Below are 72,089 nucleotides of genomic sequence, written 5' to 3'. Positions count from 1 at the left end.
TAGTACTATAGGGCATTAGTGATATAAATATTGAAATGGGAAACATTCTTAATACAAAAAATTTCAAAATGTGATTTTTATACCCATTTTATAGGCTCCTTGATTTATACTTCAGAAAAAAACCCAATTGGATTTAAAAATTAATTTAGTTAATTTTAACCAAAGTGCTCTATTTAAAAGGTTTAGACAGTTATCTTTTCTTTTCAACCCAAATGTTTATTTATTTATTTTTCTGTTGGCAGCCAAACACACACACACACACACACACACACACACACACACACACACACGTATTAGAGGGAGAAAGAGACAGGAAGGACAGAGGAGAGAGAAAACTTATCAATGATATTTCTTCATATAATACCTTCATATTCATTGTCAAACATACTAATAGTCTACCTTTAATACCTCTCCGCAAAGCTACCAATTCTTTTCTTCCATCTCTACACACACATGCGCGCGCACACACACACACACACACACCCCTTTATTGCTTTATTCTACATTGTAAGTATGCTTTTCTGCACTGCACAAAATACATAGACAAGATACATATAAAGGTACCTCTGTATTTCCACAGATGAAAATAGATTCACGAATGCACTGTATGTATAAGAAGGCTAATATTAATTTCCTTAAATATTGTACTCTGCTTATATACATATTTTTCTATAAATATGTGGATTTAAAATGAAGAGATTATGAAATAATTAGTTATCTGGTTTCATTCTTTTTAGTTAGATGAAATTTTATTAAGTTCGGATAGATGTATATGTTAGTTGGTATTTTAAATTATTTCCACCTTATAAAAATTAATAATGACAATATTTACAATGTATTGTTAAAATAGATCAAATTAGGATTAAACGAAATGTTTACATATTTTAAAAGCCACATAATTACGTAGATGAAAATGTAATAATTATCTTAATGGGTTCATTTTCGGTTTACTTTAACAATAAAAACAATCTCCTGACAAAAGCGCACGTGCGCGCGCGCATGCGCTAAGTTTGATCAACTTTACACTCTTAAAAAGAATAATATGCCATAGATTTCAATATTATTACTATTAAAGTTAATTTTTGGTGTAAAATATTCTTTCTGACTAGTCAGAATATTTATGGAAAAGAGATTTGTTTGAAATATCTAGGCTCAGTGTAGCACTTCTTTGCTACTGAAACTAATTCAATGAAATGATATGTATAATTTTTGGCATCATCTTGGTAATCTATGCAGGTGGTCACTATAGGTCTTAAATATTAATCTTCGATATTCATCATAAATATGAGTTTCATAGGCTCGTAAAAATTACAGCTCTAGCATTATGTTTTCTTCTATAGGTGGGTCTTAATAAATCAAAAATAATAATTTTACTGTTTATTTTAGAAATTTAATCAAAAGCACTTTAACAAATCAGTCTCTCTAAAGGTTACTATGAAACGTCATTGTTTGAGAATTTTACATTTCGACATAATGTGAAAACAACCTTCACTCACATTTAAAGCCTTATGGTTGATTCAGAATGTTTCTTGTGGGGGGAAAAATCAGCATTTTTATTTACGTGAAACGTTTATCAGACTACTTTGTTGCCATTTTACAAACTCCTCTTATCCGTGTGCATTGTTTGTGCTTGCATTTGCTTCATTGAGAATGTTCTTATGTCTAAGTGAATATATAAAGCATAGATTTTATGTAATATAAGACTATCACGTGATAAAAATGCACTAGTATGAAACTTTTATAATTTAGCTGGCAGAGATATACTTAATATAGAAATATATACCCACCAAAGAATATCATAAACTAAAAAGGAATAATATCAGTGCATTTCAGTTTGGGCTGAAATTTATTTTTGTGCATTCCATGTAATATATATATTATATATATCTATAAAATGTATATATGTACATATATACATATATGTACATGCATACGTGTATATGATTACACCAAAATATTATCATATTTAGATGATTGACTCTTTTAAATGGTAAAATGCTCTCTCACACAATAATTGCAATTATCCTTGCCATGCCTACATTTACGCAGCCTAAATATGCAGTTATTGGCATTTCTCTCTCTTCTGGGGTATGATTTTCCCTTGGTACTAGAATTGTTCTTTGTTGAATCTTTGTGATAGAAAAAAAAAAGCTGTTATATGAGTGTCAGTTTGCAATAAATGTGTGAGAAGATGTACGGTCTGGACAGACTAGCCATCTTTTAATGTGTCTTTTCTACCTGTATTCAGAGCTCCAGCTTCCAATGAGTGATATTTAAAAAAAATAAATAAATGAAAGCAAAGGTCATACAAAAATCACCTTTAACATTTTATAGCAAACAAGAGAAAATATTGAAATATTTACAATAATGTGTTATGTGGTTTTATTTTAATTGCTTTCCTATATGATTTTTCAAAATACTGCTATTATTTAATATCACTGATTTGAACTTGTCATTTTGTTCAGCTCTCGCTTTCCTTACCAAAAAAAAAGATATGCAATCCTTAAAAATCTTTAAAACTGAAATTATTGTTTTCTCCACCATTCACATTCCCCAAATCTTTTTGCCCCTCAGCCACTGGAGCTAGTGGGTGCATTTTATAACAAATAGACTATTTTGATCACTATGCTTTATTATTACCTATTTCAGTTTACAAAGAAATATGCAAATAGATTTAATGGCAACTTTTCTGAACGCACTCAAGTTATGTTTTCAAGTAAAAAATTCAGGATCATGTGATATAAAGATCCCCTCTTCTGATAGCTAAAGTTTCTATATGTAAACTTTCACTGATGTCTTACACAACCACTGAAGAATTTTAATGTATTGCAGTTCATTTTGCAATATTTGCACACACATTCAGAGTGGTATTATGTTGCTTAGTTATTTCATTATATTATATTTCACATTTAGAGTTCATTTGAATTTTCCTGTTTTCAACATTCGGATGTCATCTCATTAACTCTCATAAACCAGTAGTTTTGGGAGGGGTAATTCTGAGATGTAAACACTCCTTCTAGAATTTTACAGCACTGCCATGGAAGAGAAAATGGGAACGAGCGTTACTTTCCCCTAAACATCTCCCTGTTATGATTCTAAGAAAAGATCAGATGCTGTGGCAATTTTTTTCATATGTGATCTTTCTCGAGAATTATTTTCAAAGTCAACTGTCCTCAGACCTTATTTTCATTTCTAAAAGCATCAAGTTTTGCTTCTTTGTAAAATATTTCTTTAGAACATATTTTAGTTTCATTCACTTTTAGCAAAAGAAACACCCCAGCTCAATCTGGATACCTCCTTCCAACATAATTTAGCTGGACCTTTTCTTAGTCAAGGTTTTCTGGTTTTCATTTTCACTTCATATTCTCAAATAAAAGATCCTTTGTTGTCTACCATTTGATTGGACTTAATGAAAACCACTCCATTTTAACTTAACAGTATTTCCTTTTGAATTTATTATATTTAAGAACACTGTCAAAAATCAAACATTTAATCTCAGGTTTTTATATTTCAAAATATATTACTATCACATGGCTCGGCGAGGTGATGTAAAAAGTAAGCGGAAAAGATTTCAAAAAGCAATGCGAGGGTGCAAAAACCCGGCTTCATTTGAATATGAAACCAAATACGATGGCTAACGTGCAGGTTGGGGACAGCAGCTGACTGTCAGGACTAACATGTGACAGGGTGCCAACAGCAGAATTGTGCAGTATTGACTAAATGAGGTTCACTGATTTGTATTGAGGCTAATATCTTCTTTAAACAATTCCGTGTAAATTGTGCGTAGAAAGTCATTGGAAGCTATTTCTCAGGATAGCCTCGCCGGCTAGCTACCTGCTGGAGTGAGGAAGATAATCAATAGGAAGAAATAGAGCTGAGCACAGGCCTGGGAAGCTTCAGAGCAGTTAATGCTGATAAAAGTAGATGATGTCAATATTTGGGCATCGCACAACTCTAAGATAATAGACAAAAGAGGAGAGCATACGTTGCAGGCTGTTCCAACAGGGGCAAAATTAAAGCCTAAGTGGCAGATGATGCCCCCGGCTGCAAAAGACATTATTTATTACAGGTATTGTTACATTTCTACTGAAATTCAAGCCGAGCAAGAGGTTATATGAAAAAGGTACCTGACTTTTATCAGAGGCTTAAATACCATTTCCATTTCGATGGTCAGTGGGTCTCTGCGGATGATTAATATACGAAAGCTTGCCCCAAAACATTTGGCAGGCATGTATTTTTACATATGTCTCATTATGGAGACATATTACATGTCTCATTAAAACATTTTTTAAATTTTCTAAGTTGCTTCCAAGATATATGAAAAAAAAAAAACCATATAAAATAAAAGGAAAATAGGCTGTCAGTCAAAGAGCGACACCATAGATAGAAACAAAGCTGATGGCTTCTGCATATACTTGTGATTACAGAGGATACCTTATTTTCTGAAGGTAGTAGACTTATTGGAAGTGAGGTAATGGTATAGTTTTACTAATTTAATACTGAAAATCAGTTTTCCTCTCGCTGTCAGGCGATGAAATTTTGTTCTTCTGTGCTGATCTTTCTGTTGATGTATTATGACATAGTCTGTCAACATGAACAGATATGTGAAAGGAGATTGGGTGACTGAGATGTACAACCTGCATCAAACTCTTCTTGAATTTTAAGCGTGTTACCACGTTTGGATATGAGAAGTAAGGCTGTGCTTGCTTTAAAACGCTATATTTTTATATCATTTAAGCCATAGCAAACCAGGTAGATCATCACCAGGCTCTAAAACTGAATGAGTGAGCCAAATCCAAAATGTGTTATTTCTGAGTATCTTTTAAAAAGCTTTCATATCATAAGTCGATTCCTTAAAAAAAAAAAGGCACCATTTGCAAAATATAAAAGTTTCTTGACAAAGAGAAGAAATCAATTCACGCACATGTGATTATCAGACATAGCCATTTTCTCCCAAATTAAACAATTCCACAACCGTTACATGCTTTTATTGTCACAGATGTTTTTATTGTTTGGTGTTAGATATCTGGATTATATCAAACACATGATTTTGAGGTTCGGTCAAACAGCCCAGCCTGATAGTTTTTTTTTTTACTTGAAACCAAGCTAAAAAATGTTATTAGAAAAGTAAGGGTATTTATTTAGGATCTAACATATTAAACATTATTTTTTCCCATAAAATGCAGAAATAAATAAATTTTACCTGTGCTTTTCATTTTATGCTTTTATTTTGGGAGTAACTAGCTACTTATTTTGAAAAGATTTTTTCATCTTTACCTGATCACACATTGGAGGTATTAACCCAAGATGCTAGATTACAACGAAAATAATTTTATATTCCAAATATCTAATCTTTAAGCTTTCCTACAAGTAACAAAATTTGCTCTTAAGGAATTGTTACTATGTTGTCATACACTGCATCTCTTCATCTTCGATGCAGAGAAATAAAAGACTCTTAGTCATTACTGAATTCTAAAGAAGGCTTCATTTCAAATAAAGTATGAATTTTGATTTAGAGACATAGAAAAAAATCTTTTAAGATCTATACTTCAACTAATTTGTTAAACTTGTGCCACTTTCAGCATTTGTCACACATATAGACCAGGAAATTGGCTCCATCTCATTCTAGCTCTGTATTGAATTAAAAACCTCTACTGCAAAGAAGAGCGTGATGTGGGGAAAGAATAAATTTACTTCTTTCTTTAGTAATGCACATATATTTCCATACATTTCACATCCTAAGGGAGCCTATGAATGCATTCAATAAATACAAGACTATAAAGTATAATTCCAGAAAAGGGAAAGGTTTACATTTTTTCCCCTGATTTTAATATACCACTTTAAGTTGAAGACTGAAAATTAAAACATTTTATTCGTTTTCTTTTACTTTTTCTTTTTTTTGTAGCAGACATCCTCAGTATTATACAGAAATGTTAAATAATGAATCTTAGTTGCTCTTTCCAGTTGGATAATGTTAGCAGGTTTAGATCAAAGCAAATTAAATATCAGCGGTAGCAAATTGAGAAAAAATGTTTTATGCCATTTGAATCTGCGTTTGCATCCGATTCACCAAAGTCCACCTTGGTTAATTTAGCAAACGTCGTATGCAAACCACATGGTGTGTACATTAAATGGAGTGTCCATTCCTATTTCACGATTCTAGCCTAACAGAAAAGGTGGCTTTCAATAACAGGGTAGCTTTTAAGCATGATGGGTGCATTTCTATTAAGATTTTGTTAAAATGAAATATGCCCCCCAGTGAAGGAGATTATTAACTGTGATAGAGACTTGCTGTGTGTACAGTCCACTGTACTTTCAAGTATTCGAATCTCTGACTATCTTCTGCAAAGACAGTGCAGTGTGGGAGATTTATGATGGCCTCATGGAAACAGAGCTGGCAAAGATTATGGCATACTTGTTTAGAAAAACGGTGAACTGAAGGTTCCTGATTTACACTGACATATGTCTAGGTGAAGCCATAGTTTGCAAATTGCCTTGAGGAGTCATCTTTTATTAAGTGTTTGATAGGTGCCCAGATGTGCATATCTATTTTAAAACATATCGAGAATGCTGATATTATATTTGTATGGATGCTCTTTCACACCTTTAGGTTAAAACTATGCTTACTTATATAATATTCAGTAGAAATCACGTCAAGAAATACCTTTCATAATATTTTAAAACTAAAACGTCCAATAATGTGAAGAATTTTGAAAAATTTCACAGCAAAACTGCATGGTAAGAGGTTCAAAGTCTTTAAGGTTTTCGTTTTCAAAATTTAGATTTTTACTCAAAGATAGAGAAATAACCTTAAAGACTGTGCCTAAATTGGGCAACTTAAAATGTGTGACTCCTTCCCACTTTACATATTTAATCAACGTGGTCTTCATCTGAAGCCTATGGCTGTTTCTCTCTTATTTTATGAGGCCATTGAAAATAGTCCCTGACTAAATTCAGGACTGAAATTGTGAGCAAATACGCTTATAGACTTTTTGCCCCCATGGGAAGTCATATCTGTGTATGTATGATCAGAAATGACGGAATGCATGACACAAACTTGTAATCAGCCTGCTATGCATTTCCAATTTCCGCCACCGTTATTCCTTGCTACCCCCTTTTAATTTTTATAATAGCTCATCGTGGCAACATTTATACTTAAGAGAGAGACCCACAAATTGTTTTTCCAACCCGCATGATAACCATTTATATGTTCCTACTGAATCCAAGAAATAAATGTTTGGGAACAAAGACGAGAGAGTGTTATACAATTAAATGACAGCTTTGAAATGGCTGGAATCACAGCCCCTTTAAAATCCTGTCTCTTGGTTCGATTATCATTGTATGTCCCAGCTTAGGAGTTCGGATGCTTAATACTGGTATTGTGTAAAGTGGGTGTTCCTGGAAGTCACACTTATGAATTATTGTGTGCCCCAACTGCTTCGAGGCATAAAATTTCTCTAACAGACAGCAGCTGACAGATTGAGAGAATCTGGCTCAAAGTGTCAGATAACTTTTAACTCTAATGTAAGTATTGAAAGTATCTTCTGGGTCTCTTTTCCTACGGATTTGGTAAAAACAACTGAAATGGACAGGAAGCATATATTTCCACTGTTGGCCTAGCAACTTCATCACCGCTCAGGATGCTTTTTTTCTTTAATTGTATGAAAAACACACGTGAGATCTACCTCTTCACACATTTTTAAGTACACGGTACAGTACTGTTTGCCGCAGGCATTATATCGTCCCGCAGATCTAGAAGATTTTTATTTTACATAAATGCAAATTTATACGCATCGAACAGCAATTCTTCATGCACCCTCCCCGCCCCCCACCCCTGATTCTCCTCACTGTTCCTATGAGTTTGGCCATTTAAGTATCTCATGTCAGTGGAATCATGCAGGATTTGTCCTTCTGGGGCTGCCTTACTTCACCTACCATCATGTCCTCAGGGCACCTCACGACACCTTTCTGCGTCTAGTCACTCCCCTCCCCTTCCGTGGAAGGTCACAGAAAAAAGAATGTTTATACGAAATAAACAGGTCATTTACTAGGAGACGGCGGGAGTGTGAGAGGCAGGGACAGAAAGAACGACTGATTCTTCAGGAAACAGGTATCGTGAGGCCCTTAGCCACCATTTTCATCATCGCTGACAGTTGGAAGCAAAGCGAACGTCCACCGGGTGCCAGGCATGGTGATGAGGGCTTCGGTCACATTGTCACATTCATCCAAGCAGCTCCCCGCTGAGGTGGGCACTGTTACTGTCCCCACTCTCCAGATGCAAGAAATTGAAGCACAAGAGGGTAAGTGACGTGCCCGCGTTCACAGAGCAGACGAGCACAGGAGACGGGATTTAGCTCTGTCCCTGAGCGCTGCCGCCCCCTTGCTTCCCTGTCACTCGGCAAAAATGTCTTTTTCTTTGAATCCAAGGGAGTAGCAATGAGGAGAAAGTCCCCCGTTCTCTTCGTCTAGCTAAGAAGTAAGGAGAGAGCACCTCTGGCCAAAGTCCTCTGACTTTGGCTGGCTATTTTGTTCTGAAGATGGGTAAATGGATCGGGGTTGGGTAGACAGCCCAGGCAGATGTCACAATGCTGGAGGCGGCAGGGTTAATCCTTGAGGTGATGTGCTGTGTAGACCCCACCACTCTCGATGATGTGGATTTATCGATAGGCTTATAAAAGGTGAACAGATTTTATGAAATCCAAGAATTCCACATGAAAGTATCTGTTTCGAATCACCTGTTTCTGTGACATTAATGAATGGTATGTTCCTTTCCAAGATTGGGTTTAGTCCTGGTTGGTGCACTTCAGTGGGGTCGTGTGAGATCGGGTATAAAGCTATGTTACTGTGGGGCAACTTCTTGTTTTTGTTTTGTTTTGTTTTTTTTTTGCTCCCTACATAGGATTTAGTGCCCAGCTTTCTATATCCTCATCAATGATTGCTTTTATTTTTCTGTTACCTTCATTTTTACTCAAAAAGACATTTACTAAAAATTGCTTGTTTAATTTACTCACAAGAATTGAAGATTATGTGAAAACCAACCACATCTATGAACAATCAATCTTATTACAGGTGTATACTCTGTTGAGATAATATAAATATTTTGCTTCATTAAAAAATGGTGAAATTTACTTATATATAGAGAACGCTTTACAAATAGTAGGGACTCAATGTGTTAACCAAATAAATACATATTTGCTTTGATTAAAATCTGATTTCAAGGGGCCATAAGTCTTTGATCCCAGCATTGCTCATTCAGATTTATAAGTTAAAATTATCTTTTTTTTTTTTTTCCCTTAGGCTGCCATAAAGTCAAGGATATAGGCAAATGTAGTTTGCTGGCACCTACAGTGGTGGAAATGGACACTGTAGAGTGGAGCACAGTTATTATCAAGCAAACAACAGAGCCAAGTACATATGAGTGGAAGCATTAGAACCAGTGAAAAGAGGGTTAGATTTCTTACTCCAATTAATATGGCGATGTGGCACTAGATCATTTCTTAACCTCTTCATATCTACTTTTCCTTTCTATAAAGTGGGCATTATCATGTCAGGGGGAGATACCTCGAGAAATAGTTTTTAAATATTCTGTGAAATAGCACAGGGCCAGGCACTGTGCAGATACTCAGTAAACATTACCTAGTACCGTTATGAATTAATAGAGCCTCTTGGGCTCTGAGTATATATTATTTTATTATTTGGAAATTTCTGTTTCTGATATGTTACATGAATGACTGATATTTTAAACCAAAAACTATTTTATTTTGAGGATTCTCTTAAGAATCAAAGTAGATTCAAATATGAAAGGAAAAATCTTTAAAAACAGACAAAATTCAGAATATTATGGTTATATAAACTTGTTGAGTGCATAAATGTTAAACTTTAATAATTTGGTTTTCTACATGGTAGAAATAATCTATAAATAAAACTTAGAATTAAGTCGAATATTCTTTTTCATAGCTGGCATGGGTTTCAGATTTTTGAACCGTGTCGTGGCTACAACAGTGAATGAGATGCCGTCTCTACATGTAAGCAACTTATAGTCCAATGGATATTTAGTGACCAAAATTATGATGTAGGAACACGAGGGGGAACAGTAATTCGATGAAACTAACTTGAGAGTGTAAAGCCAGGCATTTAATTTATATCGTGGACTGCTGAGAAGTCGTGCTTGTTTCGAGCCTTTTTAAGCTCTGCATCTGTCACTACTGTGTGTATGTGTGCGTGTGTGTACGGGGGGATCATGAACTGAGAAAATTTAAAAAAAGTCCTCTTTTATTCCAGCTCTCATTGCCTTGTCTGTAGGAAGAGAAATAGTGCTTTCCTCTCTCATCCTTAAGTAAGGATACCATTCCCCTGAAGCAGCAATTATGTGCGTGCATAAACCGACATGCAAGGCTCACAGAACGCAGTCATGTAAATAGTGAATCATGTATAAATAGCAAAATCTCAACAGAAGGAGTAATATTTATGATAAGGTTTTCACACATTTCCATTTTTGAGTTTCTGCTTTCTTTCAAAGTCTGCTGGGCAGTGCCATACACAATTTTAGAAAAAGAAGGGTAAAAATCTTTGCCTTAACACTGACAGGGACAACAGATATTCCATCTCTTCCTTATCCCTTGACTTGGGTGACTCGTGCCCTCGTGTGTGACCAGAAGGCACCCTTTCTGTTGACAGTTATGAACAAAGTATGGATGCCTCGATGGACTGTATGGAACAGCCTAGATAAGCCAGGATGTTCAGGATGATGTGGCCAGCAAAAATGTAGCTGTGCAAGGCACAGTACAAACATCCTGCTGGTCACATGGACGAAGCTGATTAAAGGACAGACAATGAGTACGTCTAAATCTCCTACCGTATTTCATTCAGGAACAAAATAAATGAATTAGATGAAAAATCAGTTTAGTCTTCCCATCTCCCTTCACCTTATATACACCATTATGTAGGACTTTGGAACTGCTAGAGATATAACTATCTCGTTTCTCATATTGGATTATTATTGTTGAAATTAAGCCGAATTTGCATAGCCTATAAGCTGTTATATAGTAAATTCTCTTCGTTTTCAAGAGAAGAATTAGGCATTATTTTACCTTCTGATTTGGTATTAATGTTAAAAGCCTATCTGACTGCCATCTGCTCTCACAGGTGTCATCTGATGGAAATGCTGGGTCTTGGGCCAAGGCGACTAGGAACAGGATAAGTGTATGGATGGCCCTGACTTCCTCACACCGAACTGTAGAATGGTTCTCTAAATGTAGCCTCATGATAGAATTAGCATGGTACGTTTTCCAAATCTTTTGAAAAGCCCAAAAGTATGCCTAGCGAAGGAAAACCACTAACTAGAAGCTAAAGACATGAAGAACACGGGCAAAGCTTTGTTGACCTTACTTAGCCTTCTCATTGGCAAATCTACTCAGTCAATCATAAAATTAACATTTCCTGGGTGCCCATGGGAAAAAGAGGCACTGCTGGAGTGGACCATTTAACCTTGGTGCGATGTGGTACACCAGGCGAAACTCCTTAGAAGAGCTAAACTCTGATTTGATGGATAGATATCGTGCCATAAGCATATTTCCAGCATACTGCAAAAGTGTTATTAAATTTTATAGCCAGATAGATTCTAACCATTCATGCCATCGAATTCTTAGATTGTTTCTGAACTTTTGCTATAATAGAGAGCATTGTTATTTAAATAGAAACTTGAAGATCGCCTCAAAGTCCAATAATAAAAAAAAATAGCAAAATAAATCATGGCATGGAGGTATCTTAGAGGATTATATAACACTAAAACGATTCTTGCCAAAAGTAAAGCAAAAACTGTGTTACATACACATTTACATATCATGAGCGCAACAACATAACATTTTGTGTACACATGAAAATATCAAGATATTTTACCCAAATTTATCTGTGGTTATAGAAGGTTACTAATGATTTTTTCCTCTTATTCTTTGCTCTTTAAAGTTTTTCTCTAAAGATCGTATCATATTTTACAATCAGAATATATGCCTAAAGTTTCAAGAAGTTTGATTTTTGGATCAAAAAATAAATATCTTTTAAAAATTATTTCTAGGTTTTTTTTTTCCCCCTCCGGATGATTTTTATCAATTTAAACAGGTACCAAGAATATTACTAATACTAGCACTGAGTCAAAAAAAAAAAAAGAGAGAGAGAAAATAATATTAGCCTGATTCAGTAAATAAGAATACCTTTGTGCTACTTTAATTTGTATTTCTTTGACTAGAAGATTCCATGGTTACTTTTCCCTGATTGATTTCCAATTTTTAGAAGGTATTTCTTTTTGTCTGAATTGTATATATATATATATATACATGTCTTTTGACTGTATTTCTATTTTCTTCCCTTTCTAAGAATTCTTTATATAACATTAATGTTTGAGGCAAATATTCTCCTTTTGCCGATTCTTTTTATGTTGTTTACTCTTCAGCAGATTTAAATGGCCAAAATTGTTAATGTTTTCCTTTGTGAATTTATTTATAATTTCAAATTTGCAAGTATTTAGCCCTCTAGAGTTTTATAAGTATTAAATTATTTTTGGTAGTTTTGCAATTAGTTGCCTAGTTTCCTGTAGTTCTCAATCAAATATTTTAAATGAACATTTACAGGGTATTGTTTGCTGTATGGGCCTACAATTTTTTAAATGCTAACAAATAGATGGTCCCAACACTAATTATTTAAATGTTTTATGATGCTTCCTTTAAATTTATATATATATATATATATATATATATATATATATATATATATATATATGTCTATATATTCACAGACACATAAACATAACATATAAAATATTTTTGTAAAGATATGTGTGTATGGTGTTATTCTTGAATTTATTATTTCATTCTTTAATTTATACATCTGTCTAGAAGTTTGTACATCTGTCTAAAATACACACTATTTTAATTAGCCTTGCTATAATCTTCACGAATCATAATAGTTTATATGTTTTACACACTCATACTTCCCCCTTTCATGCATATTTAAATATTCTTGCCTCTTCACTTTTCTAGATTAATTTTATTACCAATTTCTGTCATCCTGAAACCCATTTGGAGTTATTTAAGATTGAAAACTATATTAAATGTACAAATTAATTTAGAAAAATTGAGTAACTTAAATAATCTTGAAAAACTTAATAATTTACTTAAATGTAACTGAATTTTCTGAGTCCTTCTACCAAGAGAGATTGATAAACTGCATAGGCATGGATGGAAACATAACTTCCAAAACTCCTGTATCTTTGCCTTTTCTCTCATAAGGCTCTAAGAAGTTACGGCCCTCCGCAGACACACCAAAACTTACCTTCTCTGTGCTGCTAATGATTACGCCTAAAAGTTCCACAGCTCATGGGAGTGGGGCCCCAAAACATTAAAACATTTAACCAGGTAAAGGTTGCCGAGGTTAATAAACATCTTGAGGAGACATTAAACCTAAAAGTACTTCTTATGACGAATTATGACTTCAGATTTCCTAATACCTGAAATTTCGAAATGAGGGTGTTGACTAGAAAAGAACAGTTAATTCTGGGCCACAGGTCAGTTGTGGGAAAAATAGATCTTAACTGTGGCATAAACTGAGAACTCTGAATCGGCAGAGGGGATCAGGGGATCTGTGGAAGGGTTGTTAGCAGGATTCTTTTTCTGCTGTGATTTTGTGTGGGGCCCAGGTGTCTGTAGGGTAGGTGTTTATAGCTGAGCCATGATATCAGTTCATGCCTTCATTCCCAATTTTCTTTTTATCCCAGTTAAGATCTCTGCCCTATATCTTAGACCCAACCCATACCTTGAGTCCATCATAGGAGAGGCATAAGTATCAGCAGCTTTGTCCAGATCATTTGTTAGACCATACATATACATTATGCCAAGCACTGGGCTGCATATTTTACATATATTATTTTATTTACTCTCCCAGCACAAATCTGAAGAGCACATATTACTCTAGCTTCTCACCTGATTTTTACTAGTACTCTTGTTCCCTGTATCCTTCAGAACTCGCACTTCTGGTGAACATGGACCCCTTTTCAGGTGACCCCTACAGCTCCAAGGAAGCCCAGAACCTACATTCCTTCACTGGATCCCATCTGCTGAATTGTCCACTGACTGATGCAGTGAGCTTTGGGTGAACTGGTTTCCTCTTCACGGTCAGCATCTGGGTCTTAGGTCAGATGTCCCTTATCCCCCTCAGGTCTGTTAATAGTCTGCTGTCTTGTCTCATCCTGCTTTGTCTTGTCTGCCCATCCATTTATCCATCCTATTATTTAATATGTTGTCAAGGATAAGCAAAAGGGATCCTAATTCCACTGCTTTCAGAGGCCCATAAAGAGAGAGTCCTTAAATTCAGCGTTGATACTAATATGAAAAATGTGAGCTCTTCCTAGCACTCATAGTTAGAGATCCTTGGCTGAAATGATAGCTAGTCAGGTGCATGTCTGTTATTCCTATAACCCTAGGAATTATCTGGATGCAGTTTCATCATATTACAATGCGCTGTAGGTTCTCTGTAAACAATCAGTGATGGACGTTACCAGGGGAAAGCCGTCGAGGAAGGGGTAGGGGAAACTGAACAGCCAGAAAAAGAGTACGAGACTTTGAGTCGGAGGTCGTGGTTCAAATTTTGGCTACCCTGTCTGTTAGCTGCACGTCTGGGAAAGTTCATTAAACGTTCTGAGCCTTTCTGCCTTTATGTATAAAATATGGATCATGTTATCAACTTGTCCATAAGATTTAACAGCACAATATATAGCAAAGACTGCATGAACTTGGGCACAGAGCAGGAGATTTGACCTATCAGGGAATAGATGGCACGTGCAATGGGTCAGATTTATTGAAGAATTTATTTACAAGGCATGGATGGGTTAAGAGAAACCAACAAGGAGGGAGCTGTTACTTAGCCCAGAAGGAGCAAGAGGAGCCAGGAGTTACAGGACCACAGGCAAAGAAAATCTACCTGTAGGAGACCTGGCTTAGGCAGAGTAAGCAGCATTGGAAAACTCCACCTTCATGCGGTGCCATTACAGAAGCCCAATCACAGGATGGAGGGATTGGAGCCCAATTGATCCGGTCCATAAAGGCCAGCTTCCCAAGGCAACGAGAGAGGAGAGAAGAATGGGAATTGGATCTGGAAGGACAAAAAGATTACCTAATAGAATGCTCAAGAAATATTCGTTAAATAATGAAAAAAAGAAAAGGTTGAATCTGAATCCCTAAATCATTCCAAAGACAAAACAGTATGCCACAGACTGACAATGTGAGGGTAAAATGAGGGAAAAAATGATGGAAGACGGTAATTAAGGAAAGACACTCAAGTTGAAAAGGATGGATAAATTAAAAAGCAGTGAAAAAAATTCAAAAAGAAAAAAGGCCAAATGAAGGGATTTTGAGTAAAAGCAAGTATATGACTATAATAATAAAAATAAATTGAATGTGGACCTTAAAATCAACATATTATCCCATCCCATCCTATCCTATTATATCCTATTCACCCTGTTTTTGAGACTAGTGAAGGATGAAAGCTTAAAATAATTCATGTTAGAATGTTGTTTCTTGTGCCCTTGGCTGGAAAGCATAGTCTACATTCTCTATCTATAGAGCCTTCAAAAGTAGAGCAACATTTTGAGCGAGAATGTAGAAGCCAAATTCAGTTTTGCCTTCGGTGCAGACGTACCTGGGGTGGCACCTGCACAAGGCCGGTACCTACGTTGCTGCGAAACAGAAGTTGAGGTAGCTCAGCGTTCTAGGATTGTTCCAAAACCACATTTCCTCAATCAGCGAAGGAAGGATTGTACTAACTGAATTGCTTTGTATCTCTTTCTAAAAGAGAGCTTATAAAGTCCATTTAATTCACCTGTTTTCTGCCTGTGTATTTGGCTAAAGACATACCAGTGTCTAACTGGTTGTTTTCACAGGCATATTCGCAATCCTGGTAGCATGCCGGGCCTGTGGTCCTGGCTGTGGACTACACGAGGCTAAGATGCAGGAGTCCTTGCCCTCGCCTGGCTTCCAGTTCAGCTGAGAATGGGAGGAGGGAGAAAATGCATTGGAGATACCATGCAGATGCAAAGGCAGAGCTGGGAAGAAGCCAATGACATATTTCAGAAAAGTTCTATCAAAGGTTAGTAATCACTTTGATCGGAGGGCAGTTCCCTGAAGAATGTGGTGTTTGTGTTGCTGTAGAAGCAAGGGTCAGACTTTGATAGACATCGGGGAGGATGCGGTTCCATAGTGTAGCGGTTAGCACATCTGCTTTACAGGCAGAAGGTCCTGGGTTCACACCCCAGTGGAGCCACAGTCCATGGTCTATGGCCACGCCACCCTGAACAGGACCAATGTCTGATCTTGGAAACTAAGCAAGGTCGGGCCTGGTTAGTACTTGGAAGGAAGACCATTAAGGAAGACCAGGTTTTGTAAGCATAAATAAATAATAATAATAATAAAATGGCGGAGCAGGAAAGACTACACAATTGAGGTTTATAATAATATTTACTGATATTCTATCAGTAATAACTCAGGTTTATATTATTAGTGACATAATAATAATAAACACTGAGCATTTACTGAGTGCTTACTGCGCATCAGATAATAAATTCCTAAATGCTTTATATGCAATTAACTAATTTCATTACTACTCAATTTTACATAGAAATGAATCACTGACCACACAAGACTTCATGGATGCAAAATCTGCATTAAACAACATATTTTCCAAACCAGCAGACATCCTTTAGATAGTGGTAGAATTTTTATTCTAATTGCAATGAAATTTCAATTTATTTCATATTTAAGTGAAAATTATGCTTCCATGGCGATTTTTTAAAAGTTATTCATTGAATGCCTTTCTTTTTGTGGTAAGTTCATTTTTCCTTGCGTTATCAAAAGACCGCCTGAACTCAGCATATACAACAAAGAATATTTTTCATACAAATTTCAAAGAGAAAATTTATCTATAAAGATAAATTCAGTTTCGCATGGTCTTGGTGCAGTCTTCGGATAAGATAAATGTCTGTGTTGCAAAGCATAAGTCAAGTAGCTCAGCTTTCTAGAATGAATCTGAAAAGAAGGTGGCTTGTATTTCACAAGAATGTATGCAACTAACTGGCGATAGGCATCAAGCGAACACAGTGAAAAAAACAAAAGGCGAAGAAAATCATAAGTGTTGAAAATTGTTCAGAGAAATTCGCTTGGAAGGAAACTAAAAAGTTAGCTGTCATAAAGGAAGGCTGAATACTCTTATTTCAAAACATTTAGATTACCTGCCATTTGCTGGGCAGAATTTTTTTTTTCCAAAATACCTATTTAATATTTCATTATTTCATAATTTACAGTATCCAGTTTCATGAAACCAAGCATGGAGATATGTTCATAATGTCTTCGTGGCAGATGTGACCATATATTTTAAAACCAAGTTAACGACAGTCTCAATAGAAATGACAGGCTTCATGCTTATAATAAAATTGGTTAAATTAAGTGGTTCATGAATACAGTTGAAATATCTTTAAGTGTGAAGATTAAGCAAAAATGTGAATCACAAAGTAACCTGTAATGGAATCTCTGATTATATTCTGCCAAAAGGGATAGGTGTTTACAAGAAAAAATGTGAATTTTCATGAATCGACGCATCCCTCTCAAAAAAGTAAAGATCCTGCTTCTTCAATTTTAAAAATCACATGTAGCAACATTTCACAGAAGCATAATTCTTTAACGTAAAAGATTGTGGTTTGAAAGAAAGTATGGGGTAAACAATCTTTATAGTCAAATGTGATCTCCACATGTACAAGTTTTTGCCTTTATCAAAAGTAGCTCTTCTGATGCAAACTAACACTGGTGTCAAATTTAGATATCAACTGATAAATACTTTGGAGAGGTGTCAGGGCAAATGATTAGCAGAAAGTACAGCTACCAGAGGTCGGTGGGGGGAGGACAGAAATATGCTACCAACCCACAACAGGACCTGACTGTCGTTTCTGTCCCTCCAATCAACCAAAGGTACCCTGCAAAATTTTCACTGAGACAATTCTTCTTGATGAAATTTTTGGTTAAAGGAAAAGTATGGTACATTTTGACTTAGCTCATCCCCGCTGTGCAGGTTTAGATATTTCCACTGGATTGAGTCAACCGAAGCCCACGTGGGAATTTCCTAACAGGGACGAAAGATCTCTGATCTAGAGATCCACGTGGATGCGTCAGGAATGGAACAGAGTCCTGTGCAGATTCTGACATGCTTAGATATACATGAAGAGACACAAAAAATGTACGATCTGATCATGCGACTCCTACATTCATTTTTGAATAATTACCCAGACCTGAGAGCAAATACAATCACTCTAGAGTGATTTTACTGATCAATATGAGAAGTGGGCCCTGTTTTCCTTGCCTCATAGACTTCTCCCTATTTTCCTGATGTAAATTAATGCCAGCGCTGCTGTGATGGTGGTTGGGGGTAGGTGGAGGGCGGATGTCGTATTTATCATGGGAAACAAAATATGTGGTTGCTGACTCTGACAGCCTCTCTATGTGGACGGTGGGGATAATGATCTGATGTATGGACATGAGCAAGTGTTTCTTTAATTGTCTACCCAGCTGGTACTCTCAGAATTTTCCCAGCTTTTGTGTGTTTGATCACATAAATAATGAAGAAAACGAAAATACCATGAGAGAGAGGAATTATAGAGCAGTCAGTTGCTAATATATGCTGGTCCCAGTTTCAATCTGTACAGATATTAAAAAGAAGGAGAAGAAAGCAACTGAAATTTTTTATAAGCTAATGAGAGTAACAAAAACTGGGCCAAAGGACAAGGGGCTGAGCGGGTAGTAGCACACGAGTGACAAATGGGACAAGGACAGTGGAAAGAAGAGAAAGAGAGCATGAAACGAACAGAAATCTCTTTGTATATTAACCCTACGGTGGTGGTGAAAGTGTATAGATTCTGAACATAATCTAAATATTGGGTCAACATTTCCGTTTTCTTTTTCAAGACTGAAGATTTTGCATTAATTTCTGCTGCTTGTTGTAATGAATCGATATTTACATTTCGCTTAGAAAATAAATAAAACATAGATTCTGTTTTGTCTTGTGCTCTTCTGACTCGATATGCAGTGACACAGCTAGACCATCATTTTTATGTGATTCACATGCAAAACTAAATAAATGTATCTATGCGGTCTACTGATGGGAAATGAAATCAGACATATCACTTTCAGCTTCTTCAAGCAAAAGAAAAATCAGTAGTGATTCCAAGAAGGGATGAACTCATTTGATAAAGAAATATTTGTTTTACAACTTTCAGAAAGAATTATCAATAGCATGCTATAAAAATGTCAAATGCCAGAGCATATTCTTTTTTGTTTTTTTTTTTAAACAAAAATCATAACTGGCATATGAAGGAACACATTCATATTTGAGAAAGATGCAATTACATGAATATTTAAATTTCCTTCTGTGTACATAAAAAAATGAAATTCAGGTGTCATTAAAAATCATCACTTCTTATATTTTGAGCTCTACACTGGTAAGCTGTCAACTTCTTGAGGAAAAAATACTCCATTTGCAATTTCATGTACTTATTTTGAACTTACTTCATCACGTCGGTCTTATTTTTGTGTATAGGTACAACATTAGTTCATTTGTTCTGTTTATTTAAATTTCTAAACTTAAATTCTGTAATCTAAAAATCTATGCCAACTTGCAAAGAATGTTTCTCTCTATTTTGTTTTCGTTTCTGTTCTCAGATCTGTTTTCCTGGAATTAGGATATTTGTGACAAGATGACAGGGACTATGCATAAGTTTAATTACTTGACTAGAGTTTTATATTAAAACGAATTTGAGAGAAAGGTGAGGTTTCCATTTGCTTCTGCCAGTCAATGATGGGGAAATCTGAAGTCTTTCCAACATTGGGATGCAAGATAAAAATATCAATTTTACCTTCAGACGTTTTTAAATGGTCGTGCGTTAAGACATTGCAGATAAAGCCTCTACATATGTCCTCACAAAAAGGTTTACTTTCGATGGCAAGTCTAGAAACTCGGCCACACTGAGCGCTGTGAGCCTAAAGGCACATCCACACAGTGCTATTTAGAATTTCTGCGTTTAATGTTTTCGGATGGGCAACTGAAATCATTAACATAGAAGTTCTTTACATTTACCTTTGGCATAAAGGTTTTATAAACTGGTTTTTAAGAAAGAGGCAGGATCTTAATGAGGAGAAATAAAATCCATTGTTTAGTATGCATGCTTGACGCTCAGGTTTTCTGATATGTTCTGCCTTTTATAAGATGAATACTATGACAAATGACAGAGGAGAGATTGCACGTCACTATCTCTGTTCTATCTATGTACTGCCAGTGGGCAAAGATTTCTCATTTCATACATCATTTACAACTTCCTACAGTAATTTTACACAGTTCATATCCTCTACGAGGCACAGCAATTATCTGTACACATACTTGCACGCAGGCATCCCGAATATGAAAACCATGCAGCTCTAAAACTAGTTCTGAAGTTCACAGGCGCCCACCAGTAAAAGTTGGTAAAAGCCAGTAAGTCGTCCAATTAAGAAACATTTTGGTTTTAACCAAAGCCCCAGTGTTTCCTCTGAAACAGGTCGTTTCTGGAGGTCTCCTTTTAGACTATTGTTTGTAAAAATAAAATCATATTTTCAGCTTTCCCAATTGCTTTTGTGTTCTAAAAGTTAGAGTAAGAAAAAAAAAATCATACCATATGCCTGTTTTCTATTTACTTGTCTCTAAGTAGAATAAAAAAATATATATATTGCATTCTGGAATGGGTAAAAAAATCCCTAAAAATACAGATTTTCAATTTTTAATGCGAATAAACATTAAAGTTTGATAGCATTTGGTTATTTTGGACTTTCTAAATTTATTTTATCATAGTTTTCCTGCTTTTTCATCTAACATAGGACACATAACATTTAGAAAGATTGTAAATTTTTAAATTGATACGTTACTCACAATCTCCAGAAATAATTTCCAAACTCTTTCATGTGTAATCCATCATTAATATTTAATTTTTGAATTTCTAACTTTTTCAGATTTTATTATTTTTCATCCATAAAATGGATAACTACGTGTATTAAGTTTCTATTATTGTACAGTAAATTACCCTAAAAGCAGTGGCTTAAAACAACAGACATTTGCTATCCACCAGTTTCTGTGGTCAGGAGTCTATGTGCAGAATCGCTGTGTCCTCAGAAAGGCTGCAGTTGAGGCATTGCCCAGGGTGGAGTCCTTATCTGAAAGCTCAAGTGGGGAAGGGTCCATTTATGAATTCGCTAAGGTCACTGCCATAATTAATTTCCTGTGGTTGCCCGATCGAGGGCCTCCTTTTCTTATTGGCTGTCAATGGAAGGTCCTTGCAGGCTACTGGCTGGACACTCCCTTCCTGTTCCCAGAGGCTGACCTTGGTTCGTTAGCACATGGGCCTTCCAGTGTGACCGCTTGAGTCATCAAGGCCAGCAAGAACAACAGAGACTCCTGCAAAATGCGAGCTGTGATCTTATGTGACGCAATTGCATAATCACACACATGTATTATGTACATCTCATTGCCTTTGCCATATTCCATTAGTTAAAAGTAAGTCATAGGTCTTGTCTGCACTCAAGGAAAGGGGCTTACACAAGGTCATGGACGTCAGGAGGTGGGGATGATAAGGCATACTTTAAGAGTCTGTCTGCCATACTACCTAAAGCTAACAATCTAGGTAGGGGCAATTCATTTTTCAAATAAATACATAAAGAAAAATAAAAACAGAAGGTCGTAATTCAACTATTTTTGCCTGAAAATTAGGAAATTTGGCTTTGCTGTTAGCAAGTTGTATGACACTCAATAACTGAGTCACCTCTCAGGACGCAGAAGAGATTATATCTACATCTGAAAATGGAAGAGATTGGACTAGAATGTTTGCTAAAATCCTTTCCAGCTCTAGACTTCTACAAGACCTAGAATATTTGGAATACATAGAATTATTCAAGAGACTAAATGTTTTACTTTTTACCCCAGACATTTGTACATAAGTTTAAGTCCTCTTAATGGCTTAGATCACAAAGGCTAAATCTATTGGGATTTCAATTTAATTTAGATATATTTTTCTTTGAATGCCTACTAAAAATAAGTTGTGGAAAGTAGAAGAGTTAATGGTTAAGAAGGTGGGTTCTAGAGTCAGATACTTCAAGTCCCAGCTCTTCCTCTCATCGAATGAGTGACATTGGGCAAATTACTTAATCTTCTTCTTTGGTAATGGGAAATAATAACAGTACCTAAACTTATAAGATTGTTGCTTCACAAATATGAATTATTTCATAAATATTAGTTAGCTATTGCAGATTTTATCATTAAAATATAATGTGCCATTATGTTAGGCAAGGAAAATACATACAAGAAACTCTGCCTTCAAGGCAATCACAGAAATGGTGCTTTATTGAAATATTTCCTCTTCTAGGTAGAATATGTCATTATAAAAAATGTCTTATTTCCCTTGAGATTTATTGGTAACCAGGATATAGTTGAAATTCTTGTTCAATTTGATAAATATGGTTATATTAATAATTGAATAATTTCTGTTGGACTTTATCCAACAGTCTCAGAAAGAATTAACTAGGGCAAGTTTTATTTAATGTAAAAATAATATCGGCCTTATGAAGTGTTCATTTTTATTCCGTATATTCTGTTCTTTTGTGAACAGATTTCCAGGTACAACACTTCATGGTTATTAATAAATGGGTCATACATAAATTATGCATTAAGAAAAAATGAAAGACAAAAACACTGAGCATCCTTTCTGCTTGTGAGAGGAAACAGTTTCGCTGTCTGACATTGACGACAAGACAGTCAGTACAGTTTCAAAGAATGACAAGAAGCCAGAGTCACACCCCACCTCATCTCTCAAACTGTCTTTTGTTCTCTACACAGAAAAATCACACGGAATGAGAAATGGCCATGGAGGGACAACCATTTTGCTCTGGAGGAGAATCATTGCCCATACTCCTTTTCTGAAACTGTTTCTACTACACAGTATTAGGTTTTCAGTCTTTGAACTTCTCCTATGACATTAGGTGGGGAGGGGGCAAACTCCAATGTCCAAATTCTGCAAAAGTCAGATACTGAAAAACTCCAACAGAAGTGGGCATCTTTGACAGCTGACAAACACATAGTACGAACGTAATGCAGCATGGCAAAGGTTGATGTGTTTCATGAATATGTGGATGCCTTTGGAGGGAACTTGACCAATGAGATGGATGAAAGTAGATCTACTGATAAGTCTCTCTTTACTTTTAACTTCAAGGAGAGAAAAGGAAGTAGATATCGAAGGAGATGAAAAGAGAAATACTACCAAATAGTCACATTCTCAGTCGGTGAAAAATGACACCAAATCCTTTTGAGTATGCACCACAACCTAAAAATTGTCTTTTTTTCCTTTACCTACTTCTTTCTTTGTTGCATCTCCCCACTTAGACTGTCACACCCAAGATGGCAAGGATCTTGAATGTCTTGTTCATCTCTTTGACCCAGTTCCTAAAGTTGTGTAAAGCCATTGTAAGTGCTCAGTAAAAAATCACCCAATGAATGAATGACGAGTCAAGAAATTTAGATTCTACTTTTCCTTGCAACTAAGTAGTTGAAAGAACTTAGGATGATCATCTAAACTCTTGGGGGCTCAATTTCTTCACCTTAAAAATGGTGGGGTAGACTAGATGGCTAATGTTTCTTTCAGCACTAATATCCACTGATGGTACGCATGTTTCAAGGGTTCATATGAAAACCAACTCATGTTTTTACAGGAAACTTAACTTACGTAACAGACTATATTTGAGCAATCTTTTTATTTCTGAAACATTTCCCTGAGATGAAATTATCTATGATGCGCTCATTAATGTCTGCTTTTTATTCTTGATTAAACTAAGCTCTTTGGTCTGATAAGTTATTTGTTGGTTATTTAGATGCCCAAATAAGATAAAATGAAAGATTCTTGGAAGTTTACACAGAGGGTTCTTTTAAAAATTTTTTTAAGTTAATTTTCTAAAATGGTGACTTTCTAGAAAATTCTATATGCAGATAGATCTATTTGATAGAGGAAAGAGAGAATAGAGAGAAACCTAGTTGTTTCCCAATTTAATAGTGGTGTGAACATCTGGATGAGTTGACGTTAGAAGAATCTCCACTGATCTCTTTTTGTATTATGTGGTAAATGTAAATTCAATATTATACTAAACAAGTTTTGAATGGATTGGCTAAATTCACCAGTTAGGTGGTTGAATTCACCACCGTAGAAAGGTATTGCTAACGGCAGTGAAGAACACCTAGGTCCCTTTGGCCTCATGTGAGCGTGTTTTAGTTTTTAATTGTCCATGTGTTTCTTTCTCAATAGTGCCTCAGTGTGATGTCTAATATCTTAATCAGATCGACACGTAGAATTCCCAATACATTTCATTTTAAACAAAACACCTAAATATGGTATTTAATTTTAACATTTATTATAATGAAATCTTTTCAAAGTCTTTGATTTTGCTACTGTAATTGCAAATAGAAATGTGAATAATGAGTAAGCATTCGGGGATAAAGAACACTACAGTGTTTATGTTTAAAAAATAGTGTTATACACATATTCCAAACTATGTCCTTTTTTTAGTTGAATTTACTTGCTAATTAAACCTCAAATGTTATCAAGCATTGTTTTCAGACTTCTAACTTCTGGGCAAAAGTATAGAAAATGGGGGCTTATAAAACTTGGAAAACATTTATGTTAATCATTTTTATTGACACGTCTTCCCTCTAGACCATTAGAAAGGAAAGGTAGTCAAAACCAAAGTCCCAAAGAGGAAAAATGAAACTAGTAAACTCTACTGACATTTAACTTCCTAAGAATTTCAGCATACGATTTGCCCATGCAGCTTCCATTAAAATTAATGGGAGTCGTGTGACTAATTCTCTCTGTAGGGTACTAAAAATGTACCCTGCAGTATTAAAAAGTCTGAACCTAATTTTTACTTTCTCTTAACTTTGATTATGTTACACCAAGGATAGATACTTTCATTATCACACACACACATATAGTAAATTTTATATAAAGATTTGAAAATAATCTATTTGGAGGAGAGGCTGAATTTACATGGGTCAGAAGCGAATTTTAATTAGTGTCGCAAATATGAGTACTGCCTTCATTATAATGATAAAACAAGCACGAGCATCTGTAATTTACCCTCTAGCTATACAAATGAGAACTTAAACCTCAATGAATTCAATAAATGAAACATTTTCAGAACGCTTACTTAAAATCAGGTCTACTTTTTAATCAGTCATGTTTTAAGTGAATGCTTATTAATAGATCATTAATAAAACATGCTTATGGAATGAGCTTTCAAGAAAGAGGTGAGACAAATAAAAGGCAAAGAAAGTAAAAGAGCTAGCGAATAATTTTTCATTTTATTGTAAAGAATTTAGTTTTAGTAAGTTACATATTCATTTTATATTAAAAAGTGAATTCTAAATCTTTTTTTATTCGGTTACATATGAAGATAAACACTACAGATAATATTGCCTGAGAATTCATGACCCCTTTATACTGCCCAAGTTCCCTCTGCTTTTGACATTCAAACTAAAATATTAATCTCATGTTTTTTCCTTTAAATAATTTCTGCCTGACTTCTATCACTACCTGGGGGAATGAAGTGATAAGGTTTTATTTTTAAAGAATGCAAAAAGAAACGGAAAACTACATACATGAATAAATACCCCACCGTCCATTTTTCACTGAAATCAGCAGCTAGGCTGCTAAAAAGGGACATGCACGAAATATTTCCGGAGCACAAAGAACACTGGGAAAAGGCAGGCAATACTGCGGAACAATAAATAAAGCAGAACACTCTCCAAGGGTCCAGATTTCAGCTTGGATAACCTTCTGGAAGGCAGAATCCTTACTCAACACCAACATCAACTGCAATTACGACTGGTCTTTTTATGTTACACATCTTTCTTCTATGGATTTTTATCATAAGATTCTCTGTGTCTAACTTACAATAGGATCTCATGAGTTTGGGGGAGGCTGGGGTGAATAGTTATTATGACAAATAAATTCACAGGTTCCAAGTTATTGAACCTATGTCAGATGCTCAGCTATTGAACTTCATCAGATTTCTTGAGAATTCCAGCTCGAGCTGCCCTTCCTTAGAATTCACTTTGATGCTTTCACCCACTTCCGTTTTGGGCTGCAGCTCGCTTCCCTGAGAACTGTGAGCTTCCAAACTACGAGGCTCTTTGGCCCACTGGATCTCGAATTTCCAGGCTGATTTGTGGCTCTGACCTCAAAGCGGCAGAGGCAGTAGACTTTTTTGCAGCCCTCATTACTCATAAGTCACTCTTATAATACACGAGCACAGAACACTTAAATAAATGTGGCTTCTAAGAGATCTGCCTAGCTCATACCATGAGCTAACCAAGCCACATGGCTCTCACAGGTTTAGCTCCCTTTCCAGTCTGCATGGTTCTGATTCTTGAGCTGACTAAATAAGGCACCTTTTTCTCCTCTTGTATTAAGGACATAATGAGGTATAACTTGGATTAAAAATATTTTTTCCCACACGAATACCCTTTTTTCTTTGAATTTTGAAAAAAATGAAAATTGTGTTTAAGACTTAGCGATGCCACAGCACCCAAATTATACTGAAATCATTTCTTTGGGAGCCTGTCTCTTTCCTTAAATTGTAGGGACCATGTCTCGCCAACGTTACAGCCTGTCTCACAGCCTGTGCTCAAACTTCATTGAGCGGAATAGCATGGGATACATGCTTCTGGAAAGTTCTCAGTGTTTCAATCTATAATTGCTACACATTGCATTTTTAAATGGACCTAATTTCATGACAAAGCCTCTGTCAAGGATATTTCTTTCGGTTTAGCTATTCCTGCCCGAATCTGCTATTCCACAATTCTGTGCTGAAAGGCGAGGTTGTCTTTATGCCCCGTTCCATGAAAACGTGCTCCACTAAAACCTTCTGCGGCGCATGTCCTACGAGATGCCCGCTGCTGGCGAGCATCTCTGATTTCCTCCACCCTTGGTGATGCTCCAAGTACCCAGGGGGCCTGGCACAAGGAGCCGCCTTTACAGCCTTCCCTGTGGCAGAGATTGCCCGGTCTGCCTCACCATGTGCTGTGTGATGATTCAGTTCACCCCAATTTGCCCTTTGGGAGCTGCTGTGAAAACTTCTTTTGTACAGTAAATCATGACAGCATTTGGCCTTCATTTGGGGGTGAATGCATGGTTTATATATTAAAGCCATTTCTTTTTTCCCCTTTAGAAATACCATGTGGCATCAATTTGTTTGTAAGCACAAATCAAATGGCAGTTTGGGACCCTCCAGATGATCCAGAATATGCTGTGTTAAGTTTTTAAAGGGCATCAGAGCAATGAAAATCCAACATGGGGGAAAAAAAGAAAAACAAACAAACAAACAAAAAACGAAGTGACTACTCAAATCCCCAAGAATACAGCCATATATCCCACAGATGTCCTCAGACACTTGGAGAAAATCTGCTCTGAAACTTGAAGAAATGCCAGGGCATTAATAATACAGGTCAAGAATTAATATCCTGTTTAGAAATATGTGTTTTCCGTGTGTGTGTGTGTGTGTGTGTGTGTGTGTGTGTGTGAGCACACATGCAGAATTGAAATCTATTGTCCCACGCAGCCAACAAAATTTTATACTGTTGGTCTTCAGCCACAGGTGAGACGAGGGTATAGAACGAGAAGCATTGTCAATGTTATAGATTTAACTTCCGAATGTGTCAGATATGGACAAATACGGTAACCCCCTCAGTGAGAGCTCCCCGCTCTGCCTCCAGCCCCGTGCGCAGCTCCACAGGCTCTGCACTGTGGCTTCCCAAAGACACCAGTCTCGTCATGCTCGTGGCTCCCGTGGTCGGTCCCTGGCCTGAAGCTCCACGTGTCCAGCACTGCTGCTTCGCAAAATAGGCTCAGAAAGTTTGCAACCATGTCTGGTGTGTTCCAGACGGGGCTGCCATACATTTAATGGGGTTGTGAACATATACTGAGATTAGTGTATGACTCATCAAATAAAATCCATCTTCAACCCTCTTTTCACTTCAGTACGTGGTTTGGAGTGGGATGTTTTACAAGCACATGTGTGTATCATATGATACGATTTGGGGACACACATCACTTATGTTCAGGATACAGTTTCTCAGTAGCTAAGCGCTTTGGTTCATGCCTCTCTCTTCAAGAAAGACAAAGTTAAGCTGCATCGTCCTTCCCCCTTACTCTAGACGGGTTTCTCTGGATGCTGAGATGTCTTATTTAATTCAAATGTGCCTTTCTGCATGGTGGATTAAGCTCCTTTTCACCCAGAAAAGCACACGACTCATGTGTTCCTGTGTTCCAGGAAGGACAGGGAGCCTCTTCTCAGTCACATGCATTTACGAGAGTGATGTGTCCCCCTGGGTTTTGTACCAGACGAGGAGTCAGGAGTCCTTGATCTCCCTCTGTCCCTCATCCTCTCTGTGACACTAGGCAAATCATTCACCTCAGGTTACTGGCTTCTTTTATTTTTCTACAAAATATCCTCTCTTTGCCCAACAAAAGGAGGCATTGTGACTAATACTGATAATCGCTATAAAATGCATTTGTCTTCTCGAAGTCTCTATTATAACCTATAGAGCAACAGAGGTGGTCTTTTACTAAATGAACCTTGGCGAGTGGTTAAATGACTCATCCAATATCTTCCAGCTTACTATATAATGTAATAAACCACATTCTATGAATAAGCCAAATGGACAAAATGTCTTTCATTTGATGATTCAGATCCAATTCAATAAAGCAGAATATTCCCTAGACTTTATTTCCTGTAATTGCAGGAGATAAAATTGATTTTCCCATTTTTCTCCTCATTTTTTTTTTCTCCCAGTGTTTGCTGTAGTTACTGATTGTGGTGAGAGAACACCAGAAAAATAATTTGTCATGAATTTTAAAACTTCACAAACCTCATGGTGCTTCTTTTGAAAAACAAAAAAATGTAGAGCTGGTAGTCTGCGTGATATTCTGATGTGGACTCTTAGAGGAAATGTGTGAAATGGACATTGTACAATCGTCTTGAAGGAGAAGACTCAACCGGAAGCTCTTGGCACTCCTCAATAAAGTTCAGATGACACTGAAGAAGTCAACATGGTTTCTTTGGCTCCTGCTTGGTCTGGGCCAAAGCTTTGGCTGGAGCTGCTGGCGTGTGGCGGGTAACTCCCAGCTTGCAACTTTTCTGTGAAGTTATACAGTATTTCAAAATACAAAGTAAAATTTAAAAGTTTTAATGTGGTTAAGAATAATTATTTTACCAGAAGAGCTTACTTTACTTTTAGCTCATGTGGAACATTACATATGTAATATAGGTAATACGTATACCTATATATGCTATATATCATCTTTGCGTTTTTCATGTATGTATACATTTACACTAAGAGATATTCTTACTGTTCTAGTTTCTTTAAGAATCAGATATATTACAGAGCAATGGGGGAAAAAAAAACTTTACCAAACTGTTCTGTGAGACAATAATAAAAAAAAAAGACTTCAATGTGTAAAAGATTTATTTTGACTCTTAATAGTTGCAATATATAAGTCTAAATGAACCATAATGATGGATTTGAGTACCAAATGAGGATTAAGTGAAAAGGGAAATATCTTTAAGTTTGTTCTGGTTTTTGAAATATCACTCAATTAAAACTTTCTAAAATAAAAACCAGAACATTAGTTAAGGCTGCTTATGGGGAAGTGATTTGTTTCCTTGTTATTAATGAGTATTTTATGTGTCTATTTTCTCCTCTATGAAACTAAAAGGGAGGTGTTCTCACAGCAACCCCAACAGTAGATGTTAATGTTTTTCATTTTTCCTGATGGAGGGCTTCATGCAAATCTTGCATTCTTCTTTTAAATGATCAGAAACAGAATTCGGGAAGGTTTTACGGACTGTATTTCAGTTCGTGTTTGCCCCCTGCCAAATTAATTCATCTTCTCAGAAACTACAATTTACAGTGAAAATGCTGAATCGAAGCCAGTTTTCCTTCTTAAAATTAGGTTTGAAATAAATGAAGCAGTGTCTAACACGCTCCTGACGCGGTCTGCGATGCATGATGCTCTTTCTTCATTTGGCCACGAAAATGTAAGGCCCTTCAGCTGAGGTGACAACTTCTTCAAGCGGACGCACCCTGTACGGACTGCCTTATATAAATATTGCTGCCACGGTCTTGCATGTTCTATTTTGAAATGGAGAATTCTGGAGGAAGGATGTTATGTGTGTGTGTGTTTTTTTTTTTAATAGGTAGAATTGATCAAGAAAAACAGCAAAATGTTTCTTTCTTGCTAAATCTAAGATCTGAGCCGGAGTGCTGCGTGACAGTTCTGGTTATTTGTAAGCAAAGATGCAACTGCTATGACAAACAGATGAAGCCCTTACATACGATGAAATCGGAAGAGCCTGTGTGATGCAGTGTTTAAAGCACTGCTTGTCTCTGGTGGAAAATTAATGAAATGGTGAAATGAGTGTTAGCACGAGACATCCACTCCAAAATAGTAGGGTGAGCGTAGCATCGTGTGCAAAAGCAGCTCTTCAGGGAAAAACACCCTCATGGAAAAACGCGCTCTTCCTCCTTCAGACCTCGTTGTTAATTACGATGTGGCTTCTGCACAATAAAGGCCTGTGGTCTTTTCTTCAGATCTGTGTGGCTGAGTACCCAGCCCTACAGCCCATCGAGCCCTTGAATAGTTGCTGGGTTCAGTGTGAGGCGTCACATAGGCGAGAGGAGTGACACAGAGCTAATTGGCAACGAACTTTATCAAACTGTCCGGAAATATCGTATTTTTAATCTAAAGACGGTAGATTCCTCAGTTTGAATGTCGGACTAATTCATTTTTGCTTCTATATTTTAAAGTATAGAAATATTGCTAAAAGTGGTTAACTTTATCTTATTAAAGATACTTTATCCTATTAAAAACTTTTACTAACAAAATCTTTGCATTCAGAATTATGAGAAAGTTTTTCTTCAAGGTTTTCTCTCTATACTAGCTCTATGTGAACATAAGGCATCTCTATCTCTATCTCTATTCTAATCTATCTCTCTATATAGATCTATAGATCTATATAGAGATATAGATAGATACACACACATATATAACAATATCAATTGCAACACTTTGTAATACAAACAAAAATATAATGCCTGTTTTATTATGAGATGCTTTAACACCAAGGAGAGATCCAGTGACATTTCCCTTAAATGTACTCCCATATACTACTTTTGTCAATAGATTTACTGTTGTTCCTATGTGCAAGACTCTTATTTCGCAGGCAAAATGTGACTTAAGAGGTGTTTTTGCAGCCTGGGAGGTTTCAGTCGAGGTTTTCGTGAACTTGTTCTTCGGGAGCCTCGAAGGGTTTAGGTTTTGCTATCATTTTGGGCCACTTAAGTCCCCAGTGAGAGCTGGCAATGGCTGACTCTCGTAGAAAATTCCAGCCTTGATGGATCACCTACTTAGGAATTTCTAGAGAAAATCTCACAGGATTTCTGTCAGGTTACATTTCCTTACACGAAAGCTGGGGTGTCCAATTGAGGGCGTGACAGGGAGTCCGGCGCTTCTGGTCTGGAGGATGGAGAAGGCTGGGGAGAAGGACAGCGACGGGACTTACTTCATGGGCAGGATTTCTGCTCCCTTGACCGCTGCCTGCCAGGCAGATACACCGATAATCGGAGAGGTTGTGAACCAGAGCAGGGGTCCTGTTTTTAGGGGAATCCCACACTGCTGGCTCTGAGAAGCAGGTGACAAGGAGGTGGCTCCATCAGTCAGCACCATAAATATGCTAGTCAGGCGAATGAGTAAAGCTTTTTAAAAAGCCCATAGTCTCGCCAACCCAGATGGTGTGCCGGGAAAAGATACGAGAGCGTATTTGTTTAGGCACCAAAAACTACGCAAGCAGAAAATACCGTATGGCGACTTTGGAAAAACTGTTTTTACAAAAGGTGGTGGTCGTAGCAGTCAGTTGGTCAAGTAGGTCTTAGGAGAGCTGCATAGCTGCTGTTGCAGATTTCCAATGCAAGGGAACATATTAACAAAAGCGAGGATGCTCTTTAAACTTGTCCTGTCTTTCTGAAAATTATTTTACCATATAACCTTTTTTTTTTTTTAAACTCAAAGAGGAGCACACAGAGAACCGTAAAGTGTTAGGGCGCCCTAACATAGAGTAATGCAAGAAAGTGCCATACGCTACTAAGTGAGTCCATAAACACTGAAGGATACGGAGTAAGAGGATGAAGAGAAAGGTCCGAATGCCCATCTGCTGATCACATACTGCGCGTTGAGCACAGTAGAGCTTTACCAGGTAACAACAAGAAACACGTATCGAGCACTTACTGTATGTCAGGCACTGTTATAAGCACTTTATGTTCATTATTTGATCCAGTACAGGGCACTTCATTATTATCCCCACATTACGCGTGAGAAAGTGAGGCTTAAAGAGATCCAAGGACATGCCCTTAGTAAGAAGTCAGGCAATTCGATTCCAGTCTATCAGGAAAGACGGTTATTTTACAAGTAACCGTAACACAAGGTGTTAAGGCCAAAGCTAATATTATGAACGACAACAAAAAAAGGCAAAGATCTTCATTTAATTTAACCGAGGGGAGGGCTGTCACAAGACAATGTTGTGCATGGTCACAGAGCTAATGCTACAATCATGCCTGACCTGATGGAAAATGGAGAAGAGAAACACAAATACCACCATGTCTTCTGAAAACAAATTCATAGAAGACTTTGGCGAGGTTGCTATTATTATTCAACTTGTAAAACAAACAAACCTAAACTAAATGGCGATTTTTTGTTGTCTGAAGGAAATGGACTATATTCCAAATAAGTACTGCCTGAACGTGTCAAAATGATTGCATACTTTTTTCCAAACGTTGGCTCCGAATGCAAAGATTGTAAGGATTCAGTCCATTGGATGAGATGTTGTTTTTAGAATTGATTTGCCTTCTCTGTTCATTCAGATCCAATTCGAGAAACAGGAAATTATTCTGGAATCTTCTTTCTCATTATGGTCTTGATGTGAAATCCATTTCGTGGTTGCTGAGCATCTTGAAAATAGAGTGGACGGTTGCAACTACATCTTCCTCTCTGGCTATTTTGCTATAACTGCCCAAATAAGAAATGATAAAACATTTTAGATCGCCTGTGACTTATTTTACTTGTCTTAATGTTGAATTTACTTAGTATTTTCAGCAGGAATTCTGTTTTAGGATCTATAAGGAGCATTCGAATATCTTACAGAATGTGGATCATTTAGAAATATAATTTATAAAAATGAATATGGTTTGAATGTTTAATAAAAATATTAAAATATAATTTGAATAATTTTCTCCTCTATTTAAAATTTTCTACCTGTACTAATTACTCTAACATACCTTGAGGTATGAAGAAATAAATTAACTATGTTTAAGTTATAATTAATTTTTGGCTAGGGCCTTGTAGAAAATAATATTTGAACAGGGAATATAACTGTGACTTTGAGGTTTCCATTTTCAGGCCGTATAGGCTAGAAGGCAACTATAATTAATTATTAGAATAACATTCATAAATCAAATCCATTCCAAAGAGAAGGTGATTTTTTTTTTTTTTTCTGACTTTGGCAGCCTTTCTCCCAACGTTTGAAAAGGTTTTTAAAGTTACTTTACCTGGGTAAAAAACATTTTCATCAGATGGCAAAATTTTACTCAGGCTTTCTATAGCTCTCCACATCCAAGTTGTGATTCTTCTTAAAGCAGAATTTAAAAAGATATGCAGGAATGATGCTTGAGGACATTATTTTTATTTTATTTATTTTTTTATTTAAGTACATCTTCAGAATAATTTATTTCAGGCCTGTTTAACAGGACTTTGGGTCTGGGGATCAGGGACAAAATGGATGAAACATTTCCAGTAAATTTAGTCCCAAACACACAGGTCCTGAAATACTTCGCATTGGTTTTCAAATAATTTAAACAACGAAGTACATGGTTGTGGATAAATGCATTCATTTTCCAACTCATGGCAAGCTAATTGCTCCTTTTACAGAAAATGTAGCTGAGTATTAGCAGTCGTTTGATAATGAATTTATTTGCATTCCTATGGGAAAGCAGCCACGGGCTGGCTGATAATACTGCGTTGGAACACCCTGGGGTGCGCAGGACACCTGGGACGGTCTCTAGCAGCAAGCCGTACAGCTCTGGAAACACACATCATAAAAGGGTACCTTTCCTATGCACAGATGACCCCAGATTGAGAGAGACAGAGGCAGGGACAGAAGGAGAAAGGGAGGGGACACACGTGAATATCGCTGGAGGACCAAAGTCGATTAAAAAAACAACACGATTGTTTTCTGGGTTTAATGGAAAGCCTGGGAGGTAACTTCGAAAACAAAGTGTACATTGAAAGAGTGTAGGACATTTACATATGAGAACATCGCATAGAAAGAAATTAGGGATTTTTCTTGTTATTGGCAGCCGACTGAATAAACCACCAATAAAATGAGAGTCTGTTTGCTCGTTTTTGTTGTCATCGTTGTTGTCGAATATAATCATAATAGGAGAGAGCCGAAAGAAAGGAAGACGAGGACCCGCCGAGGAAACGCATCTGGTGCACTGTAGTCGGTTCTTGTGAGTCCAAGTTTAGAGCGAGCGGCGTACACTGGAGCACGTCGTGGGGACACTGACTGCCAGCACGGGCGACGGCTCTCGAATCGATATTCTCCCGGTTTTAGAAGGTGAAGCCGTTTTATTTAAAGCAGTGAAGACTGAAGAACTTTCTCCAAACATAGGAAGAAGTCCTTCCTGAGCTCTAAGAAAGCTGTAGGAATGACAGGCGAGAGTCGTGGAGAGGGATCTTTTGACACCCACAGGGCACTGTTCCCCTAGTCATTTTGCTGTGCATCAGCAGAACAGTTTGTCTTACAAGGAGGGCGTGGGTTTTGCCTTACTGGGAATAATAGTCACTATACCCATCACAATTCAGTTTCGCTTTTTTAAAACAGAACTCATTCTAAGAAGATGTGGTGGAAAATAGCCACGTAATATGCCTCCAACGGGACTGAGCAGAGGTATCGCGCGGTCACCCTCTGCGTGTCAGTGTCTGGATTAACGACATCATTAGGAAGAGAAGGGAGACGCAAGGGGCTAGTCTCCAGGATGATCTGGCAAGATGGGGTGCCTGAAGGGGAAGGCCCTGCTTTGGTGACGTGACATACGATTCAAGAAGCAAAGACAGGGTCTACTGGGACGCCGCCCAGTTAGGTAAGAAGGTGCATCTCCCCATCCGGGTAGAACTCCTCCTACAAGCATGTGATTTGGAAGCTCTCTCAAGTTATTAGCTGCTGTTCATTCATTCATTCATTCATTCATTTTTGTTCTATTTTATCAGGCCTGTGGTCTCCTTTGAGTGATAAAGCCGTTCTGTGAGGTTCTCAAGAGTATCTTATATTTACAGCATTTCGAGGCCACCGTCGTTGCTGGATCATCACACTGTTTGACTAGTCCATCTTCCTCCACCTCGCAGGAGCCCGAGGGCTGCGCTCTGCTTCTTTAAAGCACTATGTGCATCTGAGCAGTAAACAGTGTCAGGTCCTAGCGGGTACCGTGTGCATTCATTAGGTCGGACAATCCTCGGGATCCCGTTACGTTCCCGTCACACCGAATGGTCCTGCCTGGCCGCTGCGAGCATCGTTCCATCCCTCATTCCAGCACTGATTTTTCTCCCGTTCTTTATTTCACGGCATAGAAATGGCTCTCACTTCTCACCTTTTTCCGGAGTGGGCTGTTACACGCGCGGGCAGGGAGGCTTTACTTCCCAGATTCCTAAGGCTTACACTCTGCTTCAAATCCCTTTGGAAACCGACTGGGGTATTGGTGCATAAAGAACGCCACACTTACTTTTAATAGAAATCACTGCTTTCACGGGAATGGTACATTAAAGATAATTTTCACAGGAAAATATTTTAAATACCTTTGTACAATTACCAACGCTCTGTATCAGGAATGTCATCTGCCTCAAACGACTTTTCTACAGCAGTAGAATTATTCATGGAGAACAATAATACACATAACTTTAGGATATAATCTTAAAAAATGGAAATAGAATATCAGATTAGTCTTTTTAAAGAACAACTTGTATTCACACATACCGTGTTTATGAGGGTTGTTTTGGAATAAAAATTCTTTGCAACTAAGATTAAATAATTTATTCGCAAAGCTACTTTTCAGCTAAATATTATAGTACATGCTTCTAAAATCTATTTCTCCCTTCACTTAAGTGGAAACAAATCTAGTTTTGTTTTTTTTTTCTGAGAACTTTTTTTTCTACTACCTCTCTTTAGTACAACTCCATTTTTACATGAGATATGCACCTTAATATTTTCTGCTCAGCAGTATAAACTTCCAGAAAGGACATTTTAAAAAATACACTGGCTCATTTAACTTCACCTCCGCCAACTGTAAGAAATTACACAGAGAGCTATGGTTACTCTGGAAAAAGGTGGACCATTTAACTCACTGGCTTTGGTTGCATAAATACTACTAATAATTTTAAAAACATTATTAGAACATTTATCCCTTCTGCTTTGTAATATATTTCGTTGTCCCTTTTAAACTAGGCTTTGTACAGTCTCATTTTTAATGTCTCAGATGAAAGAGCTTTCATAAGCCCTGAAAGGACATCCCGATTTGAATTAACTCTTGTTCAGAAAATTATTTCTGATGTTTAACTTCTACTCTCCTTTTTTTCATTGTGGCTCTTCAGACTTCCTCACGAAATTAATTTTTCTCATAATTTCCCCTTTAAATCATGGTACGTAATCTCAATATTTCACCTTTCTTAAGCACACGGTGCCATTTAAATATGCAGAAAACCTGAAGGTGAGTAAGATCTTTAATTTTTCACTTTTGATGAAATGATGCAGATGTTCTCACTTAAGCGTTGTTATCTCGATCTCATAAAAAAGATAGGAAACCCCCCCGGGACCTTTAGAATTTGTAAATTTCCTTGTTTATCTGATATTTCTATTTGGTGTCTAAACCACATCTCAAAATTATTACGCTCACAATGGAGCTGCTGATTTTCTTCTCTAAGCTGGATCTCAAAATAGAAATCTAGACACCCCTCTCCACCCTTTCCTTTTCCTCAGCCCCCTCTCACACTTAATCTGACATAAATTCTGGTGTTTGTAACTCCAAAGAGTAATCTGAATCCATCTATATCTTTTTATCTCTACTGACACCACCCTGGGGCAGGTCACCATTATTTCTTGCCTGAGTTTTCACAATCGTCTCTTATCTGGTCCGCTTCCATCCTCCCACTGTTTCTAATTTATTTTCACAAAGCAGCCAGAGTGATCTTTGTAACTCATGAGTCAGATCATGTCACTACCCACACTAAATCTTTCTGGTACTTTCCCCACTGTGCCCAGAATAAAATCTGAGTTGCTTGGTTTACCAGCTCAGGCTTCTATTTCCAACTTCCCCTGCCATCACACACGCATTCACCCCAGAATGCCCATCAGTGGGGTACATGCTCCAGCCAGACTGTCTTCCTCTCTCCTGTGACCATCCCAAACACTTCCACATCGGGGTCTTTTATTTTCTGTTCTTTATGCCTAGAATTCTCTTCCCCGCATTCTTTGCATGGCTAGCCTTTTCTCCTTCCTTTGGGTCTTGGCTTAAATGGCGTTTATTCAGGACATGGGATTTATTCAGGGAGCCCTTCTTTACCCACCATAACAAAAGACGACCTCTCTCATTATCACATCTCCCTCATTCCGTTATAACACCTCTCGAGATCTATAATTATCTCGTGGAATAAAATTATTGCTTCTTTATTTCTCTCACTGCCAGTAGAATATAAGCTCCAGCGCCATCATCAGCCATTTCTGTAAGGAACCATGGTCCCTTTAAGAGAAAAATGGTATTTAGAAACCAAGATCCAGAGGCTAAGTGTTCACATTGTTATCGGGGTCCATCATTTCCAATTCCTCTCAGTCGATACCGCTATATATCTCCATTTATATTTCATAGATTTATACATCTATCATCACTAGAAAACATGACCTATATTCTTCAAAAATGTCAAGGTCATATATGACAAATAAAGACTGAAGAATATTCCAGATTAAAGGAGATTAAAATGACATCATGTCTAAAGGTAATGTGTCATTCTGGAATGAATCCTGGCTTGGTAAAAATATATACTTTTTATATAGTATTTTATAGGCAGAATCGACATATTTTGAATATGGACTGTGGATTAGATAACAATATTGCATAAGTGTTAACTGTCTTGATTTCGTGCTGTGGTCATGCATGAGGACGTTCTCGTTCTCAGGAACTATATATACTGAAGAATTAGAGATAAGATGTCACCGTGTGTGCATCTCGCTCTCAAATGGTTCACAAGAAAACACACTCATACCTCTCTCTGCTCTCTCTTTCTCATCCATCTATTGTGAGAAATAGAGGATGAGAATAAATTACTGGCAAATGAGACAAGTTGTAAATAATTAAATCTGAATAAAGGTATAGGAGCGCTCTTTGTTTTACAACTTTGCAATAGGCTTATGTAAAAATCAAAACTTACAAAACATTTTCAAAATACACAATATAGTTGCATATTTTTATTTTTTTCCTATTGATACTGCCTTGAATGACTGAGGACCAAAACAGCATCTCTTTTCTTTACCAAAGAAAAAGTAAATTAAATACCTTAAAGTGAACAGCGGCTGTGTAACATGCAAAAACAGAATTTTTCACAAAAAACAAATAAAACCAAGACTTATTACTATCATTTTATTCTTAATTAGATACATTTTATAACTGCTTTACTCAACCATTACTAGTCACATCGGGTACGAAACCACGTAGAAAGAATATTATTGCTTAGTTTTGTTTTGTTTTTTTCCTTTACAAAGAGAAAATCTTCTAAACAGCTTAAACTTGCCTAAAGCAATTTCAAGATGACCCAACTCTCCCCAAGTGACTTCTCAAATTCTTAAGCTATTATCTTCCTGTTCAAACCCTTTTTCAAACTTTTCCCCAATTATATCAGCCATATAATTGCGAAGCTAACATTCCTATAGACTATCTCTATCAAAGGATCAGGATAGGGAATGATAAACCTCTTAACAAAAACTTAATTCTGATTCTTTTCCCAGATTAAGGTATCTTAGCAACCTGTGAAACATTTTATCTGCTGATTCTATCACTCTGAGCCCTCTGGTGAACCCTTGAATTGACCTTATACCTGCGTATTTCCCCTCTTGTTGGTTTTATTGGTCCAGGTTATAGAAAATGAGATCGGCAAACAAAAAGCAATGTGACCACACACGTCTAAATGTATTTAACCTTTAACACACAATTGGCTGTTTATAAACTTATGAACCAGAATCTTTATTTTTGTTTTCTGTCTCCTGGGAATCACAGGTCTAGCTCTGCTCAGTGGGTGGCAGTGATGAGGAATAAGAGCTTGGTTTTAGCTAATACAAGGATTTGAGATGAAAGAAGGCTCAGAGCTGAATACAGCCAGATCGCTGGGGCGGCCGGAGCAGCGAGAGGGAGCTGTGTTCCAGCTCTCAGGAGAACGTCCCTGGTTATATGACTCTGAGCTGGGTGACTACTTGCTAAGAGTGCCTTCGACTCCTCTAAACCAGTCCAAGTTCTCTGGCTTAGAGTCCTGGGAAGACTCGTGTAAAGATCGAAGATCTGCAGTCAATGGTGTTGTGAACCTGCTTGCTGCATACGCCACCACAGTCATCACGTGTCACAGTGTCTTCACCTGCCTTCCACCTCATGGGCCGCTCCACCTCCGTCTCAGACCTGAGCCCTCCTCATCTTCCTGACAGTGTGGAGGGTTTCAGAGTCAGTCTCTTATCATCTTTTCTGTCTCTTCTCATGAAGTGACCACATCCTCCCAAAGCCTTAGACATCATCTGGTCTCTGACACTGTCGCTTTGTTTTCCCTGAAGCCCAGATGTCTCCAGGCTGGGCTTTCTGCCTCCCATGCAGAGACCGCAGAGTTTGCAGGTGGGCATATGTCATAAGCACCCAAAACTTAATAGGTTCAAAACAAGCTCCTGATCTTAATTCCAAAATATCTATGATTCCTTCTAAAAATTCTCAGCTTCAGTAATGGGTGGGCAAGTCCATCCTTCCTGTTACTCAGGGCAAAAAATGTATATATATATTTTAGGGCAAATTAATTTTTGACTTTGCTTTTTCTCACATCCCTACATGCAATACCATTAGCAAATCCAGAGGCACTGATTTAAATATCCAAAAAATCAGAGCATGTCCATCCACTTTATTATCATCATTCTAGTCTGAATAGCATGATGTCTCGTCTATGCTATTGCAGTAGCTACTCATTGGTCTCCCTCGGTCCACCCGTGCTTCTATAAGCCACCTTGGGCACAATAGCCAGAGAGATTCTTTTAAAAAATATGTCAGAGGGTGGCACTCCTTCGGCCAGGTCCCTCTGATGGTTAGTCTGTACTTCTCATGGCTTAGAAGAGCCTGCCTGGTTTGGTCCCCAACCTATCTGCTACATGCACCACTGTGACCACAACTCTGTGATTTGCTCCATGTTAGTCTCGTTCACCATTTTTTTTCTATCCCATAAACAAGCCAAGCACACTTCCCCGTTAGCACCTCTGAACTCTGCTGATCACTCGGGCTGGGATGCGGTTTCCTCAGATACACTCAGCTTCTACAGGTCCCTGCACAGATGGCAGCTGATGGGAGTTCCCCGTCCACTCTTATCTCAAGCAGCGTCCCTTCCATCATTCGCGCCACCGCATGCTTCCTCTCCCTATTTAATTGTTCGTTTTTAGTATCATCGCTAATCATATTATTTATTTGTTTCTTGTCTTTCAGTCTCACCAAAATATCCACGGAAGCTATGGATATTTTCTCTATACCTAGGATGGTGTCAAGCAGAAGTGGATAACTCAATATGTATTTGTTAAATAAATTAATTGCATTTTTTCTAAATATAATCAACTACAAACCTTTCCATATTCTAAATAACATTCTAGAATAGGTCATTGAAATAAAGATTTGCAGCAATTGAGGAAAGGATGTAAATTACTTGTTATTCGTGTGGTCTCTTTTAAGCTCATCTGTAAAATGGGGACAATGATATCTTCCTAATCTACTACGAAGGGTTAGCGTGAGCACTAAATGAGATGATGTCTCTGAAGCATTCGGATTCTACCCAATATTACAATATCCAGTCTTTATATGACATCTTGTATGTGAGAAGTCCTTTGTGCTTCACTGAATTTCTGATGTTTTATTTTGCCTATATTTTTTTAAGTGAAAGATTGCTTAACATAAGCTTGGAAGGTTTCTCATTAGAAAACATCACTATTTACTTTGTCCTATTAACATTATTATCGATAACCCTAGGTGAAAAATTTGAAAGCATGCTAAATTTCATAGATGCTAAAATCCTGGGAAGAATAGCTAATTCATGTAGAAAAACGTCACTGATCTTGACCTTCGGCTGAGATAACTTGCTGCACAAAGAGGAGAAATCTGCACTTTGACATCATGTCAGCCTCACAACAAAACTGAACAACCAGGCGTTAACATACTCTGACCCAAACATGGAAACTGAGTCTCAGAGAGGTTATATCACTTTCTTATGGTCGTAGAGCTAATACGATGTTAGCTGGATACAAACGAATAACTCTCTAACTTTGAAATTTATGCTCTTTCCATTATGCTGCTAAGATTCTCTTGTAGAGCATGAAACAGTAGCAATCAGAATCTAAAGGAGGGTTAAGTAGCCTCACAAATAAAACTTGACATTACTCTTAAGCCATCTGCTATGGCTGTGGAAGCACAATGTAATCGGAGCTGAGATTGTGGTACTAGATTGCACAGCCCAGGTCTGCACTGTGCCGGTCAGATCAGTCTTGGAATTATGTTTGAATCTGGATGTCATACTTTAAAGACTATAGAAAAACTGAAGATTATTCCAGGGAAAGTAACCAGGATGTCTAAAGTCCTCACAAAATATCCTAAGAGAAACGGTGGATGGAATTAGGGATGCCTTAACTGGCGTGGGGGAGGGCAATGGTCGGAAGTTACTGACAGTCGCATAGACCAGAAATCTCAAGTCATTGAAAGTGGCTCCAAAAAATAAAACTATGAGTAGAAGCTAAGTTTCTTAGGTGAATTATGCTGCTTTGGGAGTTGAATTCTCTGTTACTGGAAGAGTTCAAGAAACATAAAACAAAACAAAACATAACAACGCAACAAAAAACCCAGATGCTCACAGTAGAGAAGTTTCAAGAGGAATTCAAGTATCAAAGGGGTGACTGAACGAGGTCACCTTTGGTCCCTGGGACACTTGGGTTTCATGCTATGTTGGAAAAGGCTGCCAGTCTGCATCCACCCATTAGCGGGTTTAGGCCTAGTGATTAGACAGCTCTCTCGCTCTGCTTACAGAGCTAAATACAGATTTAATTAAAATTAAAATCTTATCTGCGTCTCAGCTGAGGCCTCCCTGTTCCCAAGAGCAGAATAAAATAGATGTGGACCCCTGAGATAAGATACTATGTGAATTACTGGAGTGGAAGGTGGGTCAGGAGGAGACTTTTGCATTCCTTATATTTCTAGGTCTCTGACCTAGCATTGAGGTGAAACGAAGTTTTTTAAATTAAACAATACAAAATGAAACTAAAGACACTCTACATTGCAGTGAAGTAAATAAATTGGACACGAGGTGTTTCTGATTTTAAATGTCCCTGGGCCACCCACCTACAGAGGACCACCACTGGACCTTTAATCCATGTTGGTCCCCTGCTCAAAAAGCTCAATGTCCCTTCTCTCTTCTCTTTCCTCTCAGATCCCATCCCATCCCTGATCCTCATTTCCTCCCTCGGAACTGCCCACCCTTGAAGGGCAGCTCTCTCCAGCTCCCAAACTTCAAATCTACCTCAGACCCATCGTCACAAACCAAAACTCACCAAGGTCCTCAGTAGAGAACCTGCTTGTGGGAGAAATCATCATCTTTTGAAAGAGTATTAGTATCAAAAAGCAATTATTAATATTTCAAATTGCATTAGTTTATCATACAGTAGAAAAGATTTTGTATCTCAAAATGTGATGACTAGCAGTACGCTCCTCACGGTGTTGTCTGGTTTATATTAAATAATGCACGCAGATGGTCAGTGTTTGCATTAGCCGCCATTACTAATAATGTTTCCTGACTCAGAAATCTTTTTTAATTTTCTAAACTCATAATAAAGTATTCGATGTCCACTGAAAATTTAGCTTGAAAGACTCTGAAGAGTGTACTGAGGATATTTACCTCCAATATTTTTTCTTCTGCCTATCATTTGCCAAACTGTCACTAAGATTTCTTGAAAATACACTTCAATGGTACTGTATTGAAGGCAATTTATTTGACTGGCAGAATGATAAAGGAACTATTAGCAAATGCATTTTACCAATTTTATAACTCTCCCTGGTAGCATGATACGAATACTTGATACTGTGATCCTAAATAACAAAGCTGACCTTTGGCGAAACCGTAAATTAGAAATTGTTTAATTTAGTACCAAATTTCTTTTTGCTAAATCCTTATCGCAGCCTTTGACAAAGTTCCAGCCCTGTGCTGTCAGATGTGATAGCCACTATCACATGTGGCTATGTGCATTGAAATTAAAATTAAATAAAACTGAAATTTTAGTTACCCAGTTGGACTCACCACATTTCAAGTGCTCAAAAGCCATGTGGCTGGTGGCTACGGTGTTGGAGAGTGAATATAAAACATTTCCATCATCGCAGAAAATTTTATTGGATGCTGCTGCCCAAGAAGCAAATAACTTTTATCCTTCCTTGGCCTGGCACCTTCAAAACTGCTGCCCGTTAGGTGTCAGCACTCTGATGCCTTTTTTCTCAGAGATTTTTCTGTCTTTTGTCTTATACTATCAACTGGTAGAAAACCCAAGGCTGCAGTGCTAACAGGAAGTGGGCTTCAGGGAAATGAATGGCTAACCTTTCATCTCCTATAGCAGTACGTTTTAGAAAGAGGCCTAGGATGACTGCTCTCACAGTCAGCTGGCAGAGTTATTTAAATTTGAGATTCTTGGGGCTCCTGTTAGACCTTCTGACTCTGCATTTTGAACGAGCTTTCTCAGTCATTGCTGTGGCGTGCTGAAGTTAGAGAAGCCATGGAGAGAACAGCCACTATTGGTATCTAATTACTAAGAACCTTACAGGTGGATGTTAATTTGCATAGGAATGGAGAGCAATGCTAAGTTTAGGTACCAGAGAAGATACTTTTGGAGAAGGATTATTTTTGTTGCTCTTAATATTATACAATAGAAGGCTATCTACGCATAGGCTCATTGCAGACCTACTGACTAGTGTGATTCAAAGTGATAAAGCCCACTTACGTACTAAGAGAATTAAGAAAAAACAATTGCTCTTGACATGAGTTATTTTTAATGTTTTGAAGTCAGGTTTCCATTTTTAATGCTTACGTTTTATTTTATTTTATTTTTTTACTGAGGTATATAATTGACAAAATTGTAAGATTTTAAGGTGTGCAATGTGATGATTTGATATATGTATACATTGTGAAAGGGGGAATCATGTTAACTTGTAATTTGGTTTTATGTCATTTACAATTGATTTGATTTCATGTCATTTGAAAATTTCCCCTTTAGAATGAAGTAATTAAAAATACTTTTAAAGTAAAAATTAGTGGAGAAAGAAAAAACAAGGAAAAACAAACAAAAATGGACTTAAATAAAATTGAAAAATGTTTTACTGACTAGACAGAAAAGAAAAATGTCAAAACCAGAAGCAAACCAAACAGTGGAAAATGCTCTGATAAGACTTCAAAAACAAGGAAAATATAATTAAACGGTACTAAGAATAAAAAGGGGAAAGTATAAACATGGGTACAGACAATATTTGGATGACTATAAATAAGACAATCTGTTAGAAAAATCTAGAATGAAGCTCTGTTATCCAGACTTATCATAGAGCCATATAAATCAAAGCAGGGTAATTTGCTAGGTATCGATTAGAACAATAGAATAGAGAACGAGGGGCCTCTTATAGGACAAAGGTGGCACCGCACCGATAAGCATCAGGGGAAACAAGTGACTATCTACTTGGAAAAATATAACATTAGATCTCAAACTTGAATCACAATGCGATTCCAGATGACAAATCAAACCAGAAGAGCGAAGAAACCAGATGCAGTTAAAGAACTACTTTATCTTCCCTTTACCGAATCTATCCATTTGTCTACCTCTGAACCCTGTATTCTGGCCAAATGGATAAAGTCTTCCTACTCTAATCCAAGTTGTTTTTTTTTTTTTTTTTTTTTATGCAATCGCACACTGGGTCCTTCCTCCTCCAGCTACTCAGGTCTGAAACTCCTCTCTCCTTATCTCACCAATTTCTCAGTGATTTTATAGAATTCCTACAACACGCACATGCTCTAAAGTACTCAGATAAGAGAGACCCATCCCAGATTTCTAGTTCGCCTCTAGTCTCATCTCTCTCCTTTAAGACAAAACCCATCACGAGCGATCTGCACTCACCTCCCACGCGGTCCGTTCTCAGTCAGACTCACATTCCCACCTCTCTTCGGACGCCACTCTTAACAAGATCACCAAAGGCTCCCGCATCGCTAACTTCTCTGCCCTCGACACAAATGAATCGCTTTTCACATTGTGTACCCCTTTCTTCACTTGGCTCTGGCACCGAATTTACCCTGGAAGAATAAAGCTTAGGCTGCAAAGAACTGTGCATTTGTAACAAGTTTTCTTTTTAAAGAGGGGTCTCGACATTGTATTAGTATTTGGCCTCCCCCAAATATACATTAGCCCCTGTTTAGTGCCTGTGTTTTAGGCTCCTGATTTTCACTGAAAGGTAGTAATTAAGAGCATAGGCTCTGGAATCAGAGTATTTGAGTTTTAAATTGTTTTTCTATAGTTTTGAATAGTTTCATACGTAAAAATAAAAGTTATACATTTTTTGTATAGTAATAAATAAATAAAATAGGCTTTAAAAAATGCAAATTACTCACATTTTTAAAAAAATATAAATGACAAATAGATTCAATAATAGATATGAAGCTTTACTGAAGAGCAAACACTTAAAAATGGCTAAAGTAGTCAAAGAGCTATATTTCTAACCAGTACCCACTTTTCATAAAGTAAACACACAAACACACATACACACCCTCACCAGGCTAAAATGGTTTTATATATGAATTTGATCAAATCTTTAACAAGCAGAAAATTCTTACATAATTTAACTCTTCCTGAACACAGAAAAGTGGCAGACCATCAAATCCATTCTCTGAAAACTTCATAACATTAATGTCAAACCCAGGAAAATAACCGTGAAAGTAAACAAAAAATAAAACACTCAGTCATCAATCTATTTTATCAAGAGATATAACATTTCTAAATAAAATATTCGCAGATCGAATACAGTGCTATATTGAAAATGCGATACTTTATAATGTAATAAAAGTTATAATAAAAATATAACTATGGTTCTACATTAAGAAATCCATTAATATAATTTACTCATTAACTAAGGAGAAATAAATATAATCATTTGAGAAGATCCTGAGACTATTTTCAATAATATTCATCTCTCGTTTGTAAACATTATTATTTTTTTTAGTAAGCTCAATATGGAAGGAAAATTCCCTAACTTAATGAAGGATATCTACCGGAAACCAAAACGACTATCAAAATTAATGATACAACACAGTAAGTATTAAAGTTTGTATAAGAAAAGGTGTCTGCTTTCACTACTATTATTCTGTGTTATTCTGTGGGTCTTAACCAATATAATAAGATAAGAAAAAGAAACATGATTATTGTTAGAGAGAGAAAATTTATTATTACAGAAAATTGACAGTAAGAGAGCTTAGTAAGTTACAAGGTGAACACATAAAAAACAACAGCTTTCCTATAATCTAAGAAAAACTAATTAGAAAATGTAATAAAAATAACCAAAATCTATGAAAAATACTAAACCTATAAAATTAAAATATCGTTACCTGATTAAAGGATAGTCATACCAAATTCTCGGAAGGTAAGATACAAGAGTGTAGGGGTGCTAATTGTTCTGAATATTATTCTATAAATTCTAACTAATGAGTTGACTCTGAGTTTATCTTGAAAACGAGTCAAGGAAATTTTGCAATATAGTAATAATGAGAAGAAACTCGCTTTATCGGATATTAAATATATATCCTAAATTACCATAATTAAATTGTATGGTCAGGTACAGGCAAAGAGATCCAGAAGCACATGAACTTCTAGATGAGATTCAGTATGTAATAAAGGTACCACTTTGCATCACTGGAAAGCAAAAATCTTGCAAGAAACAGTATTGGGATAACTAGCTATGTATTTATTTAAAAAACAATAGAATGAAGATATTATACTACACTTGAAACAAAGACCTTAAGAAATAACATTATAAAAGTAGCAGAATAAAAAAAGAGGGGTGGGGGAGGGACGAGAACTGTCTGAGTATGGCGCGAACCTCAAGAGCAGAAGAGCAATATATTGACAGATCTAACTACATAAATTTGAAAAGTGTCTACGCTGTCCAAGATCTTACACATAAAATCTAAAGAAAAATACCTTTAAATTTTTATATTTCATCTGTTCAGAATATCCACATATTCATTATTTTATATTTGTTTTAATACTTAATGTATATCTAATTTTAACATTTACAGTACATATATAGAAAATAATGAATAATAATGAAATAGGCAACATTATATATATGTTGTACCAAAAAATATATTCTACATATTTTTGATAAAATATTACTAACTCTTTTGCAGAAATAAGTCTTAACTACAGATTAACAAAACATAAAAATGTAAAAAACAGAAAGAAGCAATTCACTACAGAAAGACATTAAAGGCTAAAAAGGTAGAAAGATCTCAAAACTCACTAGTGACAGATAAATATTAATAAAACAATAGTAAGGTAATCTTTTTGTACATTAAATTGATAAGAAATTAAAATTCTGATAATACACAATGTTAATAGAAGCATGGAGAAATGTGTAATAATATACATTATTAGGAGATTCTCAGAACTAACAAAATTTAAAATATTCAATCCATCGGTATAGCAATTTTACTTCTAAAAATCCTACAGGTAGAAATATAACTAGGACACAATGCAACAATAGCTGCAAAAGCAAAACTGAGAGACAATCGAAATGCTTATCAATAGAGAATGGCTAAATAAAAAAATCATATGTCCATCATGAAATACTATATAACTATGAAACAGAATATATTGTCAGGGAAAGATCTCCAAAATTTGTTTGAAAAATCAACATATACAAACAAAGAAGGCATGATATGATCCCATTTCCGTTATTAAAAATAAACATAACAAAATGAACCACGTCCCCCCCTAACTCTATATCAATATTTGGCGAATATCCTAGGCATCATCTCAGATGTATAAGTATCCAGTTATTTATTGTCCTTGTAATCAGTTAAATCTGATTCCAGACCTATCTTACTTGTTTCATAGATTCTCAATTCCAGACGCCCTGGGTCCTGCTCTGCCTTCACTGGTTACTGCCCCTTACATGGAGGAAGTTCTAACCTTCAGCCCATCACTGTCCACACTGACTCCTTACGTTCTAAGCCAGGAATATACACTAGAAATCTGGTGGATTTCTGCTTTCCTTGCACATGTGGGATAGAGAGATCCTTGTTGAAGTAGAGAGCCCTTGTTTAACACCCCATCTTCTTGGGAGGACTCTTGGGTGGCCCTGGGAAGTCTTGGTACCTGGGATGAGAAGCCCAGACAGGAGGGGCCTCCCTCTCCATGCGCACACACTCCCCAGACTTCCATCCTTTAGTTTGGGGTAAATTTATGCTCGCTCCCCTGACCCTCAAAAATTCTCTCTTTTCTCTCTAGTTTCTTCAAAGGTACCTAGGGAATCTCTTACACGAGTTAAAATTAGTGTAAAAAATCAGTGTAAAAGCCTAGAGGAAAACATCTTGGAGCCAGTTCTGTTTTTTATCCTTGCTAAAAAAAAAAAAAAAAAATTCTCGAAGAAAGAGGAATGTAAAGTCTGCACAACTGGCTGGAATGTAGAGCATTAATTTGGGAAATGACATTTTATCGAGTTCACACCATCCAGTTGGACCATAAAAAGATAAACTAAGAACTAAAAAATTTCTAAAGGTTCCAACTGATGGTAATTGAACAAAAGATCCATCACCAATAACAAAGAAAAAAAGATATGTGTCATTCACCATGAGTTAATTTAAATGGTGAATTATTACATTATCAATATTAAATAAAATAATGTCATTTCAAAAGAGATGAAATAGTAAGATAATGCAGTAGTATTAACAAAATTCCATCAGGTTCACGCTTTCCCAAATGACTGGTTTTGCTGCCTAAACTGAGAACAAAACTAAATCATTGGCTCTCGTCTCGCCTCACTCCTGGCCGCATCTCCCGCCATGGTCTTCTCTTCCCTGTTCTGTTCCATTCATTCTTTCCCCCTTGCTCCTCTTTGAAGAGGCCACATCTGCCTGTGAAACGCTGATCCTTTAAAACATCATCCAAACTCAACTGTGGATGGACTCCACGACCTAAAGTCGGCGATGTAGGAGTTATTTCATAAACATGGCACATTTCCAGGTTCTTCGTATGAGCACTGACATTAACTGAGCGTGTCAGTGTGACGAGTTCTTTCTCATTCAACATTCCTTAAGGAAGGTGTGATTTTTATCCCTATAATACAGATGAGGAAATTGAGAATATGTCAAAGTGGAGAATAAAATGTTGTCTTAACCAGTATTCTATACCAGTTCCTCTGAGGTTATGTATGAGTGGGGCCAATATGTATTATAAGTGGAGGTCCTTTGCAGTCCTACAGATTAAAGAAAAAACTTGTAGAGTTTTCTTGCAATGGTTGGCATAGGTTTTGCTCAATCTCAATATAAAATAACTCTTTGTCAATGTACACACACACGCGCGCGCGCGCGCACACACACACACACACACACACACGAGTACTATCCATGTTTTCCCCCAAAGCTATAAAAAGCTTACCTAATCTAAAAAAAGATATTCAGCTTCACATCTTATGAGATCCTATATGGTTTTAATATCTATCCTGCCCCAGAGCTATCTCCCAACAATAAACTATACATAGGAATCACAGTGTAAGGGGAAAATAAAGATATACAGTGACACCAATATGTGAAAACAAAACATCTGGAAACTCAGTGAAAATATTAATAAACTCAGTGAAAAATTCAGTCAAACTTTTTGATATTATGGAGACAAAAATAAATGAACAGTTTAGCTCAGTTGAATAGATATTTTGGTATTATCTGAAATTAAAGTGTTCAAATTACTGTTTTCGTATCATCCTTCCATGAATCAGGCCATTTTATTATAGTCTTAGGTCTGTTTATAAATAGGTGAGGTAAAAATAAATGTTGAAGTTTTTGCTCAATGGATTGTATTCTATTAAGAGTAACAAGAAATTAGATCTGTATTATGACGATTTTCATTCCAAGGACTGTATTTTAGAATTTTGGTCTGGGAATGGTGTAATGTTTGAAAGATATTCATATATGAATAACTCAAATCTCTTGACAACATTAACTAAGTAGATTCTTCTAAAGATATTTTCTTTTACACTTTAAGAGCCAGCCCCGGAAAATTTTGGCATGTGGCCTTGAGGAGAAGAAGTTGGCCAAAGACAGAAAAGAATCCCAGAGGTGGCCCCCGAGGACGGAAATTGTGGTGGCCTTGAAAAGACGCAGCTTGGGGGAGATATGTGGGAACTTATCTGGAGGAGCCCATGGACAGGTGGGCAAGGTCCCGGGAGAGGAGAGAAAGACTTGTGCCTCCATTCCTATTTTGTTTCTTAACTTTCTATTATGATAAAATACACATAATGTAAAACTGGCCATTTTACATGTACGATTCAGAGGCATTCAGTATATTCATACCGTTGTGCAATGATCGCCACCAGAACGTTTCATCATCCCACTCTGAAACTCCATGTCCATGAAACAATGAATATTCCCCTTGTGACAACTTTTCTGCTTTCTGTCTGAAATCTCTCCGCTCTGGGTACCTCACATGCCATAGACGGAGTATTTGTGTCCTCTGCCCAAACTCATGTGTTGAAACCCTAATCCCTGGCACGATGTATCAGGAGCTGAGCCTTCGGGAGGTGGTTTGGTCACCAGCGCAGAGACTTCGTGAACTGGATGGAAACTCTTACAAAAGAGGCTGCAGAGAGCTCCCTTGTCCTTTCTGCCATGTTGGGGACACAGCAGGATGACTGTCTATGAACCAGGAAGGAAGTTCACATCAGATGTGAACCTTCCAGTGCCCTGATCTTGGACTTCCCAGCCTCCAGAAGGTGAGAAATAAATGTTTGTTGTTTATAAGCCACCAAGCCTATGGTATTTTGTTATAGAAGCCTGAACTGACTAAGAAATCATGGAAGTGGAAACACGCAATACTTGTCCTTCTGTGTCTGGCTTATTTTACTTAGCATAACACTTTGAAGTTTCTTCCCTGGCTTAGCACGCATCAGAGTATCCCTCCTTTCAAAGGCTGAATAACATCCCATCGTATGGATGAACCACATTTTGTTTGTACATTAATCTGTCGATGGACATTTGGGTTTTCTATCTTTTGGTTATTGTGACTAATGCTGCCATGAACACGGGTGTACAAATATTGCTGTGAATCCCTGCTTTCAATGCTCTTGAATATATACCCAGGAGTGGTGTTTTTAAATTTTAGAACTTCTTATCAAAATACAACATAGAATGGCACACAGATTATAAGTGTTCAGCTTAGTAAATTGCCCTTAAGCAAACATGCCCACATTACCAAGCACCAGCACCTCACCAGCACCTTGGTCCCACCCTCCCGGTCCCCAACCCTCTCCAGGGGTGCCCAATCTCCAGACCAGTCTTGTCTGATTTTAAACTTTATATAAATAGAACCATACGATATGTGCTCATTATTTTTTACTCAACATGATGTTTGTGAGACTATAAAAAATATGTTTTGAAGGTTAACATCATACATGGGAGATCTTAAAAAATTCATGTTGTCACAATATAGTTTCCATTTGTCCATTGTCACTGATATAGAATATTCCTTTATGTGAGTATTGAACGATTTATATTCTCATTCCACGATCAATCCTTATCGTGCATCCAACCTTCACTCTTTCCTTCTTACAAAAAGCACAGATGGTTGAGAGACACACTCGTAGAAAGCAGGTGTTGGGTTTCAGGTCCTACCATTTTCGCCTTTATACTATAAGAGAAGAACTTAATGAGGCAACTATATATTTTGTCTTAAATAAAAGCAAACAATAACAGCTTGGCTTTCAATCCATATTTAGGGCTCTCCTTGATGGGCCAGGACCCCCATTCCGCTGGGGCTTGCTGATGACTAATGAAATTATTTTCGCTTCTTGTATAGGAATATTTACCTAGGCAACCTGGCGATTTTTTCTTTTCCCCTCAATATCAAAGGGTGATGCGATGTTATTAGTCTTCCTATATTTTAATACGAATGCAGTTTAGAGGCTTGTCATTGGACTTGTATTTCAAAGAGCCGAAGTAGGGTGGCCGCGAGGTGTGGGAAGCAAGAGAAGGTACCTAGCGTTCTTCTGTCAACCCAAAGATTTATAACTCCTGGTACGTTCAGTGGCTCCTGTTGACTTAACTCTCCATCCAAACCCCTCCTCTCTAGCAGCCCCAGACCGCCAGATTCCAGACTGATTCGCCACTTCCTCCTGCACGATTATCCTCAGACGCATTCTAGCCTGTTCCTCTAGTCTCTGCAGCCCCCTCCGCCCCTGCCCCCCCGCCCCCCACCCCTGCCCCCAGTGACCATGTGGAAGAGCTGACACTTTCAAACTCATGGTGTGGAATGTCTTCTGCCTTAAATTATTTGTCCCTTAGGAACGATCCTTTTGGATGGATAGCAAATGGCACTGATCTACTGTTTGTTTTATCGACAGTTATTTTATATTTCGGATGATCAAGAAACTTTGATAATAGGGTATGAAATAAAGGGAGAATGACTAAAAAGCCTCAAGCCTTTGGGTAAATTGGATCCAGAGCTTCTGCCTTTACAGATTGCAGCAAACTCTGCTTACGTTGGTTCCTCTTGTGTCTATGGCAGTGAGATTCAGTGCAAAGGACATGAGTGTCCCCCAACCCCGAATTCAAATGTTGAAACGCTAACCTCGACGTGACCATATTTGGAGACAGGGCTTTTAGGAGGTAATTATGATTAAATGAGCTCCTAAGAGTGGGGACTAAGGACTGGTGGTCTTAAAGGAAGAGACGGATCTCTTTCGAGAGGACACAGTGAGTATACAGTTAGGACACAGTGAGACGGAAGCCACCCGCATGCCAGGATGGGGGCCGTCACCAGGATCCAAATCTAGAGTCACCTTGATCTTGGACTTTCCAGCCTCAAGAAATGCGAGACGTATACTTTTGTTGTTTAAGCCACCCAGTCTGTGGCATTTCACTGTGGCAGCCCGAGCTGACTGATATAATGCATCTTACAGCTAGAGCCCTACGTCCTTGAATGAGTCATTTAAGCTCTTTGAGACTCAGTTATCTAATTTGTCAATTGTCAATAATACTCCTTATTCCACTCCAGCAGCTAGGAGGATTAATGAAATAATATATCCAAAGTATGATGGATACAGAGTAAATTCTTAAAAATGTTATATCCTCTCCCCTTCCATCCTGTTTCATTTTTTAGAAAACTGAAATATAACTGACATGTAATATCATACTATCTTTTTAAGTGCACAACATAAAGATTCGATATTTGAATATGTGTATTGTGAAATGACCACCACGAACAGCCTAGTTAACGGCCGTCACCACACACCGTTGTATAGTTATTAATAGTGGTGCTGGGGTTCGTGCCCACGTCTGGCTGGCTCCCTGGCTGTGTCCTTAATCATTTTCTTATTCTCAGGTGTATGGCCATTGTTCAGGCCACCGAAAGAGCACAGGAGACTCGCTCCCCACTCTCATGTACCTCACCGTCTAGCAAGAAAGGCAGAAGTGAAAATCAATAATTAGTAAATAGTGTGATAAATGTTAAATTTGCACAGGGTGTTACTGAGTACAGAGCACAGGTGCCAACTGTCTGAAGAGGCCAGGAAATAGTTCCAGGATCAGCTCGCTGGACACACGAGGGCGAGGACATCTCGGGCTGAGGGGAGAAAGGCTCAGAGGCTTAAGTTGAAGGGTCATCGGAGATATGTGTATCATCCTGGGTGCCCGGAGTGAAGGACACACTCTAGGGACACTCAGTAAACGAAGCCGAGGAGGTTCGCTGAGGCCAGGCTGGGCAGGACATCCCTATGACATAAAGTGACATCTAGACTCTCTGCTACAGAACATACATGCAATAAAGCTGTTCTTCCACATCTCCTGCCTGAGACAGTGTTTCTTAATAGGAAGGTCTGTGTCCTGTTTCCCTTGGGGATCCAAAGCCAGCAGCGGTTGTTACCCAACCAGTACCAGTTGAGTGAAAGGTGAATGAATGGCCAAATGAGTAAAAGAACAGCGTCAAGGCTATCACGGTATATACTCTGCCTGCGGGGTACAGGGGTAGAGGGCACCAGGAATGGGGTGACAGCGATGAAGAGGAAATGAGGCCACATTGGAAAGTCATTCAGGGGAGAAACTGTCATTAGCCAATAGAGAAGACCCAGAGGCTGGGCTGGGGGCAGGATCAGGTGAAGCGGAGAAGGAGGGAAGCAGATTTCTAGAGAACACAGTTGGGTTTCCTCTTGAGCTGGCAGCGGTTGGCACCTGTTAGTTAGGGTTCCCGGTTGTCTCTCGGGTTTGGAAGCTGGAGCGAAGGGTCATGTTATTATAACCATGACAGTATCTGTTTACACTGAGAGGCAGTCTATATAGGCAGAGAGAGCGAGTTCTGGGGTCAGACCTGAGGAATGAACGAGACCTTTTCAGAGATGGACACGTGTTACAGAATCTTCTCTGTCAGCAAGGGTAGAGAAGGGCGAGTCTAGAATGTGGGCTAACGAGAAGTAAGGGGGATGATGCATCTCGAGGCATGAAATCTAAGAATTCAAGGGGGTATGTATTCAGCAGTATTAAACTCTGCAAGAGGAGTAAATTTAGCACGATTTGCTCTGTGTTGTTCAGCAGTATATTTATCGGGGGAAACTATATGGTATCTATGGAATTAATTTTAAAACAATTTTAAGAGTTTATATTTTTTTCCCATGAGTTGGATGCATTTTATATTCAGCAGTGGAAATGGAACATTTTAGAAAAGTAAATCATACACAGAAATGACATTTTCATGAAAGAAATGAAGGATGTTAATACAGTTTAATACCAGGAGGATACAGTAAGTGCAATTGCTGGTTTGTTCAAGGCATCATTAAATAAGCTGCTGGTAGGTGCGAAAAATAAGAGACTTAAATGGAGATTTCAGAGTAACCGGTGTGCTGACTTTTCTGGTGAGAAGTGCTCTGTGGGATGGCTGTGGGAATGTAATATCTCTTAAATATGTGTAAATAATCTTAGAGGCTTCAAATAGAATAAAATTATTACAAATAGAAGCATAACTGAAGATTCGGCACAGTAATTCCTTTATAAAAATAAGTATCGTTTTCATGGTTACGAAAGGAGTTAAGACTTTAGTTTTTTTATGTTTTGGAAATTTAAATTATAATTCAATTAGAAATATATCTGTTGAGACTAAGGAAAGCATACACCTATTCTGTGTAAGATATCCACTCTATGCAAAGGAAAAATAATCTATATACGTTTCAAAAACTGAACGGAAGTATAGCATATATGAAAAAGTACACACAAGCGTGCAACTCAATGATTTTTTCACAAACTGAACGCAACTCTAAAATCTACGCCCAGAACGAGAAACAGAACATCAGCAGCTCCGAGATGTTTTCTCCGAGCGTCCTTCGCTATGAGTAAACACCACCCGCTTTCTGCAACAAAAAATCTAAATTTTAAAACACTGTGTTTCATCTGACTCTCTGCCATGTAAATGAATAACCGTTCGCTGAACATGGTGCATTTATTTGTTCTTTTGCTTCCTCCCTTTTTTAGATTCAAACTCATCTGTGGCGGGGATTACGGCTTCCTATGTCCATCTTCTGAAGGGCACAGGGCAGGGTTTGGAGCTGGGTGGATTTTCAATCATTAAACTGACTAAGAAAAATGGAAAGCAACAGGAGCCGGGAATACCTGACTGTCTGGAGCCAGGAATTATTTCTCTCGATAAAGGTGTTTTGGTCTTGGTGACACTCAAGTGCCGACGTCCACTTGGGCCAGCTCACATTCTGAGCGTGACCCAGAGCATGGCAGAGGGGGGACCATACCTCTCTGTGGCTGGTTACAGGTCTAAGATGCTAGGACGTGGGGGAGGGGAGCTGGTAACCACACCACTCATCCTGTTATGACCCCAGAGTGATTCTCTAATAGACTCGGACCCAAATCTTCGCCGGTAAAAAATGTGAGCAAGTTCTTCCCCTTTCGCTCCTCAGGGAGGTTAAAACGGTCACTTTCCAGAGGCCACGAGGAGGTTACAGCTAAAGAAAATAAATCGCACTGGGAATATTTTATCATTGTTGTTTATTCAACATATATTTTAGAAATTTCTATTTACTGATAAATATTAATACCAAAAGGAGAATAATCAGTTATATATTTTGCTGCGATTAACGACCTAAATATTATCAATAACTTTGATTTCTCTTATCCTTCCATTGTACAAATGACATTTAATTCAATAATACTGATAACAATTAACATTAAGTGAATGTTTACTGCAATTTACATAAATCAACCCATACAGCCTCACAATTATCACGCCTCATATTACAGGTTATCCTCATTTTAAAAATGAGGCTTAGACAAGTTCAGCTTCTGACCAAAGCCGCAAATCAAATAAATGTTCGACTGGACAGTCAAGTCCAGGTCTGTCCCATTCTAGACCCTGTGCTTCTATATACTAGATGATACGTCATACCTCATCAGTTCAGATACTTTGGGCTTTTCCCTACTATTGAAGTACTCGATATTGTTTGCCAAAGGGTTTTTGTTTTGTTTTGTTTTAATGTAACGACTGAGCAGACACCTTTTTACCTAGAAAATACAGCGGTCCTGGGGTTTTGTCTGTTAAGTATTGACATTCACGCATAGAGAGATTGCAATATCATACCAGGAAGGTTATTTGTGAAGACAGAGCTAGAACACGAAACTAAAAGATAAAAGTCCAAGAAGTACTATCAACTTAAAAAGGAGTGTTGAACAAACTTCGGGAGTCTACCCACTGATGCAGACAGCACCTGAAATTCTTACCAAGTTATTCACTTTTTGTGGGGTAAAGATGTTTGTTGTCTCTGGGAGTTCCAGTTAAAAATAAAAGGCTATCTGTTAGTTTCCGCTATGACTTTAGCATGAATTAAACTCACGAATTGTAAGAAATTGCACTCCCTGGCCAGGAGGGGAAGGAGATGGGAGTGGTCTTCTCTGGAGTCAGTGGAGGCACAGTCCCCAGTGGCTTCCTGTGGTTCTCCTGGAATAGATTCGGGATCTAAGATCAGGGTCTCTTCCTAGGGTAAGGCCTTCTTTCTCTTCAGCTCGTCACACGCCGCCCTTGGTGGTCTACTCTCCAGCCTGTCACGCACTTCGCTCTCGTCGTAGGTTTTGTGAATCTTGGAACTTCTCCCAGTGTACCTTCAGGCGTTTCTTAAAACTGTTGGAGAACTATTTTGAAACCAGCAAAAGAATATATATGCTTGTGTTTGCTAATTTTCCTAAACTACTAAAATTCCACGAAACAGGGTTTTGACTGCTGTAATGTGCTATAGTTCTACCACGTATAATTTTAAATACAGCAAGACATCAAATAGGTGACAAGGGGGCAGGTAGAAATACAAATAAAATACTGTTCTTTTGTCTTTTAAAAACGAATCACACGCACAAAGAAATAAATCTATTCCTTTAAAATCTGGTAGATTATTTCAGGCCATATCAAGAGAGGAATGGAATGTGCTCAATTAAAAATGATTAAGAAATGCTATTCTTTAAAATAGCTGTCACTTGAATTATTTATCATTTTTATTCTCAGCTCAATAGTAAAAAGACAAATTTTATATAACCGAATAGCTATTATAAAGCTAACCAGATACCTTTGTCTTTCTTCCTGCTTTTATATTAAGCCCTGTCGACTAAGCTCCTGGCTATAAATAAAACTATTGATGTTAAAAGGTCATGGCTGTGACCTTTCGCATGTTTCTTCTCCACTGTATCTATACACACTGTATACTTTACAGGGAGAAGAGATTCTTTATTTAAGAGAGCTTAAACTGTTCAAATTTGTAATGTACTGGGGATTTTGGAATGTCTAGGGGACTTAGTGGATAAAGAACTGACCTTTCATCTCTGAACCCAGATGCAGCCCAACCTCAGATAAGTGAAAAAGTTTTGTGTCAGTTGTCTGTATGATAAACTGGTACTATACACTATCTTCCAACCCAATTAAGCATTACTGGCAGATCTGGCCTCAAGAGGCACATGGGGTACAGAAATGGAATTACTTCTGCTCCTAGGGAGGGTGTCTGAACCTTCAAGATAGGGTTTTAAAGTTATAAATGGGAAGCGTTGGCCAAAGTAGCATCTCCAGATAGAAATCCAAAAACCTGTGTGAAAGCCGCCCCTCCTTCCCACGATCACACGCAAATTTGAGAAACTGGGATGCTTTTTGAGAGTCATACTTTCAACTTTTATTTGGTATGTTTTCAAAGGCAATTTGTAAAATATTTTTTTTCTATTACTTTACAGGAAAAAAAAATTGAATGCAGTAGGTAGTGGCAGTTGCGTGTGTATAGCAGCAGTGTGCAATGCAATTTGATGCTGAAAAGAGACAAATCAAAGAGCCACTTCACAGGCTAGAGTTTCTAGAATATTAAATAATACAAGAATCCTCACATTTTATTTTGGACTATGTGACAAGTTTTCATTTTATTTACATTTTACTTACCTAACATTAAAATGCTTTACCTTTTCAAGTAAACATTGGGAATAATTGAAAGAACATGTTAGCTTCTTAAGGACACGGTTGCTGTTTTTGACATCTCTTGTTTTTCAGATGTACAACCCAACAACCTACAGTAGATGCTCACTACCTACTTTATGATGAATGAATGAATAATGATGAAATGAGGTATTATTGCCTATACAGAGGCTATTGTAAGTTAAAAAAAATAAATAAATGTTTTAGTTCTGAATTAATGAGGAAGGGGAAGCTGAACAATTACTACTAAAAATGTTCAAAAAATTCAAAATGTCAATAGTGAAAGGCATGAGGTTTAATTTGAGGAGAACCTTTACTTTAATAGAAGGTAATACAGTGATTAAGGAATTTTATTTTTCTCCCTTAAAGAAACAATGTCCATTGTCATTTAATTTAATTTAGGTAGAGCTTTCATTTACATACTACTATTTAAAAATTAACAAAAAAAAAACAACACCTTTTTTTTTTCCTTTTGAGAATATAGGACAAAGAAGAATAAAGTGGTGAAAATCACTGTTTTGATCTATTTGGTTGGATTACAGTTTATTTTCATTTACTTTTTAACATTTTTCGATATTTTTGCCAATGTTAGCAACTAAACATATTTAGTATTATTTTTCTTTAATCAGGAAGAGTAACCTCTGAAACAATTACTGCTCCCTAACCTCTACCGCATCACGACTTTCTCTTTAGCCGTCATTCGTGTTTGAAAAACTAAATATAATATTCACTCTGTAAACCTGAAAATCGCTAAGTCCTTTGGACATGAAAGAGAGGATATTTGAAAATTTTTATGTTGCGAGTCATTTGATGTGAAAGTTGAGTGAAGGCGAACTTGATAAAGGTGAGGAGTTCGAGTTTAAGAGCAGAGGTGAGAGTCGCTGGAAGGGACCAGAAACTTGAAAATACTTGGGACTTGCACTGAGTGGTTGGAAAGAAAAGCGAGCAAGCCTACTTGAGATGATCTGGATGCTGTATATCATTGGGTTTAGCCAACACCGTTCAAAGATATGAAAGGTCCAAACCATTATCTAGTTGGAGATGAGAAAATGATGCTACGCTTTGTCTTCAAAGAGGAGATGAGAAATATGGGCTGAAAATCTGAGCAGGATTGGAGTAGGAAATTGATGTGAAGAAGAAGCAAAAGCTAAAATTCAGGTTTCGTGACGAAAGATTTTTGGTTTTATAGTCTAAGATATTTTAAGATGATCTATTTTCTTCATGTGACTTTTCAAATGGAGATTGGGTATAGTCAGTAAGAACCATTTAGAAATGGCTTACTCTGGAAATATTATCTTCTGACACTCACTGTTTTTTCTACCTAATTTAGGAAACTAAATATGAAACCCAGGATTGTGAGATCAGCGCACAAAGATTTTGCCAAATCTTCTGTTTAAAGTAGAAGTTTTTTGTTATTTTTCTTTTTAAGAGACTAAAGTAATAAAGGTTCTAGTTACTTTACTGAAATCACTGTAAGCTCATGGCTACACAACTACAAATATCTGCGAAAGTCACTTTCATGTGAATCCCATATTCTCATGACCCTTCTTCACATGTCACCTCCACAGTGTGAATATCAATTATTGTTTAAATCGCTACTTGATCATTAATTTAAATATGTGTACCTCAGTTGACATGAAGGCAAGATGATATCTATTTTCATACCATTGTCGCTGAAGAGGCTAACTGCATAACAGATAGTAGGTGCTGAATAACTTTTGAATGAACGATTGAAGCGCTGAATGAAAAAGCACCCTTGAGCCGTTATTTTGACTTAACGTACGTGAGAGAAAATAGATACCTGTAACTAAGTGGCTTTCCACCGCTCAGAAATAACTGTCGGAGGTTAAATAACACTTTTTAATTTCAGTGACTTGGAAATGAGCATTTTCTCTAGAAACTAAATGGAAAGCAAACATACAACTACAAACTCCACAGAAATATTTGATGAATAAAATACCAATTTAACTAAGAAAATGCAAGTCATTGATGCTCGTTATGCATTTTTCAAAAAGTTGTAATATTTCTCATGTGCAAAGGATTGTTCAGAGATATCACGAACTGTAAACTGAAACCGCGTCCACTTATTCGGCGTCTGCAGGCACTCCCCGCCCAATAAAAGCCAGGAGAGGGCCACTGGTTTTACAGATGATAACGCCTTTGGAATGTTAATAGTGTAAAACTTTCTAAAGGAAAATTATTCTTTACCGAACAAGGAAAGAGTCACATGGGCTTGGCCCATTTTGCACCTTCGTGCTGGGGAAGCTCCAGGTTTAAATTACTGCAGCTTCAGTCTTTGCTTTTCAATCCCTTAATCCTTAAGGAGCATTGGTTTCAGTTCAAGACAACTTCACACAGAACATAAGAAAAGGCTCTGTGAGCCCATCTCAAGGATGATGATCTTTTTTTCAGCTGTGATCTTTCACTGGCATCCTATAGTAAAAATGACTTTGAGGCCAACCAGTGTCAAATAATTAATGCATTTTCAACGAAAGACTTTTTTTTTTTTTTTTCCACTGTGCTATAACGCAATGCATGAAAAGCAATAAATGCTTTCATGTAAGCCACTTGGACTTGTGGTTTTCATCACTGTTTCACTGGGATCCCTCACATTAGAGAACCTTTGTGAGGTGCCTGAGTTGAAATGGAAAGAAAAGCTGGCCTGGGAAGTTTTACATCTGGTGGCCTACCCCGTTACTTAAACAGGCTGCACTTTAAAAAAAAAAAAAAAAGTTATACAGGTTGAATTGGGGCAATTACGTTCTGATCTAAGATATATATATTTGTCGATTATTTCCAGGTGGTTCTTAAAAAACATGTTTTCTTGATCTATAATTAATATTTTGCTAATGGAGCTCTCGCAAAATGCCACAAAACCACTCACCATTTCTCCATGCCATAAATGATAAGAACTAATAGTAACCATATTAAGATTCTTAGTTTTTAAGCATTATCCTAGTTTGTGTCACAACTATTATTTAAAATTATAATATCCAGGTGCTGTATATGGTATGTGATCAAAGGGAATGGAAATGTAATGAGTTATAATTTTTCTCCCTGAGGACTCAAACTGTACATAATGGGAGCGGGTGTGATTTATTTTCAGAGTCATTCTGGAAACAGTTATGAAAACCTTTAGTTAAATGTTGTAACTGGGGTTATTGAATCTGCTGATATGTACCACTTGTAGGGGGTTACAGGAGTGCATTTTTTGAGGGGAAAAAACGAACTAAAATGTCTTTTAAGAAACTACATATGAGAAAGCATTACTATCACCTGCTGAGTTTTTAATGACTGTTTCCAGACCCTGTATGACATGTTCATAGAATCAAAAAAAAAAAAATCAAGACTTCAAAATTGACCTTTAGAGATACAAAAAGTGATAATGGATTTTTTTTTTTTGAATGGGTGATGAACGCGTCCCCTAAATTACAATGAACGGTAGAGCTATAATTTTATGGGAACATTTCTAATTTTTCCCACATTAACCTCGCATTAAGAAATGCTGACGACTTTGAATCATGGAACTAAATCCACTTTCCATTTTTTGCATTCAGTAAAAATGATCGGTCCTTCCCCTTTAAGCAAATGCAATAAGGAAGCGTCAGAAAAGGGTTGAACGCTTTTTTTTTTTTTTTTTTGATCTTCCTCAAATATTGTTTGACCTTAATCACTGTCTTCCAACAAGCTTAATGTGACATCACCTTGAAACAAAAACACAGAGCTCTCAAGTCTGGCTCTGGAATGAAAAAGCCCTGATTATTAGTCCTCTGTGTGATCTTTTCAGATTGCACTGATGAGATGAAGCTTAATCTCGTTTCTCTCCTCTCCAGCACCACAAACCACAGGCAGTTTAAGGCCGCCTGAAAATCTCTTACATCTGGAAGAGCAATAATTCATGGGATTTCGCCTGACAGCCTCGACAGGCAGCAGGGCAGCCAGGAACAACCGTCTCTTATGTTGTGCTATTTGCAAAAAATCAGAAGAGGAGGAGTCAGCACAGGACCACATCCTTCTTTAGCATATGTTAGTGGAGAAATCCCTTTTATTTTCTGCCAGATGCTTCATGAATAGGTCCTAAATATTACATAGACAGTAGCTATCGCTTCCAGACAAAATTCCTGGGTGTCTGCTAAGCTGCAAAGCACATGAAGGCCCATTGTCTGGCAAAGGGTCATGGCTAAATTTACACAGATTTTATAAAATAGATATTTCAGATTCTTCAAGTGATTTATGGGCATTTGCACACCCTGCTGTGCGTGAATATGATACCATCTTCTGAGTAGGATTATTTCATGAAATGTATATGGGATTTAGCTACAGTAACTTTTACTGGGCAGCTTAGAATGGCCGGCAAGTACTAGAATTTACTGCAGCACAGCTTGTGCTGTCAAGCTCAGGGCTGGTGTTTATGATTTCTGCAGAAGCAGAAATAAACAACTTCTCCTTAATGGCCTTCTTTATGTGTAGGCAGCAGTGGTCCTATCTGGTCTCATAATAGTAGCTGGTGCAGAGGTCTGTCCCATCTCGTGTGGAACCAATGTCTAAAAATTTGCATCTCTGCTTTCTTGAGTTTTCTGCAGCGGTAGCTAGAAATGGGGAAATAGCCTCAAACGTTTGAATGGCTAGCATTCCACCCTACTGTTTTCAGTGCTATAAATACACCATGAATAGAATGACTCATGTTAAGACTGTGACAGAGAGAAAAGAAGGAAACAGTCGGATTTACTCTCGGGTTGTACCTTGTCGATAAACCCTGCAAAAATACTCATCAAAGAAAATTTAAATGAATTCATTGAGGGGCCTGTATGCGATTATAGTTAAGTCACCATTCAATACGCACGTCGAGGTACATCTAAGCGATGTTCACAAAAATATGAGCCATAAGCACAAATGTGAATATGTTAAATATATATTTTCCTATTCGGGAAAAAGTTTTTTAAAAAAAGTAATTATCTAAAACTTCTCTGATACAACGACGGTTTTAAAAGTTCCAAAGAATGTTGACATACGTTGCATCTAGGACCAGGCAGTATATACATTTTAAAAAACTAGACAACCGTTTCATGCCAAAGAAAAACAATTCCTTTGCCAAACTACACATTGTTAACTTAAAATGTGTTCCATGTGGAAATAGGAAGGCTGATTTTAAGGAAAGGCTAGTGCTCTGAAGTCAGCTGGCTCCGTGCCTGTCAGCTACACATTTTGGCTTCCAGTTTTACAGCTAGAATTGGAAATATTTATTTCCCCCATTTAAGACTCGTTCTTTTCCTTTGCCTAGTAAACCAATGAGTTTGCTTGTAAACATGCATATAGGAAAAAAAAAAAAAACTTCCAGGCAATACGCAAGGGAAAGATAATTTCAAATCTCTTGTAGGCAGGATATTATAGGCTGGAAAGAGTGCATTTTATTCTGTTCTCATTTTGGCCAGCGTTTTTGCCAGCATTTTTGTATACTCATCACATTTTCTGGAAAGAAATTAAATTACCGAAGCCTTCGGCTCTTGAGTATGAAAGCTTATGACCACAAGACAGACACATGTGCGGAAGACTTATCTCTGCTGATGACAATATTTACCTATCACCACTGTTTAGCATTATCAACAACAAGCCTTCAGATGGCCCGTTACTGGTTTCAGTGAAGTGGTCGTTCTATCACGGTCTCATGCAGGTTGCAGATGAACTCTGAAACACAGCATAAATCCACAGCTATGGGCAGTCATTGGAAAGATGTTACGAAGAGTCTAGATAATGTTGTTTTTCAAGAGACCTAAAGCTCATTTGCTGGTCATATTGAACTCACACTGGATTACTTAATTTATCATACATTTTTCAGCATAGAATCTTGGCCAAAATACTCAAAAAGTGTTTTTATGTCATTTTATGTACTGCGAAATAGTGGGAATTAGGACTTCAAATGCAAGTCGCAGCTTTTATTTCAGTTATACCCTCTGAGAGACGAATCCAGGAGCCTTCGGGAGCCAGATTCTGGTGAGCACGACTGGACTGTTGATTGCAATTCTGAGCGCATGAAGCTCCACCTTTTCACACGTGACCCTTCGCTGGAACGCCCAAGTTTTATTTATGATTTTGGATTTCATTTCACAGCACTCCAGTTTAGTTTAGCATGATGTATTTAATAACCATGTCGACTGTCTTAATTACCCCGTAAAGCAGGGTTCCATTGGCATTTGGCCCTCCATGGCATTCCAGAGAAACTGCAGGGCCATGATCATTACCAACCGCCTGTGAGAAAATTAAACAAAAAGGCCCAACTTTTAAACCACCGTTTTAAACGACCTATTACATCTCAGGAATAAATCATTGATGAAATAGCCTGCTTAACAGGAAAATAGCTATTCCATAGCAAAGAATTTCCCCTTGCATGATCATGAAGAGAATATTAAGTATTCTTCAGCTCAAAAGGTTAGATTTTATGTCTGTCCAATGCCTCTTAATGACACATTTTTGTGTAATTTTACTGTAATCAAAGCCTTTTCCAATAGAAGTTACGGATTGTAGATATTTTATCAGTCAAACGTTTTGCTACTGAGAGAATATTAAATGAACTTAGTGAAGTGGCCAGAGGGAAAAAAATCTGTTTATAATTGGGGAAAATTAAAATTAAAAGATCTATGAATAGTTTTATTTCCTTTGATTAGCATAGCTAGTTGCTATACATTTTGCAAAAAGTGCTAATCAATCACTCGGTGGGATAAGACTGACTTATTAATTGCTGCCAGAGTCCAAAACATAGTGACCCACCTTGAAGGTCTCAACGTCCGGATTAATTTGAGAGTGGTGCCAATACGTCGTAGCTAATGCTATATCGTTATGTTCACGTCTGTGTAATAGATCTATCAGTCTGAAGCGCAACGAACATAGAGCTTAAATTCTCTACCCACCCCCCACTCCCCACTGATAAATATTTATTTTGTGAAAATCGATATTTCACATATGTTTCCTATTATGGTTTCCAGTGTGACATTAGAGTTATACTAGATAACTCTTTTCTGATCTCATTATAATCCAATAATTAGGATCATCACTTAAAAAAATTTTTGTTGAACACAACTCAAGCAAGGACATATAAAAACTGCAAGCTTTTGTTCTTTGGTTGCAATAATTCTGACTCTCTTCCTTTCAAAAAGCAAGAGAAGCATATGTGCCTTGTGATCCAATAAGGTTCATTTCCAGATTTCTAACATGGGCCTTTTTTTTTTTTCTTTTCTGTTGGCGAATTGCCTGGGGCCTGGGGAAGCTGGCCAGTGGGTACTAGGAATAATTGGGTGAACAAGTATGCATTTTTTGGCAAGGCTCTCCAGCAGAAAACGGAAGTGCCACGGCTGCAGTCCGGCATGCTGGCATCCCATAATTCTGCTGCTTACCAGCTGTGTGACGTTCGATAAATGAGTCGCCTTCTCTGAGTTTCCATTTTCTACTTGTATGATGGAAACAGTGGTAGCTGTTGCACCAGGTTTGGGGGAGGCTTAGACAAGACAGTACATGTCTTCCATGATGCCTTCCATGATGTCTGAACCACAACGGAGACTCGGCTTTTGCTGGATTTGATTTTTTGGATCTGTCCACACCTGAGTTCACGGTAACATGACTGATGCTCTGCTAAATGTTTTCTTATTGAAACTACTCAAAAGGGAAAAGGTTTGACATTAAAAAGAGATCACCAGTTGGCAAGGAGTGGCTGATCAGGGAGCCTTAATCTGCTTCCTGGACCATTCTCATCACAGAAATTACTAAGGCCACCAATGCCAGTTGCCATTGGTACGTTCCTCTCTGCTCTCCAAAAATTTTGTCCCAAATGTAGATCTTCCCTTGTTCCTTTTTAGCACAGCGAAAGGTGGCTGGAGTCTTAAAATAATTTTAAAATACTGTGAAAGAAAAAGAAGATGCATAAAGAATTTTTTTTTTTTTTAAATCATTGGGTTCTTGAAGTAGAGATTTCTGATTCTTATCACAGTTAGTTTCCACCAAGGTCTGTCCAGTTCTAGATCCAAACCCTAAGGATTCTGCCCATGTCACTGTGGCTTGTTCCCACATTCCTCACTTACCACTGAAAGGACGATATTTCAACTTTCACTAGAGAAGAAATGTTCTTTTGACACGTTAAGCTCTGGTCTTCAGGCTTAGTGCTAAATCTTAGCCTTGCCACCCACTTAGAACTTTTCAGTCCAAATTGAGGTTTTGGTCTGAGAAGCGACCTCTTCTCAGTAGAGTCACATCACAAATTATCTCCCTTTTTAGGTGAAACGTAGAGGAAATAGGTCAATGAAGGTGCCATAATCCAATGTAAATCCCAAAGCTGCAGTTACTGTGATATCAGTGAAGTTGTATTTCTTATGAAAATGAATCTCAGTATCGGCCTTGGTATACAGTTATCCAGGTGGAGATGGAGTGCCTTGATCCAGCAGCTCCTGAAATCCATGTTTCATTATGGTTCTCTCAAACTATTACTTCGCTGACTCTTCAGTACAGCAGCTCACATCACAGAGCGCATGGACCCTGAAGTGACCCTGCCCAGGATTCAGAGGGACTGACATCTTGGGTGGAAAATTACAATCTCGCACTAGAATTTATGATTTTGTTCAAATTTGAATGCAGACAACAAAGCATGGCAATATTAACAGTACTTGTTATGTGGTCAGAATAAATCACAGATATTTTCCCATCACATTACACGTGGCAGATGTATCATTTGTGCTCATCCACGTCTCAAAACTCCAGGAAGCAGGAATTAGGTCTGTCACCGTATCTTCCTATTTAATGCATTAATAATGAAGCACAGGTGTCACTATATAACAAATTATTTTTAAAACACTTTGATAGCTATATTTAAGAATTATAACTTTTCTCTGCAATCTTATATGTTGCATTTTCTGGATGAAAATGCATTATTCTTAGGGTTTTTAGAGTTTACCAGACTGCCGATAGGGCTTATGGCACGAGAAGTTTGAGAACTTATGCTGTTGTCACCTTTAAGTGGCAAGCAGTTATACTTCTGGTGAGAGACTCTGCTCTCCTTGTTGGTCAAAGCAGAAACAAGTTTTTCAAGGAATTGTCCCCTGCCCCCAGGCTCCCCCAGATGCTGCAGCCTAGAAATGACAATAAAGTGCTGTTTTTTGTTGTTGATGATGAAGCTACAAGGATCTGAGTCTAGGGAGCCATGTTTCCCACTAGGTGAAGAAAGTATAGTGATAGAAAATGAGACTAACAAGCGAGATGAGAGACAGAGGTGGGGAGGAGAGAGTCCTCGTAATTGCCCTGAGCCCTGGATCTGGTCCCCGAGGCCGGCACCCCTCTTTCAAGCCAATGGGCTTCCTCTCTGAGTTACGTTAGGATGGGTTTCTGAACTTTGAGGGTTGAGTCCAGTGCTTTCATGAAACTTAAGAATAGATGTAGCTCTTTCCGCGGGGACCGCTGACCATGAGAAGTGATGCTGGAGGTACCGGGACAAGGTGATGACACGTGTCCCAAACCGTCCTGTTTCCCAGAGGCCAGAAACTGTTCGTGCTTTTCCTGCCTTGTTACGGGACGAAAGCCTTCGAACACCACAGCTTCGGATCCCAACCGTCTCCCCACGGCGTTCTCCGAGCGCTCGGTGCCTCTTCCCTGTTCTCCCCATTTCGAATGAATGAATATGCGAACGGATGAACCAGGTCTCTGAATTGGGTCCGAATCTGGCCCTGACTCACCACACCTGACTGAGCTGCTGCCTCGCCCGGGAACCTCTGTGCATGTTACTTCTCACTCACTGTCCTCTACCCACGCTCAGGAGATTTCGGCTCCCAGTTTACTGTGTCGCCAGGTTGCTAGTACAAAGGAAGCCTCGGTCCTCAGAGGACAGAGACATCAAACGGGAAGGGATGACAATGGAAGTAAGCTTCCAGAATGAAGAAAGAGCAAAAATGTCCCAGTCCCCACAGTTCTTGCTGGCTCAGTGGTCCGGTTCGTGCCCAGACCACACGACATCTGAATTATCAACACCTTCATCCCAAGAGCTGGCAATGTTTTTTTCTGTTTTTTTTTTTTTTTTGATTTCCTAGTCCTTGGTCTATCCTTGAGCAGAGGACACCATCTTATAGACCTTGGTTCCTCCAGGGTCAAGAACAAGGAAGCCATATGTCCTTAGACACTATGTGCTCTACACCTTCTCAGCCCTTACATCTAGGTGGAGAAGCTTTTCCGCCTCAGCTCATTGTCGACATGACAATGTGCCTTTCATACCTTCACGGGCTCTGTACAACCAAGAGATGCCGGGTCTCTACGGTCTGTGGGTAAAAATGAATCCGCATGATTATTAATGGCACAACTGTAATTCCAGTTAACTATGCACTAGGCGATGAGCGCTCCTCAAGGGCCAGACACTGTGCCACGTGCTGGCGATACCTTAGTTAACTATGACACCATTGTCACTATCCGCGCATAGTTAGCCATCTGAAGAGAAAGGCTGGCTTCAGACAAATCATTAAAAATGTGCGGAGTATTAAAAAATGTCACGGTCGGATCTCAGCTAACGTAGGAAGTCAGGAAAGGCTCATCGGATGATGTAACAGTGAAGGATGAGCACGCAATTAAACAGAGACGCGCGAGAGAGACTTCTCAAAGGCAGCGGAGAGACATCCAAAAGGGACGAGGCGACAGATTAAAAGGATCAGTGTGGCCAGAGGCTCGGAAAGCAGGAGGGAGGGCGGTCCTCACGGAGAGCAGGGATTAGTGGGAAGGAGCCAAATTCTGGAGAGCCTGGTGAACCATGTTAAGAATGTTTTTAATCAAAGTAGACTTGAGGAAAAGTCTACAGATTTGGAACAGATGCTGCGAGACATTGGAAATGGCTGTGGAGAGAGGAGCGGAGGGTCTGCCAGCGCGCGCGACGGCGGGGCTGGGACATCCTGACGACGGAACGAAAGCCGTCGGCACAGCCATCTGATGTGCGCCAGCGACACTTCGCGGCCCGGGACTGGGCATGATGAGCACCGGCGGCCTCGGGCGTTGGGGCGAGGCCTGGTTCGCGCGAATGTCGGGAGGGAAGAGATGAAGGGGACCGGGACTGACCACGAGGTCCAGGCCGCGACCGGGAGGAGCGGCGAGAGAGGACACGTGTCAGAGCGGACAGCTACAGACCTTCCACGCGCGACGTGGGGGACATGACTTCTAGTGCGGGAGCGAAGGAGGCGAACTTGCTACTCCCTACGTCATAAGGTTCTGGGGGAGAAAAAAACTGAGAAAATTTATGTCAAGAGTTTAGCCCCGGGGCCTGGTACGGAGCAGACACTCAACGAATGTCATTTCGCAAAGCGGAGGGTGAAGGAGGCGCCCGAGGAGCCCAGGGGACCGGACCGAAGACCGTCCGGGCGCCGTGAGAAGAGCACGTTCCAGGCCATCGACGGCTGACCCGTGACGGCGACTCGAGGCGAAGTCACACGCGCGCCAGGGACCGACCCCCGCGAGAACCGCCTGGCGGCGGGTCCGGGGGCGCGGGGCGCTCAGGCCGACTCCCCGGGGCGACTGGCGGTCAGTCCCAGGCCCCGGCGGCCTCGTTCCCCTGGTCGTGCGCGTTCGGCCCCCAAGTCCCCCTGGCCCCGCTCCGCGCTGCGCCTTGCGATCGCCCGCGGGTCCCTCCTCTCTGCGACGCGCTCTTCCTTTTCATCGTCAGCGCAGTCCCCTCCTATCCCACGTGGCACCGCTTGTCCCCAGTGATGTCCTCTCTGCCCTGGGTCTTGGATCTCATCGTTTTCCCTGGTTTCCTTTTTCCCAGCCAACAAACATGCTGGCCACACCTGTCTCCCCTTCCCCAAAACGACCTCCCTTTTGACCTTGACTCTCCTGATGGGACGGCCTCATTTCTCCGCCCGTGCTGTCCCCACGTCATCACCCTGCGTTCCCTCCTCACTGCCAGCAGGCTCCCACACCTGCCACACGACTGGAGCCCGGCTCTCAAGAGTCACTGAATTCTTGCAATGCAGCGCCTGCAAATGGGAGTCTACCATTTCGAAATTTACGCCTTCTAGGTCAGAAAAGAGAAAATCTCTTTCTGTTCTAAACCTCCTTCGAACCAGGCTTTGTCCTCCCATAACCTCGAAGAGAAGGAGCTACGGCCCAAATCCAAAGACAAAATAAACAATTCGACGCTTTGCTTTTCAGTTTTCGAAGCCCAACTTCTGAAGACATAGGGTGAAGAGGATGATTTCGATGATACGGGATGATCACCTCAGGTACAGATGTTAAGGCATCTTCCTTATAACCGCAACTCTAACTACTCCCTTAATTATAAATACCAAGAATCTCTCCAGTTTTCATCTCATTTACGTCTCTGCAGCAGTCTGCACACATCTGCACTTTTTAAATTTTGTTTTTATTAAATTTGTTGGGGTGATAGTTAATACAATTATATAGGTTTCAAGTGTGCTCTCCTATAATACCGCATCTTCTATAACACACTGCATTGTGTGTTCACCACCCAAAGTCAAATCTCCTTCTGCCACCATATATTTGACTCCCTTTTCTAAATCCCCCTCGTCCCCCTTTCCCTCTGGTGACCACTAAACTATTGTCTGTGTCTACGAGCTTTTGTTTGTTTTTGACTGCACTTCTTAAAACACCATTTTATTTAGTGTATAAAACATCACTTTTCCGTGTTTGAGTTCTATTTCTCTAGTATATCCTGTTTATTTTATTTCTTCTCATTAAAAAAAAAAATTTTTCCTTTAAAAATCACTTTCCTCAGGAGTGTCATCCTCAACCCTCTTCTTATTGGACACGCTCCATCAGGGCTGCCCCGTCTCGCTCACACAGCTAACCCGCACCCCGGGCCTGGATATTCCATTAGCCAGCAGG

General features: G+C 38.2%; 1 protein-coding gene and 1 long non-coding RNA gene across 2 annotated transcripts in view; both read left to right on the top strand.

Moving 5' to 3' along the window:
• LOC120585441 (basic salivary proline-rich protein 1-like) overlaps positions 1 to 263 on the top strand; it is a 14,220-nt gene extending 13,957 nt beyond the window's left edge. Inside the window, exon 3 of the mRNA XM_039841745.1 lies at positions 1 to 263. This exon is cut by the window's left edge and continues 3,969 nt beyond it. The gene's annotated coding sequence lies outside the window, so the exon portion shown is untranslated.
• Positions 264 to 34,656: 34,393 nt separating this feature from the next.
• Positions 34,657 to 41,289, top strand: LOC120585518 (uncharacterized). The gene is made up of 4 exons (XR_005648373.1): positions 34,657 to 34,820; positions 35,088 to 35,346; positions 39,520 to 40,119; positions 40,969 to 41,289. It is a non-coding gene; the product is annotated as an uncharacterized LOC120585518 (long non-coding RNA).
• The last annotated feature ends 30,800 nt before the right edge of the window (positions 41,290 to 72,089 follow it).

This window comes from Pteropus medius, unplaced genomic scaffold (assembly GCF_902729225.1).
Source record: "Pteropus medius unplaced genomic scaffold, Ma_sr-lr_union100, whole genome shotgun sequence".
Classification (NCBI taxonomy): Eukaryota; Metazoa; Chordata; class Mammalia; order Chiroptera; family Pteropodidae; genus Pteropus; species Pteropus medius.
This window is presented reverse-complemented; position numbering and strand designations above follow the sequence as displayed.